General features: G+C 40.5%; 2 protein-coding genes and 1 long non-coding RNA gene across 7 annotated transcripts; 2 read left to right on the forward strand and 1 right to left on the reverse strand.

Annotated features, from left to right (window-relative positions):
- The first annotated feature begins 13,879 nt into the window (after window positions 1-13,879).
- On the forward strand, window positions 13,880-29,158 carry fxr1 (FMR1 autosomal homolog 1). 5 transcript variants are annotated; one of them, XM_047586525.1, is made up of 18 exons: window positions 13,880-13,975; window positions 16,333-16,385; window positions 16,482-16,575; window positions 16,666-16,737; window positions 17,932-18,080; window positions 18,247-18,340; window positions 18,972-19,088; window positions 19,621-19,791; window positions 21,352-21,430; window positions 21,540-21,649; window positions 21,771-21,866; window positions 23,660-23,888; window positions 24,952-25,045; window positions 25,257-25,369; window positions 25,451-25,660; window positions 25,879-25,956; window positions 27,091-27,176; window positions 27,269-29,158. In XM_047586525.1, exons 1-18 carry the CDS (start codon window positions 13,925-13,927, stop codon window positions 27,464-27,466), a joined length of 2,094 nt encoding a protein of 697 aa, XP_047442481.1. In that variant the 5' UTR covers window positions 13,880-13,924; the 3' UTR covers window positions 27,467-29,158. The 5 variants fall into 5 exon arrangements, with proteins under 5 accessions (XP_047442481.1, XP_047442482.1, XP_047442483.1 ...); XM_047586526.1 differs by having other exon boundaries at window positions 21,774-21,866; XM_047586527.1 differs by having other exon boundaries at window positions 21,780-21,866.
- dnajc19 (DnaJ (Hsp40) homolog, subfamily C, member 19) lies at window positions 28,887-32,249 on the reverse strand. Its single transcript, XM_047586530.1, has 6 exons — window positions 32,121-32,249; window positions 31,679-31,730; window positions 31,131-31,204; window positions 30,977-31,056; window positions 30,822-30,892; window positions 28,887-29,796 (listed from the first exon to the last, which is right to left on the reverse strand). The coding sequence occupies exons 1-6, from the start codon at window positions 32,121-32,123 to the stop codon at window positions 29,726-29,728; spliced, it is 351 nt and encodes a 116-aa protein (XP_047442486.1). The 5' UTR covers window positions 32,124-32,249; the 3' UTR covers window positions 28,887-29,725.
- Window positions 32,250-32,276: 27 nt separating this feature from the next.
- LOC125009035 lies at window positions 32,277-46,906 on the forward strand. Its single transcript, XR_007112935.1, has 4 exons — window positions 32,277-32,451; window positions 33,221-33,271; window positions 45,654-45,973; window positions 46,226-46,906. It is a non-coding gene; the product is annotated as an uncharacterized LOC125009035 (long non-coding RNA).
- Window positions 46,907-72,089: the final 25,183 nt, after the last annotated feature.

A 72,089-nucleotide genomic window follows, 5' to 3' on the forward strand; every position in this document is an offset into this window, starting at 1 on the left:
TTTTTTCTCTGATTGGTTTCTCCTTGTGTGTTCCTCCCTCATTAATGTCACCTGTGTCTCATTTACCCCTCAGCATTGTGTTTGTGTGTATATAGTCCTGTCTGTCTTTCCTCTTTGTCACCTGTAAAGTCGTCAGTTGAGTTACACCCACTGAGTTATGCCTGTTTTGACGTTACCTCTGAGTTCAGAGCTTCTGTTTCATTTTCTGTCGCTACCTGGCCGGCCTTAGGCAGATGGGTCCCTCCATATGAGCTGGATACTACTGGAAGTAGTAGAAGTTCTTCGTGTTAAAAGGGAGTTTTTACTTTGGGTTTCAGACCAGATTTGGTAAAGAATCTTGAGACAATTTGTATCGTCATTGACACTATAAAACTGAATTTAAATTTGCTTAAAGCTGCTGCTTTGTGTTTGCATTTGGGTCAACACATACAGTTGAGTTACCGCCTCTTTGATGATGCTGCAGCATAAACTGAACATCAGAAAAGCCGTGAAGCTCACATTTAGTGCAGGACTGTTATATTATAATGTACCGAATGAACTGGCAAGTGACTGAATAGATACAACTGTATGGGATTAACAATGTGGTAAAACATGAGGACATCAGAAAGACACGATGACAGATTGAAACGGCCTCAGAAAATCATTCTGGCTACGTTCTGATAGAGGATTGTGTGAATGAGTGTCTTGTAGTAACCGTGAAGTCTTTGTCAAGAAGTGTCCTATTCAGGGTTATCCTGTGTTCGTATCACTGTGCCAAGCATTAAACCAGAGACTAGTCTTTTCATGATATATTTTTAGATGACTGGATGATCCAAATGCGAAACAAAAGAGAGACTTACTAAGGCATGAATTTTAATAGCGTTGAAACATAATTCAGATTGTATTAGTATGTGGTCAAATATGTAAATAACTTTCAGATATTATATCATGACCTTCAGACTCTCACAATGATTGAACAACATACGTGATGTAAAGATGCCGAGCCTGAACTTAATTTACAGATCTATTTAAATCATGCAAACAACAACAGAAGACTAACAGAAGACTATTTGGGCAACATTTATTTTTAACAGCGAGTGAATACTGTAGTGTTTATACTCACCAGATCTTAATACGAATAAAAGCTGCATTCAGTCTTTTTCTTTTTTATGATGGTAGAATTTCACACTCACTTGCCAGTTTATTAGGTACAGTATTGAAAATGAATGCATATAAGAGTCTTGCACTAAATCTTCGCTTTGTGACTTTTACATCCTCCCGAGACCTGGCATCCTCGTATGGGGACATTATGTTTTTGGTTTGTGGCAGCTTATTTACTTCATTTAGACCTGTTTTCCTCATAAGGAGACACTTTAATCTGCCATGTGCTGGTAGCAAAGGGTCAATAAACATGTTTATTTATGCTTATTAACTTTTTAAGTTTGATATGACGTGCAAATTTAACAAATTCTGAAGTACTCGTTTGAGGACGTTGGGAATTTATCATTATCGTTTATGCTTGTTTGTTTTATACTTTTTAGGTCCTATTAGTCCCAAACACCTAAAGATCTTAATCTTATCTTAAAGAAATCAAGCTGCATTCCAAACAAATGCTAGGGTCTAGGATCTTTAGTTTATGCTGAAACTGTGAAAGAAAGGTGGTAATTCAACCGTATGATCACTTTGGAGGATATAGTTTGTGTTGCTGTTAAACTAGATTGAATTACTGCAATATAATTCTATGGTGCTACAAAATGAAAACACATTTGTTCACAACAGCTCTTTGAGTTATTTAAAACAAATGCTGAATACCACAACCTTCATGAAGATAAGATTTAATGCAGGGCTGTTACTGTCACTCATGTACCTAATGAACTGTGAATATATATGTTGTCCAACGCTTCAATCAAATATGGAAGTTGTTATTGAAAAATACATCACTTGAGAGAAATAGGCTCCCATGTCTTGTATTTCAACCCAGTGTTCGATTATCTTTATTTAAATTCTCTTTCCACATCATCTCCATATCTTGACTTCATCTTTTAAACCGCAAATTGAGGTTTTACATGAACAAACTACATTTTTCACTAATTCGCTCCAGATGTGCTGCGGCAAACCTTCCGTTTCCTGCTGCAGAGTGAAGCGAAGTGACCCGAAACATACACATCTACGTATTATATGAGCATTTACATACATTAGTCAGTCCTGAACAATGTGCGGCACGCCTCGAACACTGAAGTGTGTCAACACAATAACACGCCTTTGGGGTTTTTTCTTCAGCAATCACGCTCTCAACCATAGCATTTGTAAACTATAGCATATCATTTAGAAACATTAAATGGCGACATAACCACAAAAGCCCCCATAGTAATTTCAACTTCAGAAAACCTGTCAGGAACAGGAGGGCCCGTTTTGCAGAGGACAGAAATATTCTTTACTGTTTTGACATAATTGCCGCTCTGAGAGTGGGGAAAATGGGGAGAGAACCTCGTATATTAGAGTCTTTACGTCCCCCCCTCCCCTCCCCAGGGGCCGCTTTCCTCCCAGCGAGCAGTCATTAGAAAGCACGCAAGCAGCAGGGAGCCCCAAGACAAAATGCAAACAAGTCCGAGCATCCTTGTCCCGAGTTATTCCTCCCAGCCTGATGGCTTTTATTTATTTCCACTTCAGAAGAAGCATTTTTTCCCCCTGTGCCGTCTCTTTTCATGTAAAATGCGCAAAGCTTAAAACATTGTTCTAGCCGCGGCGGTTTTGACAGCTCTGTTGTCAGCAGGTGAACACGCTCTGTCTCTCCCAGCAGCCCAGGCCCAGTTTTTAATTTCACACAGTGTCGGGATGTCACCACGGAGTGTTCAATTCGGTTCCAATTTAGATTTTTTTATTTTTTATTTCCCCCCCCCACCTAATGAGCGAGTGTTTTTCTCCGCTCGCTTGTTATTGAACCGGAGCGTGAGGGAGGTAAAAAGGGGTGCTCGGGCTGGAGTGGGGCCGTGCAGCCGTCAGCCATCAGAACATCCTTCAGCTTGTGTCGCGTGAAAAGGGTGAATGTTGCGGAAGTGTTCAAGGCCAAAGTGAGAGACGAGAGGAATCCGTTGATTTGCTAATGGAGCAGAGGTGGCGGGGTGGGGTGGGGGGGACAACAGGGCCCGTCGAACAAAAGCACTCTTCTGCTCTGACCTCTTTTTATTTCCTCATTCCCTCCTTCTTTTCCCACCCCCTTCCCCCTTATTTTATCCATGCATACATAAATACGACAGATTTTTTTTTTTTTTTGTTGGTTACTTCCTCAGCTTCTCTGAAGATGCAGGGACAAGCACATTGTACACCCGGAGGAAATTTCCCTCCAACAACAAAAATTACAAAACGGGCGCCCATGTGTACAAATGGACGCTGGAACACACACGCACACACACATCCAGCAAACACATTAGCATAAAACACGCACACAGATAGACACAAACTTGCACAAAGCTCGCAAATTCCATTACACCACCCCCCCTTCAAAAAAGGATTTGGGTTAATTTAGTAAATACAGGGTCAGAGTTTGCCACAGGAGCTGAGAGGAGGCGAGGTGTGTCTGCTTCAAGTGTGTGTTTGCATACATGCATGTATGTGTGTGTGTGTGTGAGGAAGAAACGCTGACTGTGTGAAGCAGAGAGTCCTGGCAGCAGCAGCAGCAGCAGCAGCAGCAGCCGCCGTCTAAACCCAGCCACACTCTCCAGAGATAGCGCTCCTTTCTCATTTGCTCTGGCCCTATTTTAATAATAGCTGTGCATAAGTAATTTCTAAAAGGCCAGGCAGGCACATGGGCACGGGTGGTGGTGGCGGCGGCGGCGGCGGTGGTGGCGGCGTGTGGGTGGGTGGGGTTGGGGGGGGGGAAATTAAACTCATTTTATCTGTGAGCAGGTGGATTCCTATTTATCATTAACATGCATAGAATTTGCACAATGTTATTTCTTGCTGCTGCTACTGATGGCACGTCATCCAAATAATGTCAGAGGATGGTCCGCCTGATTTTTTTCTTTTTTTTTTCCTATCCTTTTTTTTTTTTTTTTTGCTTATGCCGGAGTGAAATTCATAGATAAAGGTACTACGTTTTTTTTTTTTTTTCTTGCAATTTTCTGCAAACGGAAACTAATTCTGGGAAGCTTCTTATTACGGTGCAGCCTCATTTGGTTTGCATTAAAAGAGGGGACAGGAGCGACATTAGGATTTCTGCCAGATTTCCAGGAGATGCTCCAGCATCCGTTCTTATATCATTAGTAACGCCCCCTCCCCTTCCCCCTCCCTCGCCTTCTCACACAAGCCCTTTTCCTCTTTTAACTGGCATTAAACAATCTCAACTCATTATTGGCCCAATAATAAAACTGGAATATATTTGACTTCCTGATTTAGATCCTATCAAAATATTGGAATGTAAATGTGTAATTCCGAACGCATGATATGGAGGTTTATAATTGGTGGATACTCCTCCCTGTGTTATTTTAGCATAATTCGGCCTTAGAATTATTTGTCTTTAATTTGAAATTAGGATTTTTTTGTTGTTGTTGTAGCACGTTAGAAGCTTTTTCTTGTTTGTCTAATGTAAACCTCAGTCATTAGTCTTAAAGCAGCATTTTTACGTCTATATAATGATTAGGGCTGCAAATGATGGTTGTTCCCATATCTCGTATACACCCTATTGATCATTTGTGTTTTTCAGATTAATTGATCTCTGCCGCAGTAATTACCCATAAAATACTTTTAAAACTTTCCCGGTTACATTCGTGTGATGGGAATCAATCCTCCAGACAGGATGTTAAGCCGCAGATCAAACCACACTTTCAGTGTGCCCCCCCCCCCCTCCTCTGCATCCATGTTGTTGTCGTGTAGTGGAACAACATCACACGCCACGCTCTTCCAGAGGGGGATCATGGGAGATGCGTCTGCGGGCGGGATTAGGCTCCCTGCGACCAGTCATTCACACCAGTGTTTACGGCGATGAGGAGCGAGATGATGATGTGTGTCCCTGTCTCCTTTTCTCTCCCCCTGACAAATAACAGCATGGCAGCTCATGGCAGCTCCTCGGCTCCTGACAGGCAGCCAAGCAGCCAAGCAGGCAGGCAGTCAGCCATTGTTTTGTAATGTGTTTCACTCTGCCAGCGCTGATCCTTGCTAAGGTACTTACCACGCCATTGTTGTCTAAGTATGCTATTTTCTGGCTGGGCACCTCCACTATAGAATAGGGTGCCTTTACCCCCCCACACACACCCTCGTCTTTCTTTCTTTCTTTTTTTTTTTTTTTTCAAAAGAGAGGTTTGTTACAGTCACCGTCATACTAATCCCGGTGTGTGATATGTATATGTGTCAACACAGAGAAAGAGAGAGGGGAGCCTTAACCCGAGAGAGAGACGGTTTGAATGGCAGAGAGGGAGATAGACGGACAAGTCCCATTCAGGCCTTACTGTCCTCCATGACACCAAATTACTGTTTATCAAAATAAGACGAGCAGTATAATAAGGATACTTTAGGGGTGTATCGTCTAATGCGTCTCGAATGCGAACAGGCCTTATGGTGTTTCCGCAGATACGTTCACCCGGCAGTCAGATTAACAGGTCAGGGGGGGGGGTTCTAGCTGCAGCATGGGGTTGATTGTTATTTTAGTTTTGAGGTGAAGAAAGGCTCTTTCTTGCAGTCTGCTGTGAAATGCATGTTTAAAGCCAGGCTTCCTTCCTAGTAAGTATGAACTTGGCTCAGCGTAGTTTAACCTGGATATGCATGCAACCAGCAGCTGCTCCATTTGAATTCACCTTATGGAGTAAAAAATGATTCAAAACCACAAAACTTTATTTCATGTTCGTCCAGGGAACACAGCGTTTCCCAGAGATATCAAAGAGTTTTGGGGGGAATGTGTATAAAATGAAGCAAACTCTAAACAACATGCTGATTCAACACCGAGTTGCAGTTCCGTATATCGATTCAGAATTAAATTATTGTCGGTAAACTTGCTAATATTCATCCAAAATCTGTTCCAAAGACCGCTCCGCAGTGCAAGGATGTAATAGTGCTACAGGAAGCACCAACCCCTGTTTCCTGCCGTCGAGTTTTTAGCTTAAACAAGGCCATAAAAATGAATATAGACAATAATGTGTGCAATTTAAGTACTATTTATAAAATGGAAACTCGTAAAACCCGAATTCCTAGAGACAAAACCGTGGAGAGCACAGACTGCAGCATTTCTCTCCGTCGTGTGACAAATCGCTGCACAATCTCCGTTTTAATTAATCGACACTCCGAGACCTTTTATTTTCCCATTTCTGGTTAAGTGTGCACATTTCACTCAGGCTCTCTGATGGCGGAACAGAAAATCTGCGGGAGCATTAATAAGCCTAATATAGAAACATATTTGAACCCTGGTCCTCGGCTAAGTAGATTATAAACATTTATTATTGCATGTTATCATAATATCCTGCGCAGCATATTGCAAAAACTTCTGTGGGCCAGTTTTTTTTTTTTTTTTTTCTCTCCTCCCGGTGCAGTGGAAGATCATAGTTAATTCAGCAGCGTTATGGTAATGTAGAGGTCCCTATCGGTGCCGGCATCACACATACTAACAAGCTTAGGATAAGCCCAGACTGGAATGGTATGAGGTTTGAATTTCTGGAACCAGCGCGGTCTCTGCAGCCAAATCGCACTTCAGCAGAAACCAGTGGGGTGATTCCTCTGCTTAAAAAATTAGTGCTAGTGCATATATTTTTTTTGCAAGGAAAGGAGGTTTGATACCTTTTCTCGCGGAGGGGGGAAAAAAATGCACTGTATGTAAAAAATACAAATATTTTAAGGATGGCAAAAATCGTCTTGAGAGGGCTAATCAGCTGGCAACTCTGAAAAGCCTGTAAGGTGCATTAAGAGATTTATACAGAGCGCAGGGGTAAAGCCTCGCAACATTGTTGACTCATTTAAAGATGCCAACATCTCAACTTTGTGCACTGTTAACAAATGTGCACGTGTTAAGTTGGTGTACTCTGCACTTCTCCTGTCTCTGTAAATCGCAGTGTATCTGCCATAAGCATGTTAGGCCCCGGGGCTCATCAGCACCATGTGATCCCGGGGTAGAGCTGCCACTATGAGACAACATGCTAAATCCTGTTTGTGAGACTCGGCTGCTCTCGGCTCTCGCACTAATCTAACCACACACAACCTGCAGCGGCGGCGGCGCGGGAGAGGAGCGCGCGTCGATCCGAGCAGAGGAGCGGAGAAGGGGTTCAGTGGGGTGGGTGGGTGTTCAGTGGGTGGTGGTGGGGTTACTTTTCCTATCAGTTTGAGATACCGGGGTCGTTTGCACGTTGAAAGCTGTGAGGGAAGTTTGAGTTAGCGTCGACTCAGGTGTGAGGTGTTTCCTTTTTCTTTGGAAATGCACAGAGTAAACACGTGAAAGATGATTAACGTCCGTGAAGCTGAACGTAAACGTTGCGTTCGAGGACAGCTAGACCATTATCAGTTCCTGTAACTCGAATAATCCAGGTGTCCAGTATCTGCACCTGCCAGATCCCTTCAATACCCCCTTTAATTTTACTAAAACCAACACAGAAGAGTCGCTCCACGGTGAGGAATTCGGCTCCATCCTGCAGCTTTAGCAACATGCATCAGAGAGCGTCCAAGCTGTATTGATTTATTACTGCATTTTAAACAGATATCGTCAAAAATCACAAAAATTAGTTTTTACGTTTTCTGTTACCTACAAAGTTTGCATTTGATTCAAGGCACCACACACGTCACTTGAAGCGGCATCTCATCACTAGCACAGAAACAAGAGACGCAAAACGAACATGAAGTTAATGCTGGTCTCCCTTTTCCGTCTCCTTCAGCGTTTCCAGCGTCTGTCTGTCTCTCGCCTCGCTGTCTCTCTGTCTGCCCGCCTGCCTGTCTTTCCCTCTAAATGATAATTCAGAACATCACAGATTTGGCACTTGTAGCAGGTCTCGCGGAAAAATTAATTAATGCAAACTCCAAGTGCTATCAAAATTATACATTTGGAGCGAGCGCAGATACAGAGAAAGAGGGAGAGATGTGAGGACGTTCTGGTCTCATTAAGAGAGCAGGCAGAGTGGAATTAGTCTGAATATAATGACAGGCCACACTATCTCATGTAAAAACAGCCCTGTTTTCCTCTCTCATTCATTGGCACTAGTAATTAGTTTTGGCCCTAAAACTGTCACCCTTTACTCTAGAAAAGGCAGATGTGATTTGAGGTGCAATTTAATCTTGCTTTAATGAAGAACTAATGGACGCATTGCAAATTACTCCCCCCACCCCCCCCACACACACACCCTCCAACCCCCTCTGTGTGATTGAACAGGGGCTTGGGAAAAAAAAAAAAAAATCTATTTCCTGCTTTTGAAAAGATCAAGAGTATCTTTGATAATGGTGAGAGCGTCACCGGCAGCTTCATTGCATCGAGCCAACAAGCTCTTTTAGCCGAATCACAATTCAGTGGAGAGGAGGCCACAATTAGTGACAAAGCAGAGGGAGCGCCGCGGGGCCCGGACAAGCAGAAAGCCTCTCGGTGCTCCAGGCTCCTTGTTAGGAACAGGCCCTGGAGGTGTCACACAGGAACAATGAGGCCTGATAAATTACCCCTCGAAAAAAAAAAAAAAAAGGAAAAAAGATGTACTACTAATTTTCAATTACGCCTATAATGCATTCCCGATTGGAGAGAGAAATTGGACATGTGTGGAAGGAGAACAAACAGTCATAGGCTCAATGCCTCCCCTCTATGTTTGCGACACTGGAGCTTTCTAAGGGCCCATGATATCCAGAGTGTATTAGCAATAAATTACATGGTGTTTAATATGGCAGCTCGCTGGTGATTTTGCCGCACAGAAAGAGAAACAGAGAGAGGAGGGAATGAATAACGGCGGCGCCAAATAATATCTCGTCATTACATTTGATTTTTGTCAAAGGATAATCACCAGCAAAAAAAAAAAAAAAAAAAAAAAGGAGGAGAAAATTGGATTTTTATCCAATTTAGTACAATTTCTAAAATGATGTTGTTGTTTGTAACGTTTGTGCAGGACTTTTTCAGAGAGAGAAGAGGAAGGGAGTTTGAAGTGTGGGAGAACTGCCTGTCTGCAGCTCTCTAAACCACTTAAAGGACACTGTGTTTCAAACTGGCATCGCTAACGGATGATGTTGTGGAGAATATATCACGGCCAAATAATAGTCCTTGAAATGGGTGAAAGGGGATGTGAGAACTGAGGAGGGTCAGACATGTGGAACATGTGTATCTGTCTTTTTGTGTGCTTGTGTGTGTGTGTGTGTGTGTGTGTGTGTGCATGTGTTTGACTGCAGCCAGAGCAAGGCAGAAAGCCTAATGGGAGTGGGCTTAACTCCTGCACACAGCCTCGCTACATATCTGATTACTGGGACCAGTAATTTTCTTTCCTTAAATAAGGAAGAAATTGGATAGGATGAATGAAATTTGGCTGTCATATTGCAATGATGGTGCAGCAGGGAGATTATGTGTTTCACATAATCGTTCATCATTTCCCAACCAGTGTTCGGGCTTAGCATAATGGAATTGGTAAACTGGTTTAAATCAGAACGTGAGGACCGACTATCAGGCAGACTGTGAGGTTTCTGTGGTAATGTCTTCAGACCAAGCAGAATATTTGTCGCCACACACACACACACACACACACACACTGAATTACACACTACAGGAGCACGCCGTGTTCATGTCCGCCCCATCACAGCGTCGGAACATGTTGAGAAGTACCTCAAAGCACGCTTAAAGACACGGCTTTTAACATTTTTTGCTGTGTAATAACTTCTCTTTCTGCATCGTTTATACACCTGTTTTTACTTCACACACACACACATATATATATTAACACAGTATACATTTTTAAATTCGAATATTATTCTTAAACACCTTAACCTGCGGCTCCTGTACATGAGACAAAACAAGAGTTAAATGTCATTATAATCTGTACGGTGCATATTAATTCTCCACTATGTGATAAAATATATAGTAGCCTTTATATTTTAACATATTACCGGTGCACTTGTTTGTTAATTCACATGTTTAACTACTTACATACCACTATAATATTTATTGAATATTATCTAAACAGGGTTAAAAATCATTTTAGAGGCATGAAGTTGAAGTTTCTTTAGTTTTGCGTTTTTGTTTTGCCGTTGTAGAATAAATCATTTCAATTTCTTTTCATCTATAACAAAGCAGAGTTTGTCTGATAAACTACACCATTGTCATCTCATTAAAATGCTTGTTCATTGTCGTGTAGGACTTGTTGAACTGTTAAACAACCCGCTACATAGTAGTCACTCACTACATTTCCACAAGTGTTAGTAATTTTACACATTTTCTCTGACAGTTAAAGAGAATGTAATCATTATAAGACAAATGTGTATTCAATTTGACCATGATCAAATACAAAAAAAAAAAAAAAACAGGTTTATTGTGTGTTTTTTGTGTATTTTAGTGGAAATAATCTTAAATTAATCTGGGAGGGATAAAAACTTTCCATTTGTTCTGGCTAAACTTTTCCGCTGCAGCTTTTTTTTTTCTTCTTCACAAACTTCTTTCCGATCAATTTATTTTAATGTCATGTTGTTTTTATGATCAAATCAAAGTGGAAGAGACTTTTTTCCAAATTGCTGGAGTTTCATCAAACACATCAAACACTGATCAACAACAGCTCCAACTATTTCTGTTAATAAACTGTTTAATAACAGTACATTGACTTCTTCATCCCACTCTGATGAGCCCTGTTGAATTAGACTTTAACATCCAGTTGTGTCGTATCTCTGTTGCAGTCTCATGGTGGTGCCAAATCAGAAGAAATACAGTTTGTGCCTGTACGTGAATAACAGGCCACAGGAGAGGAGCTGTTGGCCACTAGGTGTCACAGTGGCTGTTTCTAAAACATGAGCCAGTCTGTGTGTCACCACTGAACAGTGTGTATTTGTCCACCAAATCAAATCTCTTTCCTGTTTTAATTAGTTATACTAATTATATACAGTATAGGTTGCTCAGTGAATTCAGGGATAAACAGTGTTGTATTTAACAGCCATTTGCAGCCTGAACTGAATGTAAAGGCATTTTTTATGAGTTGTTTCTTTACCTTTTTACAGCTTTGACACAAACCTTCATTATTTCCTCTGCTCAGGATGATTAGAGGTCATTTAAAATGAGCCGATGATTGTAAATCTGATAATTTTTATATGTTTCATTATGAAAATAGAAGATTTTTCTGAGAATATTTCTTTTAAGTTCAGTACAAATATATTTAATTTGGAGTTGTATCTTAATAAACAATAGTTAGTATGGAAATAGTTCATTATATTGTATTAGTATATATAGTTATGTGTATAGTTGTCAGTCAGTTAGTCAGTCTTGTAATCTTTATCTCCAAGGGCGTAGTCTTTTTCCTAAACTGTTGATTTTGCATGTCAGTAACAAGCAGAGACACAAGGTTACCACAATTACACACACTGATCAGGCATAACATTATGACCATCTTGTGACAGTTCAGTGTTCTGCTGAGAAACTTTTGGACCTGGCATTCATTCATTCATTCATTCATTCTTTCATGTGATGTTACTTAGACGTATAGCACCCACCTAGACCAGACCAGACACCCCCCACCCCATAACAATGACAAAAAACTGATCAAGTATCTGTGAGAGGCACGTGGACCTGCCTGATCCAGTGACCTGTCCCCTCATCCCAGTGGACCCAAGGCCCCCACTAACAGACACCACAGGTGTCCATTCTCTGATAAGTTATAACTGTTTCTGAGGCACGAGGGAGGCCCACACAATATTAGGAAGGTAGTCATAATGTTATGCCTGATCGGTGTACATGAGACATCCTGTTCCCACTGCACAGTAGCTCCTGATGTCTCTCATTAAGACATGTTTGGTTAGTTGTGAAGAAGGTTTGTCTGTTTCTGGGAGTAAATATACGTCTTATACTTACATATATATACTTTTGTTTTTTAGGTGTATGTCTGGTCTCAGTTCTGCTATGAAAAGTCCGCGGGAAGAATAAACTCTCATCAGGACAGAAACGCTTCGCTTCAGGACAAATGTAATGACTTAGAGTGACCTTGAGGTGACTCGCACTTACAATGGCAATTCAAGGACTGAAATGGGATTCACTGGACCAAATCCACACCTGTAAAAAAAAAAAAAAAAAAAAAGAGGAAAGAGCTGAGCAACCAAAACTCTTCACAAAGATGAGGTGACGTCTCTGTCTCCTTTTTCCTACTTTAAGTTATCACCATTTTGAACCATATATCAAACTTAAGTGTGCTCCCATTGCTCATTATTCTGCTGTTTGTTACATGATATATGTGGTTGTGTTTCAATATATTTTTAAGATGTCCATTTGAACACTAGTCCACTCACATTTGTTTTCATCAGAATCCAAGCTAAAGATGATTTTAACCTTTTACTTCAGTTAAAGAATCAAACACAATATTTAATCTGATTTCAACTAGGGCAATGTTTTGAATCCTGATGTGGTTTTACTGACACACTAATATTCTAACATAACATTAATGCTGTAAGTTACTGAAGGGGACCGTTTAAAGCATTTATTCACTGTTAGTTCAGCCATAGCAGTTTATTATATTTTATATAAACATGATACTTTACAGGTCTGGAAAACAACAAGTTCATATACTCAGTTTGTAAATGTAGTGTACCTACATTTTATTTGTATTCCACTATTTTCCAGGGGGAATTATAGTTCTTCTAGACCAATATATTTGCAGGAAACTACTGTATCGGACAAAAGAAAAATTATAATTGGATTTTAACAGAGGCCATGTAGGTCAGTAAAATACAATAAATCTGTCTTAGTTACAGCCTTACATCTCTTCATCTCTCACTGAAGTTATTGCTCTGAGGAAAAATTTGGTCCATGTTGTGTGCAAGTTATCGAAAGCTAAAGCAAGTTTGGGAAATTAAGTGTTTATCTCCTGAAGTTACAGTCCGACCTGACCAGGGAAATGGAAATGAAAAAGTTTTGAAACTATGTAGGCGAGCCGCTGTTGATTAACTGCTGAAGCCTCTGATGGACTGGAATGTGCTGTATTTTTTGCACAGATAGTTTCCCTGCACCTCTTGCTCTGAGGATGATGTGATCAACATGTTCAGGAGAAATCATTATAGGAGGAAAAATTGCAAATGTGTAACTTCAAGCAGTAGCAAAAACAATAATATGCCTTTTCAAAGCTGCATGTATTTGTAACTTTACAGTGTTTTTGTCATGATTTCTTAGTTTTATCATTTCTTCTTTTAGTAATAATAGACTTTTTATCCTTTATTACTGTTAATTTTTTAGGTTTTACCTCCAGTGTTTCCTCCTGAGGGCCCTCTGCACTGGGAGGTGTGTCTGGTTTACCTGCAGGGACGTCTCTTGGAGATGCCTCCAGCCTGGAGTCTGCCCTGGTGTATCCGGATCAGGGTGGTGTCTGCAGTGGCCCTCCCTGTGGTCGCAGGCTGCGGTACCTTTCGTTGTGGTTTGCATAGGTGGCTTTTCCTCACCTGGATCCTCAGTGTCCTGCCATGCTACTGTACCTTATACCATGCTGTGCATGTGTGTCTATTTGTGGGGTTGGTTTTTATTACTTGTTGTAATGTTTTCTGTTTTTATTTTGTGCGAAACACTTTGCAATGCATTTTGTGTGAAAAGTTCTATATAAATAAAGTTTGATTTGATTTTGATAAAAATGTGTCAATAGATAGGTAATAAACAGCAGGAGGCTCATCTAAACTAATCACAATTAAACACATTTTAGCTGCTAAGTGATTTTGCTGATTTTTTGAGCAGTTTCACCCAAAAACAGTGAACAGAGCACACAACAGCCGCCTCCCTCCTCCTCCTGAGGCTTGAAGGAGCACCTGTCCTCCCAGCATCCTTTGCGTGTCCAATATGGAGGAACTGGCGGTGGAGGTCCGTGGCTCCAACGGGGCTTATTACAAGGTAAATACCGGCCTATCGATGCAGCATTTAACGTAATAGTTCGTTACGGAACACGGTGTGATAGCTGAAATCTAACGGAGCACGGCGACATGTTCCGATTTGATCCGAACCCATTAAAGTGTCTGTCATTAGCTAGTATTAGCCAGGATTAGCAGGAAAAGCTAGCATCGCTCGCAAGTCTTAAGCGACACTTTCACTAGTTGGTTAGCTTTATTTCTTTAAATCTAAAGCCCATGAATAACAGTCTTGCTTGCCATAATAATAACATACAATACATTACAGTTGTTATCAACTGAGCTCGAGTAGAGTTGTAGCTTCTCCGAGCTAAAAGTTAGCTAACTTGCTAGTTGCCTGAGTGTTGACGTCAAGGGATGAGGCTAAAGTAAATAAGCAAGTGACTCTAGTCGGTTTATTTGGGTATTTAAATTGTTTAGATGTCACGGGAGCTGTGGTAGATTAAAGCAGGGCTTGGTTACACTGTTTATCAAAGCGTGTGTGAGCTATAGAAGACAGAATGACTGCTTGTGACCGAGCCTTGTGTCTGCACAGACTCCACGAATCTATTATTTGATACTTCATCACGCCCAAGCTATTTTGTGCTTGTGTACGTGCGAGCCAGCTGTTCCTTGTCAATCCTGACCAGCTGGCGTGTGAGAAGAGGGTCACTGATACCACAGACTTAAATGCTATTTCTAGACCTGCTGCCCAAAGTATTTCTCCCATTCCCTTGCCTCCCAGTTTGTCTCCTCTCGTCCCTCCTTCCCCTACTTTTCCTTGTCTCGTCTCACCTTCACTCTTCATGTTTGTCTTGTTCTACTGCATTGTCACACTATTTACACTTCTTGATTTCACTTTCTAACTAACTTTACGTCGGATGGCTTTCTTAAAATGTATCGCAAGTGACCCTCACACAAGATGAACAAATAAAAGTGATTTGTGTTTATGACGAGACAAGTACATTTAATCTAATAGTGGTAAAATAGCATATATGTGACATTTTTGGCTTCTCAAATCTCTCAAGTTGCATGTTTTGTATGATCAAGTTAATTCAAGCCCAAATATATTCAGTTTGCTATTATATCTGACAGAGAATAGGAACAAGGGCTCACATTTCTGAAGCTGGAACCATAAATAGTTTGACATATTTGCTTGCAAAGCGACCAATAATTGAGGCTAAATTCTCTGCTTCTCATAATGTAACCTGGTGACAAGCTGGCAGAATTAGTTTGAAGACTAAACTCTTGACTGAGTACTTGACTGGTAATGTACATGAGGGTGTATGTGGTGTTATTGTGTTACAAATTCAGTTGGGCATCATTTTAAGATCAAGAAATGTTGCCATGCCTGACACTTTAGGCGCCCGGTAAGCAGCCGATGTTGGCAAATTTTAAACCAGTACAGGACAATGTGATGAAAACTATGAACTTTTTATCCATAAAGTAAAGGATTATCTTGTCTTTTAAATGTGTAAACATGACAAAAAGATGCCAAAAACAGCATTAAAAACACTATAACGACGCTGTAATTGAACAGAACTAGATTTTTTTAATCACTTAAAACTACATAAAACTAAAATAATAAATGGTAATTTCTAATATGGTACTTTGCAAAGTGCATTTAACTGAATAAAAATCTTTCAATTCCCTAACGCACCCATGGCAAATTAAACACATAGGTAAAACAAGTAAGCGTTGTCTTCATTGTCAAGTCTGTGTTTCATTGTTGAAAAGGTTTTATACTTTTACGCGTTTCTTCAGTTCAGTTCAGGTGGGCTAGAAAATGAGAGGCTTGTCCTGTCTTTTATGTATTTTTATGTATGTATGTCTTCTTTTAGCAAGATAATTTAGCCTGAATATTCAACAGGAAGGTACAAACTGTAAATAGTTTGTACCTCGAATGAGGCTCATTGACAGACAGTGTATTTATGCTTTAATGCCTCTTGATATTATTCTGTCGTCCACAAAAGTGAGAACTTTAGTAAAGCGAATGTTTTCATCTCTCTTCGTGTACATTTCTTTCCTTGCAAAACATTTGCAGACCTGATTACTTAAAAGTATTTTAATACACATCCTTGTTCACCTGCTGGATATCTTCTTCCCTGCATTTGCTTGCACATTCCTGCATATCTTGGCGTGGTTCTGCCAACGGTGGCTCACTGGAATGTGAAACCTTTGGCAGCCTTGTGCACCTTGTCACCCTTGTGAGCTCTTCTGTGTATTTATAAGATTGACAAAATGGAGAGCGACTGAGACTAAGAAACATATCCTCAGGTCTTCTAGACATTAGACGAATTCCACAAGCAACTGTTTAAGTATTTGCCACTTAATTTCTGTCCCCTGTCTCTGTCCATCCTTCAGGGCTTTGTCAAAGACATCCACGATGACTCTCTCACCATTGCCTTTGAGAACAAGTAAGTTTCTCTTTCTCTTGTGTCACAGCTGTTTTCGTACGACATAACAAGTTAGAAATTTTGAGGCAAATGAACACGAATATGTTATGTTTTTAGCTGGCAGCCAGAACGCCAGGTGCCCTTCAGTGACGTCAGGATGCCGCCACCCGCTGATGCCAAGAAGGAGATTGGAGAAGGCGAGGACGTGGAGGTGAGAAGATGGTCTCCAGTTTATCCTGATTTATTTACTTGTTGCCTTTTTACTCTGTGTCATTTTGCTTTTCGCTTTATCTCCTGGCAGATCTTGTCCAGAGCCAACGAACAGGAGCCGTGTGGTTGGTGGTTAGCTAAAGTCCGCATGATGAAGGGAGACGTGAGTCCTGCATGAAAATAAAATATTTATTATAATTTGTGAATTGTATAAAACTTTTTTTTTTTTTTTAATGCGAATCCAGTCTATAAAGATTGATGATTTCCTAAATCTTTACAAAGCCTTTTAACTCTAAATCAATAGCATGTAGGGCTGGGCGATATGGCCTAGTTATGAAATCTCACATTTGTTCTCACTGAAGTGGATTTACAAAAGGAACATTGATCAAATGCACCATCAAACTAATGGAGATGGTTTTCCTTGACAATAAGTCTGTTGTAGTGTAGTAAAACGGCACAGTTGTAAAGGCAGTTTTGTAAAAATGCTTGTGGCTCGTCTGCACATACCTGGGATCTAAAGTTCTCAGCATATGGATGATCCGTGGCTTTTCTACCATAAAAATATCATCGCGACTACAGTCGTAATAGTTTTCTAAAAGGCCCCTTTCAATGAATGAGGAATGAACTTATTTATTTTGAACATTTCAAACGTATATAAAAAGCTGTAACCATTTGTACATAAAAAAGAAAGCAAACATTATTATAAAAAAAATCATAAAACAAGAAAAAACAAAAACACATTTGTTTGAAAAAGGAGTAGGAAGAAGTTCTATGGAATACAATTCAAAAATGTTTCTGGTTACGATGGCCCACTGAGCCCACTATGAATTAAGGGAGGCAGTGATGGTGGAAGTTAAAAGAAACGTCTAAACCACAAATTAATAATAAACAAAAAAGAAAAATCAGAATTTTAATAAAATGCTAACAAGTTTAGTCTGTTGACACTTTGTACAAAAGGAATGATGCAAAATACACCCAGCTCAATGGTTCACATCTGTCCTTGTTTGATTGCACTGTCTTGTCATTTGAGGCAGTTACTGCAGAATGAGTCAACTAAACTTTACTGCTTTCAGTTTGTGGTTTTAGTTTTGGTTTGGAGCACACATCATCATCTTTTGATTTGTTATTGGAAATCCCCAAACAGAATAGTTTGTGTACCTGTGTAGTAACGTGACATTTGTCGTCTTCATAAGCTGCTATAAACCCAACTTGTTGTGAAGTGACAAACGTGAGCAGAACTAAAAAGGGATAAATAATACGTTTAGTCAGTTTAAATCAACAGTTTTATTTTTTTTATTGTATTGTTTTATTTTTTTCATGGTTTTATTGTATACACTCATTTTTATTCTATTTCCAGTTCTATGTGATCGAGTACGCGGCCTGTGATGCAACCTACAACGAGATCGTGACCTTTGAGCGTCTGCGTCCTGTCAACCCCAACAAGGCCATCACCAAGAACTCCTTCTACAAGTGCACTGTCCCTGTTCCTCAGGATCTACAAGAAGCGTATGTTCAACACATTTACAGTGACAGAATTAGAGGGGAATCCTGATCATTAATACCATATACAGTACTTTTTTGTTTTATTGTAGATTATTTCTTCAACCCCCAATCCCAGCTTTGTACCAGACGTTTTAGGATCGGGCAATAACGCCATTTTCTCATGTTACAGGTGCCAGAATGAGAATGCACATAAGGATTTCAAGAAAGCTGTGGGAGCTTGTCGCATCACATACTGCCCTGAGACCAGTCAGCTCCTGATTGTGGTAAGTGGCATCCTCTAATCCTGTGGTGATTTGTATATTTATAACTAGGGCTCCTAAATAAGTATGCAAAAGTGTGGAATTTAACTTAATACATTTCAAGGCGTAAAACTGTATCGAAAATGAAAACTAGTGTATGGAAAAATATTCATGTTTCCAAGACTGTTCAATTTTCTAAAACATAAATTTTTTTAAGGTGCCAGCACAGCTTAAATGTTTGAGTGAGAGCTCACAGTAGGCTGCATAGATGATTATAGATGGATGATTCATGTGCAACTAAAAAAAAAAAAAACGTGCACTGAATTTATCTGGGTTTGATCTTAACTTATTTTTACGAGTTACGTTACCTAGCTTTAATCTTCTGGTAATTATTTGATACACAACTATTTACTCAAATGCCATAATTTATTTCTTGGTGTAGTCTGGAAAACGTATGGAGTTTTGAAATTTCAAAAGTGTACGAACCCTGTTTAATGCTACTGTGTGTTACGATGCACCTTTGTCCAACACAGCCTGTTTGTGTAATGGATGACTCACCTGTTCCTTACCATGTAGGAGTCATCAAGAAAGGAGCAGCCCTGCATATTTACGTAATACTACCTGTGTGTGTCTGTGTCTGTGTGTGTGTGTTTAGTCGACCAATGAGGCGACAGTGAAGCGCGTGTCTTTGCTGAGCGACATGCACCTGCGCAGCATCCGAACCAAGCTGCTTCTAATGTCTCGCAACCAGGAGGCCACAAAACACCTGGAGGTCAGTTTGTAGTGAGAGAGGAACTTTGTTACAATGTTAAAATTAGAATATTTCAGTGTACCGATAATATTTTTTTTGTAATGAAAATTCAAGCAATACTAAATGCTATACTGTGTTGCATGTAATATTTTACTTTATTTTTAAACCTTTTGAGCAGTTTTTTAGATCTGATAATTTCATTTTAAACACTGGCTGAAATCAGATGTTTTCATTTTTAGAATTCTTGTATGTTTTGTGATTTCCGGTTTCTGGTGATTCTGGTGAAGCCTCCTCTTCTCCCAGATCACGTTTGCATTGTGCAACAATATAAAGCCCAAAAAACCCTGCCTCTGAGTTTCAAGATTTTCCTGAAAATTTTACAGAAATTACAATTGTAGTCAATTGAAAAGGGAACTTCAAAATCTCCTAATAAAAGTATTTTCAACTGTTTATCTATTTCTGCAAAGCTTCAGATGGAGCATAAAATGCAATTGTTCATTAATCAAGATGAAGAATGAACTTAATACCTGTGACTGTGTTGTTGTGTTTGTAGAACTCCAGGCAGCTGGTGTCGTCCTTCCAGGAGGAGTTCATGGTGAGGCCCGATCTGATGGGCCTGGCCATCGGCAGCCACGGCAGCAACATCCAGCAGGCGCGAAAGGTTCAGGGTGTCACCGCCATTGAGCTGGACGAGGAGACGGGCACCTTCAGGATTTATGGAGAGGTGGGGGGGGCGGGTGGGGCACTCAAGCAAAGACAAACATAAAACAGGGAACTGGGGCGTATGTAACCAAGATCAAAACAATAACAAATAGACGTGTCACATGCTAGTTATTATTTCCTTTTGTTTAGGTTAAACTGGCGACTTTCCTCATACTTGTCTTGCTGAAGATCTCACAAAGCCCCTTTCTGATATGAAATCCCCTAAATTCAATCCTTATAAACAAAACCATATATACTGTTATCAAAACAGTTGTCAATAAGAGCGACTTACAAAGCCTAAAATTTGATAATCACAATTTAAGGCCTTAAGAAGTTTTAAATACGAGCATAATTTGCATTGTAGGTCATTTTAGTACATTTAATCAAGTCTTAAATACTTGTATCCATTTATTACCCCCTCTGGCCTCAGCCTAGTATGTTTCTGTTCCTCATTAGTGGAGCCCACTCCAGGGATGTCCTGAGTTGATAGTTGACTGACAACAAATTTTGTTATTTTCAAGGACATTTTTCGTGCTTCCTGTAGGTCTTAAATTTAACCCATAATGGTCTTAAAAAGTCTTAAACTTCACTTGTTCAAACTTGCAGAAACAGTGTTACCTGGGGAGATGTTTGTTGTACTTTGATGGATTGATTTATGGAGTGCAGTATAATTTCTACAAGTAAAACCTGATAAATGTGTCTTTTCTTTCTAACTTCATTCATGCCAGCCATAGATGTTTTTAAAATAACAAACAAGAGTGTGGATGTGTTTGAACCTACTGAAACAAGGTAGCTCCTTCCTAGCCTCCCAGCTAATCGTAGCTTTCACTATCTTCATGTATGTGTTACATTTTTATCTTTACACATATCTAGGGATGGGTATCATTAAGGTTTTATCCGATAAACAATGTCAAACCATTGAAACAATTGAAAGCAATGCTGGTGCTTTAAGAATGGAAAACATACAAACTTTGTAAAAAAACAAACAAACAAAAAAAAACGTTCCATTTTATTTTTAATTTTGTGATGTGCAAGTTGAACAGAATGTTAATTTAAATAATATAAATACATTTAAGACTAAGAGATAAATTAACCAATACAAAATAAAATCACAACATACTGTCATAATTATCATAATAAAAACAGTGGCGTTGGGTCTCACAGGCTATTGAAGACGGTATATTTTTGTTATCTCCATTTCACAATATCTCCTTCAAGCACTTGCTGCAGGTTGTTACAGAGCCTGCCATTCATTGAGGTAAAGTACAGTCAAACTTTTGACCGTTCACTTCCATCCAAAACAAACTTCCATGAAAAACTGATGTGACGTCACAGTGAGCTAAGGGGGCGGTAATTAAAAATTCAGTGACACCAAAACGGAGCACTGAAATCTTTTTGTTCTGGTTACAGCCACATGTGTCAGCACCACAGAGTATCGGTACCCATCCCTACATAAACTTTGCCTTGTTGAGATTATCCTATTAATATTTAAGCTTATGCTCGATGCACTTGCTTACTATGAGTTACTCATGTATTATAGCTGAATGTGTGGTAGAGAAACTGACTCTGTGTTTCACCTCAGACAGCGGAGGCCGTGAGGAAGGCCAGGAGCTACTTGGAGTTCCTGGAAGATTCTGTTCAGGTGCCACGTAACCTCGTTGGTAGGTAGACACAAACGTTTTCTCCCATCGGTACCATACATCATGGCTATTAGGTGCTATTCACTCTTGAGTTTCTGAGTTGAACTGACCCCTTTCTCTGCGTCTCCAGGCAAAGTGATCGGTAAGAACGGTAAGGTCATCCAGGAGATTGTGGACAAGTCTGGTGTGGTGAGGGTCAGGATAGAAGGGGACAATGACACCAAGCAGCCCAGACAAGAAGTAAGTGTTTACTGCTAGTGCTCATCTGTAACTCTATGCAGATGAAGAAGTAGCATCGCCCACTTGCTCCTTCAGGTTAGACAGTCTCATACTAACATGTGTGTTGTGTTTTTGTGTTTTGTTGACACAGGGAATGGTCCCATTCACCTTTGTCGGTACTAAGGAGAGTATTGGCAATGTCCAGGTCTTGTTGGAGTACCACATCTCTTACCTCAATGTACGGCCATCTCTGTGTATATATTTAATTGTGAAAACTGGGATTGTTTTCCTGGCGCATGTTTGTTTGTAGCGTTTGCTAATTCTTTGCTTTGACTCGAAGCCGTAGCGTCAGTTTACAGCCGTCTCTGTTCTTTTAATCAGCCTCTGCATACGCGAGGCCTAACTGAGATTATCTGGCTAACAGCATGCAAACAGTGCAGCATAAGCATTTCTGAGGCGATGAGTTTATGCCGAGCAGAGTGCTAGAGTGATGAGGGAGTGTGTAAAACCAATCAGGAGTTAAATGTAATTTAAGATGAGTAGTAAACACAGCAGGAAACATGATATATTCAGCGGAGGCAGAAACATTGGCTTTTATTCAGAACTGACCAGCGTGACTATACTTTACCACTGCAGCCTTCTGATTGGTCTGCTGACCACCTACCAAAATGCTCCTACTCTTAGTCAATTCCTGACTTCTTATGTTACAGTTGCTAGGTTAGACAAACGGCAGCAATGTAGGAGTTTACTCCCTCCAACAGAAAAACATTGAAAATGTTTAGTAACAGAGTCTAGAGCAGTGGTTCCCAACCGTTTCCAGCTCGGGACTCACTTTTAAGTCTCAAAAATGTTTGCAGCCCACCTCTGACCGCATAAATATGGAGCCCATATGATGCGTTCTCAGAGCACCTTTTCTTTTTTATTGAAGATTGAACGTAAAGGAATTGAACTGAATACTGTTCAATCATTCAAGGAACTGTCCGTCAGCACCACACAGATATCAGAAGTGATCAGCAAGGGGCTGTTTGTAACAGGCGAATTAACAAATGATTCATAAATAATAATTATAAATCCTTCAACAATGGAGAAATACATTCTCATATATAAACATTTGACATCCACTATCAGATCCAAACAAAATATCAGAAGAAGCCCATTAAATCGGTAGACTTACAAATAAACACAAACCTGATATAAAGATGATGTAAGTTCTGCTCAAGTCAGGTAGGCAGATCAAACTTCAATTTAAGCAAAAGCAATAATATCAAAGAAACAAAATTAAAAACATTGCACTCTCACTTATAGCGTTTTCCTTTTAAAATATCACATCATGGTGTTGGTGTTTGACATAAAATGTATATCAAATGAAATAATTTGGCGTCTCACTTGCAATACCTTCGCGGCCCACCAGGGGGCTGCGGCCTAGACCACTTATCTAGAGGTAACACAGAGGCGAGATGGCTAACATTAACAACCATGAGCAGTTTTCTGTTTTTATGTCTTATTTCATCTACTTCAAATCACACTTACATAAGTTTTTTATAATTTTTTTTCATAAGTTCCATTTTTCGATGGGAAGGGGCCCTCACGTTCTCACATTATTATTGTCTGGAGCAGACCAGTCAGAAGGCCAACTAAGAGTAACTTGTTAATGTCATGTCAAGTTTCCCAAATCCTTATGAAAACCCACTAACCTTCATAGATATCCCTGTGCTGCTGTATATGTATGTGTGTCTGTATGTGCTGTTTGCATGTCACGAACCACACTGGTGCTTTCGTGTGTGTGTTTGTTGTGCACTGTGTGTGTGTGTGTGTAGGACATGGCGGAGCTTCTCTCGGAGGGCCAGCAGCTAAATGAAGAGCTGAGGCAGATTGTGGATTATTCACAGGGAAGCAGCCTAGCGAGGTTGAGAGTAAACAGCTCAAGGCGTGATACATGTGATGTAGATGTGTGTATGATGATCACGCCCATCATCTCGTTCATTTTTTCTCCAGTTTTCACTGTTTCCTTTGTTTCCTCTGCGCCCGTAGGAGGTTGAGCAGCTTCGTCTCGAGCGGATGCAGATTGATGAACAGTTGCGCCAGATCACCCAGGGCCACCGACCAGCTGACAGGGAGAGAGGAGAGAGGGGGGAAAGAGGAGGTGGAGGAGGAGGATATAATGCAGACAATGGCGCGAATGCCTCCTCTTTACATGGCAGTCGCTCCTACAACGGCCGGGGCCGTGGACGCAGAGGCCACAGCTACAGCACTGGATATGGTAGGAGCCTTTAAGACACGGATAAATGAATTAGTGGTGAAACACCTTCAAGACAAGACAACAAGTCTTTGTTTCAGCTTTGTTTTTAGGTTATACGATGAGCTGGATGACAGAATCTTCATAGACAATCTGATAAATGTTATTTGTTGCCAGGTACTAGCCAGGTAACTAACGCTGTCAACTAGTTAGTACATCTTGAATTGTTTAGCTATTTTCTTTTTGTCATACTTTCTAATTCCAGTCATCTTTCAGGCCTGACTGTGCTCTCAGAGTTGGAGCTTCTGTCATGTTTCTAGATCTCCCCCACGCCTTTTTACTGTGTGGTCTCACGACAACATGAGACGTGAATTGAAAAAAATCAATCAGTGCGTTTACGTGCACAGTTTAATGGAGCTACGCTTGAAATTCAACTTTCTGAATGCAGACATTGTCCCAGTTCACATACAACGGAGAAAATAACCTCCTCCACACTATGCGGCAATATTCCGGTTGACCTATTACGTCATATAATAAACAACTGGAGTCGTTCATTTCAAATAACAACAAGATGGATAATAGTACTTTTTTTTATCTCGTACATAATGTGCGCGCTACTTGGTGCAGATAAGATATGTGCTATCCTTTAGGTGGTTCTTCTACCGGCTCTGTTTACCTTCTTCTTCTTCTGCGACTGACTTTCTTGGATGTTTTTGTTCCGGGGTCGTAGGACAGCACACGCGTTGTCTAGGTTAAGTCTGATTAAGGCGTATACATGCTGTAGAAAAACGATTTCCATTGCATTATCTGTGTGTCTTAGTCTGAATAAGAGAACTCAGACTTTAGTTGTGTTTACATGCACTTCAGTTGTCCAGTTAAAGTTGGATTAAGGCGTTTTTTTTTTTTTTCACATGCATGTAAACGTACTGACTTTTTTTCCAGTCCTCTCAGCCACAGTGATGTTTGCATCAGAATTTGCCACTGTGCAAGGAAATCAGTGCATTCAGTAAAATGCACCAGACAAATATAAGACACCGATTCTCGTTGTTGTCTCTCTCTTACCATTTGTGTGTCTGCTTGAATTCAGGCACCAACTCGGAGCAGTCCAACGCCTCTGAGACCGATTCAGAGCGCAGGGATGAGCTCAGTGACTGGTCCCTGGCTGGAGAGGACCAGGACAGGTGAGCTTCATACTATATTATTGATTGAGGATCCCCATTAGCTGGTACCATAGTTACCAGCTAATCTTCCTGGGATCCAAGGAAAAACACAGTACAAGTATAAAACAGTCAGTCACATCATTTATGATGTTATAAATGTTAAACAGTCTTTGTATAAGTCAGTGCCACCTCTTTCATGTGATCTATTCCATGTTCTCTAATGGACACACAGAGAGAGGGAGAGAGGTCCACGTCCACAGAGAGACGGACGCAGGAGGCCAGGACCCGGCAGAGGCCGAGGAGGAAGGGGAAGAGGAGGAAGAGGAGGATACAGCAACAGTTATGGTGCGTTTTACTGCGAAATGACGTATGTAGAGGACACAGCTGAAATGTGTGTCTAAGCATTAACTTGTCTCTGTGCTGCAGCGGGGCCTCGGGAACACGAGGACAGCTATGGCTACGGGGCCTTGGAGACGAACACAGAGACGGACCAGACAGCCGACACCGATGCTAGCGAGTCCAACCTGTTGGCGAACCGCCGCCGGAGGTCCCGGCGACGCAGAACAGATGAGGACGCCACTCTGATGGACGGCATGAGCGAGTCTGACAACGCCTCGGTCAGCGAAAACGGAATCGGTATGAGAGTCTCATAATTTGGCAAGAATATTTTACAAGACGACTTCATTCACACACACACACACACACACAAACACACTGGGTTATTAGACTAGTTCTGTGCAGCAGCCTATTGTTCCCCTTCTTTAAAGTAGAAGGAGTCGGTTTAGTTCAGTTCTCTGGTTTAAAGTAGTTCCTAAGACCCAACCGCTGTCTTTGTGACCACCTAACACCCCTAGATGACCCCGAAGCTAAACCTCAGCGTCGTAACCGTAGCCGCCGTCGCCGCATCCGCCTGCCCGAGGAGAGGCAGCCAGGTAACCGCGGCAACTGCCAGTGTGCCCCCCCACCCCCCCACGCCCCCACCCAGCTCCCCTCATCCCCACCAGGCATTCCTCTTAACGGCTTAGCTTAAAATCTGTGCACCTGGCCTCGTGTTTGTTTGTGTGCCATCAACAACTTACTAAACAAAAACTCCCAGACTTACTGTGCTACCCGGTGACTGAATGTTCGCTTGCCTTTATTGAACGCGGTAGAGGCGTCTTAATAGCAGGCCACATACGATCTGCGCAGTAGTATGTCTGCATCTGGTTTGCTGTGTTATTTCAAGCAGTGTATTTCCTTAATACTAACTCGTCCACATCTCAGTGTTGCGTTGCCAGGTTGTCACTTACAGCAGTTGCGCTGTATCGTAACAAACCTGACTGTAATGCAGCTTCTTTTTAATGTTGTCGAATTTGTGGAAGGCTCCTCCTCTGATGATGTGGTTTTTTTTATATCTGTCTGAAAAGTGATTAACATGACGGACTTTTGTTGTTGGTGGTCGTGTAAACAGGTTTGAAACACGGTTTGAAGTGTGAAAATATTGCTTCTGTTCTACTAATCGGCAGGAAATGAAGCCGGGTCAATATATAATTGTGGGTTTATCATAGTTGGTCACATTTTGGCTGTTTTCAGGCCCAAAACCAACATGGTCGCCTACAACCAATCACCACGTGGCATTTTAAGGGAAAGATTCTTCTAGATATTATATGTACAACTGATTAAACTGATAAATTCACACTTGACTCACACACTACTTTATATTAAATAACTAAGAAAGAGGAGGAAGAACAGACCTCGGTAATGGGGAACTTAGCTGAAAGTCTAACACAGATGCAATTTGTTATTTTCCTTATAGTGGCAAAAAAGAAATATCTGTGATGATTATCTCAACTTAACAAAAAGAGCACAATCGAAACTAATTAGAATTATTAAGTGATATCTAGTCATTTTTTATTGATAAGTGATTGTTTACATAACATTTTTTTATTTTTTTTATTTTAATAAAAATGTATGATACTGTTATGTCCCATGGACTTCAGAAGTCCCCCAATTATATATTGACCCAGCTGGGGAAGTTTGTCAGATTTGCTCAACTTTCATCTATTAATTTCTACTTATGTGTTCAGTGACTGTGGCCGACTACATATCCAGGGCTGAGTCTCAGAGCAGACAGATGACCACCGCCAAGGAGACCAAGAAAAACAACGAAGTGGTCAGTAAATGTCATGTTTACATAGTTTTTTCAACATCTGTGTGTGTTTTTACTGCTCACTCGACGATCTTGCTTCTCACCTCTCTGTTCAGGGTGAGGTGGACGTCATCGCTGAGGACAGCAGCCCGCCGTCAGCCCCGGCCGCCACCAATGGTTCCAGCAACGGCGCTGCCAGCGGTGAGGACAACAACGCCACGAGATCTCCCAGGTCTTCCACCGAGAGGCCCACCACCAAAGTCTCCTACAAGGGGGACTCTAGCCCGCAACCTGTCGTCAATGGACTCTCCTAGTCCGAGCTGAGCGAAGGAAATTGGTTTCAAGTATTTGAGCGTCTTTGGCTGCTTTCGATTAATTATTAATAATCTCTGGAGCAGCCTTCAAAAATGAATCTTAACATCTAAATAAGACAAGCACTGTTTTTTTTTCTTTTTCTCTTTACTTCACAAATATTTGAAACCTGTTCCACTGTGCAAGTTTTCTGACCCTTAACCTCCCCTTTACATATGTTCTGTCCAACTATTCATTTTACAACATTTCTTTTCGCAATAGTTCTTCCTGTATGCCAAAGATAGTCAAACACACACAGACTTACAGACTTTTCAGTCCGCTCTTCATTGAAAGCTCAGGGAGAGGTTGGACTGACTATAAAAATGCAGACAGGGATTCCACTCAAACCCATACTGTGGTATGAACGCAGCAGTTACTATTATTATAATTATTATTATTTTCTTTTAATTCATGACAGGGTATGGCACTGAAAAACGTCTGCCCTTTACCAGGTCGACTCAGAAAAGATGCTTCCAGGGTTTTACGCATCTAGTAGGTTGTAAATTAATTGTTCTGCATGAGAAGTACCACAGTTCAGATTTGATTTGTTGGAAACCCAAGTATGTTTTACATACACAGTACATGTGATCAGCTGTTGTGCCTTGAGAGTAGATTCAACATGTTGTTGCCTGGCTCTGCACACCATCTGCAGTCCTGCTTTCTGCGTTTCCTATTTGCCGTCGCCTCACACGGTTAAGCCAGGTATCGTGTCTCCGTGTCCTAAAAAGTTCTCCTATGTTGACTGTGGGTGGGCGAAGGCAAAATAAGGAAACGCTAACAGGATTTCAGAGGCATCTTTTTAAAAATCAGGTGTGTCTGTTCTTAATGTTGTGCAGGGGAAAATGAATCCAGTTATCCTTTATATATATATATCTACATATATATATATATATATATATCTGTTGAGGAGTTAGCTGCTTCCTGTTTTTTCAATATGCAACCACTTCGGTCATAGAAGAAATGTCTGGAAAAGAAACAATAGAGGAGTTGTTTTCTTTGCACTGAAACGTAACCTTTTTTGTCTAAAAGCTGATTGTAGTTGAGTCTGGAAACTGGCCTACTGCTGTTTAGTGCTGGACAGAGATGTAGCCATCAGAGCTGGGTTTCCGGCAAACATCTCAAAGCATCAGGCAGCTTCATCAAGTTTAGCAAGAGGCGCATCCCGAGTGCTGTTTTTCACAGAAGCCGTATTAATTTAAGTTTAATCCGCTTTTATTTTGCCGAACCGTTGGAACCGAACTCCTCTGATGCTGAGATGTTTCTGCAAACCCAGGCTCAGGTGACACTGATGTCATTTTCATGGTTCTTCCACACTGGCTGGCTGGAAACTGGTCACGACTGTTCCACTAAGGAAGGAGATTTATTTGGTTTATTTATTTTTAAAAAAAAATGTACAGTATTTAAAAAAACAAACAAAAACAAAACAAGCTCTTCTTCTTTTTTTTCTTGACACTAAAACACTCGATACCCGGAAGACAATTTGGACTACTGAGAGTTGCGACATCCCAAGTGTTTTCGTTGGGTCAACTACAGTATAATGTTTTTTTTTTTTTTTTTTTTTTTAAAAGGATCGTCTGGTTGGTTGATGTGCAATATGTTTTGTATGCAGGTAGTTCTTAAATAAACTCGATCTTCCATGTAGATCTAAAACACAACTATGTTTGACTCACTTACAACAGTAACCTCACGTCAGTTGTACAAACGCTGCAAAGACATGATGCTGGTTGCAGAATGTTTTTATTTTTAATCCAAGAGTGAATGTTCTTCAACCCTAATTTGTACAATGGATATAATGACATTACAGTCCCTAATTATCTTCAGGTCCAGAGTCAAATTGCTTATTTATACATAAAGGATTCACAGGAAAACATTCCAGCACAATTTCATCTCAGTGATATCAGACTTCTTATGCATTAATCATGACACTAACAGTCGACTGTTGCATCAAGGCCACTATTAATAAAGGACAGATTCACCTTTTATGGGTCTTAATCCGTACAACAAAAGCTCACATGAAGCATCCACAGTTCGAGTATAAAAGGTGGATAGAAACGTTAGCCGTACATGTGAAAACACGTTCGGAGACGGGCTTGACAAAATGTTTTTCCTCAGTTAATCCAAATATGGGGAGGGGGAGAATTTGGTACTCGTTCAAGTCAGTCAGTCAGTGCAACAACATGAGTAAGAGCAGTGTGAAATTACTCGTTTCAGCATCTTCACTTCTATTTCTTGACCTGGCCATCCATCAGATCCTTTGCTTCATTTATTTTTGCTGCTAGGTAGGGGGATCCACCTGTGAGATATCACACACACACACACACACACACAGGGTCCATGGTTAAGGTTACGACATTTTAATCAAGGATGTTTTTAATTTTTCATCAGCTGAAAGATAGTAGATGGATGTACGTATGTTCACTAAAAGTAATGGAGGTCATCTTCAGCCAGCAAATAAACACTAAACAAGGCAGATGAATGCACTTAAGATACTCTCATCAGAGAACACTGATTACTTTAGTCAGAAACAGTGAATAATATCTTGACCTTCTCTAAATTATTGCTTTATATTTCTTATTTATCATAGAAAACTGAACATCTTTGGTTTTAAGACCTTTAGTTTTTAACGCACTGAATCTTAAGGAATAAAAAGCTAATAAGCAAACAAGCAAATTAGCAAAATATCTTTATCAATTTGACAACACGGGTGATGCAAATACACACAGTACAACTGAACAACAGCAAATATTTTTCCAGAGGACCTCAAAAATGCACAAAAATGTCAGGGACGTGCTTGTTGTTCAAAGCTTTAGGATTATGGGTATATTGCTACTCTCAGTGTGAATTGATGTTATTTTTTGCTCGTAAACTGACGAAACATACTTGCAGACTTATGACATTAATAATACTGAAACATTGATATCATCCCATTTCATGTCTTTGGATTAGTCAAAGCTTTATCTACTTGCATTGTGTTTCCATATTTGCAGTGCATGTGTGTGTAGATCTGTCCAGAATCCTCCAAAATGGAGAAGACATTGAAGGAATTTCACAAGTGTTTTTTTCCCCTCAAATAATCACAACGACGTACTGAGGTTGATCTTTTGGGCATAAAATGTCACTTATGATTAGCATATGTTATGGTTAAAAACATGTATTGTGACGCTCACCAAATTCTTATCGGTTCATCCTCGAGTTAAAATATACAAATACAAAGAAATTCCTTCAATGCGTTCCTGAATGTGGCGGACCGACGACCTGATATTGTAACGCACACAACTGACAATGTATCAACAAGCAACTTCTAAAGCTTCCACTGACCTCTGTCTGGATGGTTCAAGATCATGAGTTTTCTATGGGCTTCTCTGATCTTATTTCTGTTGGCTGTGGGACTGAAAGACAGAACAGCGGAACAAGGATGTGACAAGACGTTCGACCTTGCACAGCGACACAATCGGTAAAGAGCATCCACATACCTGACACCTAAAACAAGAGCAGCTTCCCTCTTCGTCATCTTCGGTTCAAACCCGCCCCTATAGTACCCGCCTCCAAAAGCCTGGGACAACAAGAATGGATTATGAAAGAGAAAATGCTGATTTGAATGTGTCGGCCATCATGATTTCTTCTTACCGACACGGGGAAGCTCTGAAGAGCCTGTTTCACCTGAGGCTCCATCTGCTTCATGGCCTGCATGGCATAGCGACCTGGTTAATGAAAAGGAGAAGGGAAGGATCTTGAAACAGTTGGTTTGGGACAGTAAGGGATGAAATCAGTTTTTTTACAATATCAATGTTAATATTTTACAAACATGTGTAAAATAATATTCAATGGATAAAACCACTTTCAGTGAAGAGTAGATTATTTTCCCCTTTAGTCGTTTAATTTATAAAAAGAAAAATAGACACCACAAAGTTACCACAAAGATGGTCTCCTCAGAAGTCTGATTCATAATATGACTCTATGTATAACATTTGCATAATAACATGGAAGACATGGCATGAAACGATACCACTATCATTATGCAAAATCCAAACAACAGATGAGTTAGTGGTATTTTTATACAGTCAATACCTTCCTCCGTGCATTTCACTCCATGTCTGTACCACTTGCTCTAGCTAGTTTATACTACTGTATATTTGCATGGACCAATTGCCGTATGTTGTACTGGAGTTACTGACCTGCAAATCCAGCTGCTGCCAGAGCCAGACCCGCCGCCACCATGGAGCTGGCCTGCAGAAGACACGGAAAGGCGGAAATCAGGTTAAAAAAAAAAAAAAAAAAAAAAGTCAGTCACCTGTCCCGCAGTGCCATGTAAACAAATAAAAACGCGAGCTGAGCTGTAGCATGTTACCAAGCTAAATCGGCGTATCTGTGTTTATTTCAAACCGAGACGGGTGACCTATTTACCGTCCTCACAGTAGTGAGAACGGGTTGATTAGACAAGTGAATAAACCGTCAGCTAAGTTATGTCTTTACTGCTGCCACGATCGGTCACATGCTAACGTTAGCTTAGCCGATTAAAATGCACAGTTTTGAACTTTAAAGCTATAAAGCAAACTCTCGTGCATGCAACCGCTGCTCGATTGTTGTAACGTCTAATAAATAACGTGTCAGACCTACCATGACTCTGTGTTATGTATTGTTTCTGCTGAAGATCAGTACCATAACTTTTGACCTCTTATGTTTTCCTTGCTCGGTCGTCCATGTGTTTATGCCGGAAATGGAGAAGTGTCGTAAAGCTCCTCATCCGTCAAAGACACTCCCAGGTAAATAAAATCTCTGCGTTAAAGGGAGGACTCAAACGCCCATCCGTCCTTCCCCGCCTTCCTTCAGGACTATATAAGTCCCCTCACCTCGTCCCAATAGTTTGGGTCTTTACTAATATACTGAGTGTTTAATCTGGTCCTCCAGTGATGCTAGAGACGGTTGTAAAGTTGATAAGAAGTTGATTGTAAGTTAATTTTTAGCATTTTATAACGAGTTTAAAGACATTTTTTAAATTATGAATAAATAAATAATAAGATAACAATTTCTGACATCAAACAGCCTAACCAAGCTACCACTGGGTTTCAAGCTAAATGTGAACGAGCTGCTAGCTTGTCTTGAAACGCATTTTTATTATTTTAACCTCAGCTCTTGTTTGGTGCTTTTAGTGTTTGTTTGTTTGTTTGTTTGCGTGTTTGTTATTAATTGTTTCATCTCTTACGTTCTCATTCAGTACAGCACTTTTGTTTCTTGACTTTTTTAAGTGCTTTATAAATAAAGTTGAGTACCTTAAATGCTAACTTAAACTTGCTATGCTAGTCCTAATGTTTTTGTTTCATTTAATAAACTTAATACGCTTCAGTCTGGGAGTCAGTAGAATAATATATGAGGAATTTTGCTAAGTTATGTTTTTGAGATTTAAATTTTCCTCCGTCCAGACAGCGAGAAGAGCGATTAATCAAAATAACTACACAAGTTAGCAAGTTAGCTGTGTGCAAGTTAGCAAACAGTGGTCGCAAGCTACAGGATATATCCACGCTATTATGTTTAACAGTGTCACAAATAGAGAGGTTATTAAGTCACTGAAATTACTTATACAGGTTAGCCACACACCAGGATGTCAAAGCCAACATTAGCCATGTTAGATTACTTCTTTCTAATATATAACCTTAACATTTAAACCAAAGTCAAATAATATGTTAATTCAACATTTTTTTTTTTTTTTTGGCCCACAGTAAGAGAGAAGCTGCAGGAAACCGATCAACTTGAAAGGGCTGTTTGAAAGGGTGAGTAGCACACGCTTTATTTTTCTCCCAATAAAACTGTTTAGTTTTTAAAGTTCTTTAGGTTGACTGAGAATATTGCACTTTGTGAATGACTTGCACTCTGTGCAGATTGCAAGTCATTCAGGTCATGGTATTTAAAACCAAACTGAAGCAAAGGCAGCTGGACTCGTTTGACTTTGACTAAGTGGCATCTTTTGTCCTACAATGTCTAAGGAAGAAGAAGATATTGAGTTTTTTTACTTCAGACCTATTTAGAAGGTACAGTACTTTTCGATAGTTTGGCGACACCTTCTCATTTAATGTTTCTTCTTTGTATTTATTATTTTCTCAATTGTAGATTAGTATTGAAGACACTTAAACTGAAGGAACACATAGATTTATGCGTTAAACAAACTAGAATATGTTATTCTCATGTTAGGTGAAAGACCCTCTTTTTCCTTTGATTACAACTTTGCACATTTTTCTTATTCTCTCAGTCAGCTTCATGAGTGAAATGCTTTTCTGGGTGTGTTGAGTTCCTTTCGGCTGCTTTGCCATCATGCTTTTTGCATCCTTTGAGGCTACATTCAAAGTTATTGAAATTTTCCAGTTTGACTTACTTTCATGTATTTAAGTAAAGACTCTTGTTTCTGTTGGAGTGGTTCTTGCCGTAGTGCAGATTAGAACAGCATTCATACAGGGCTGTTCACTCGAGAGAACTATGTCTATGTTCAACACAGCGCAAGAAATTTCACAAATGTTTGGGGCTCTAGTAGAACAAAATCATTTGAAATTATTTCAGAGTTTTAGTTTGACACACACTGAATGTAAGTGGCCACATTAGTTGTTCAGGTTGAAACTGGTGTGTAAGTTTGAAGAGCTACCGGGTTTTTGAATTATTTTATCAGACAAATAAGATGGAGGTTGATATCCTGGTGCTGCTAGACTCAATTCCTATTAGAATATCAACAATAACAATCCATTGGGATTTCATTGGTTGAGTTTCATCCAATACAGAGAAATAAATACCTCTGCACACTATTTGACAAAGAACCTTAGCATTTCAGATAGGTTAACACATTTATTTTTAGTTGGATACGTGTGTGATACAAAAGATATTTAATATTAAGACAACAATATTTAAAACAACAGAAATGTTTAAGTCAGCACAGCCGTATTTTAAAGTTGAACCAGACGGCAACCTGGTCTGACAAATGAAGCAGAAGTGCAAAAAGCTGCAGTTCATGAAGTGGCCACTTGGGGCTGACTCCAAAAGGGAGCAAATCCCCTTAGACCCCCATGTTAAAAAGCCAAATTTTACAGCAATATTAAACACGTTCATAGCCTGGTACAAAAAAAAAAGATTTTGTCTCAATAATTTACTTCACTATTCATGACAATTGTACGGGGGAATTTTTTTTTCTAACTCATTTGAGTTAGAACACGACCAACCCCAACACGACCCCCAATGTCCATACGTGGAGTATCCCAGTGTGAGCAGAGTAAAGCTCATCCAACTTGGTGATCGCGGACTCCGCCCCCTTCGGGCTTCATTTTCCAGGTTCAGAATCCAATGGGTGACGTCACGATGGGATTGTCCATAATATATATATAGTCACCGATGACTAAATTGTCACTCTCCTTGCCATGTTGCAGCTGTTGTCTCAGGACATAGTTCACCTTTAAAATCACTACACTGAGCACCATGACCTCATGTGCCAGCCCTGCTCGCTTTTCTAAGTATAATGTGCAGCTCAAATTGTTTTGCAGCTCTTTAACGTTGAGAGTTTTAAACTATTGTTTTGACAGCATGCACAGCCATATTCATTAAACAATGTTTATGTCAAGCCAATGTCTTCAATTTAAACACAATGAGTTTTAAGTTAATAAATTCAGCGGTAGAGGATGGCTCTCACTTAGACAGCAGCTATAAAGGTCCTGGCTCACATTAGTAGACATGACACACAGGTAGCATTCACATGTAAAACAGTGTTTAGGATACAATTGACTGCATCATATACGAGCAGGCCTTCGTGTTTTAGCTCTCCCACGGATAAACCAGAGGTCTGCCGCTACATTGTCTCACATGGAGGCTCGCCGGCTCAAGGTGATGGTTAGTAACGGGCCCTAAGATGCTGTGAACATCTGCAGACTGTCTGTGAGGAGCAATTTAAAACCCGAACGTGCCCTGCTGCGTTTCTCCTTCCATTGGACTGAAACACGACGGCAGCTAACACAATGGGACAGTGAAGGGCCTAATTATTGCCCCTATCATTTGCATAATTACAATGTTTTTCTGAAGCACGGGCAGTATAGAAATTGTAAATTGTAGTGGACTCGCTGTCGTTCCTTAGTGGAAGTCACATTTAAATGGAGAGAGCCGGTTCTGCTAGCCAGGCAGCCAAGCTCAGGCAAGAGGTCCCAATCAGCCAGCCTCACAGACTGCTCATTCAATAGGATTTAAAAAGCCAACTGTGTGGAGAAATGAGAGTTTTTGCCCCCCAAATCATATGGAATTACAGTGCTGGTTGCATATGGGGGGAGCCAGTGGCAGGCACAAAAGCCCACAGGAAGCAGCTATTTCTGTGTGTTTTATTAACCCAACCAAGCAATTTAATTCTTTTGTTCGGGGGAGTTCTACTTCATTGATTAACAAAAGCGGGGATATAATTTTTTCAGCCCCTTTTGAAAAGCCTGAAATGTCAAGCCTTTTAAAGGAGATTATTCTGCCTGTGTGCGATGAATAGAGCCCAGAGTAACCTTTTGTCTACAATTAAATATTCCAGCATAAATATAAAAGAAAATCAGAGATGGGGAAGATTGAGTCAGGAGAGATTGGAGAGGTAGATCCTCTGCCCGATAGTGGCAACAGCCTGGCTCTAATTAGATATGCCAGGCGGGCTGTGAGCAGTCACTCTCCACAGCACGCCGAGAGAGGAGGCAGCCTGAGAGAGGAGGACAGAGGAAACCTATCTGCTCATCTGTCTGTCCGGTGCCTTCCTCTGGGCATCCGCAAGGTATTTCAGGAGACTTTGTTTTGTTTTGTTTTCCGCCGCTATTTGTTTTCACCGGCATCTTTGCCGCCGGAGAAGAAGAGTCTAAAAGGCAATGCCTTCTGGGAACTGCATAAGTAGATAGGGCTGAATAAAAAAAAAAGAAAAAGAAAGAAAAAAGAGAGAGGCAGAAAAGTTGTGAGGTTGTTGATGATTGTGGTGATTGATTAGAAATGACAATAAGATACTTTAGGGACAGAGAGGGCTTTTCTTTCCTCACTGAGGAGGTAGACTGTGAGGCTGCCTGGAGGAGATGGAGATGAAGAGGGATGATACTAAGTTTTCATCCTTGCAGTGCTGCATTTGATTGTGTTTTGTGAGTTGCAGCTGGACTTGGCATTTGAATTGTGCACTTAAGTGGCTGAATGATATGTGTGTGTGGACTGCAGTGGCAGGAAAGGGAGGTGTGCATAGTTTGAATTCCTCGTGGAAACATTCATCTGATGATAAAAGTTTCGCCGGCAGTTTCATTCGAAGTTTTTGAAGGTTGTCGGCTCGTATTTTGCTAAGTCGCCCTCTTAAATTGTCATTCTTTAATTTAAAGGAAAACGAGTAATAACAAACGTATCGAATGCTGTTTTCTGACGGTACAGTTTTGTGCTCGGTCAGTTTAAGTCGGATTAAGTTTTTTTTTTTTTTTTTTTATATATAACCTTGTGTCAGTGGATTATTTTCCCGACCAATCATTTTTGACTTGAGAATGACTCATTTCTGCCACTAGGCGTGGTACGGCTTTCGACTTTTAAGCATCATACTTTCCTGCACTGTTAAGTGCATTTGCCACCTTTGACATCTTTATCTTAAAATTGCTTTAAGTTTGTGTCTGTTTATGCAGTTTTTTTCTCTTAATATTTTGATTCAGTTGAGTTCATCAGTTTATTCGGATGCTTGAAGTGGCTACTTAAGTTTAGCTGTTTGGTTATTACACGGTGTCTTAATTCATCAAAGAAAACGTGTAATCAAGTGCTATTTTAATCTGTGATCCACTTGTCTGCGTTATCTAAAAAAAACAAAAACAAAATACGAATGCATTGACCTGAATTGCTGAGTGAAATTCAGATTTTTCAAACAAGAGACTGAAGGTGAAAGAGCTGCACTTTGATGGTTTGTTGTTGCAGAGAAAAAAGCTGAGGTTTGTTTGGTCTTTTCCTACTCTGCAATTTACAGGTAATGAAAAGGCAAGCCGTTTATTTTTTCCTTCCAGTCACTCCAGTTACCTTTAGTCAAAGCCATTTCCACCATAAATTATGTTCCAACTCATCTAAAAGTCTAATATGTCTGACACTGTAGGCACCAAACAAAATATCAACATTGGAGAGATTCCCCACATAAAACAAGAGGTTTGTATTTGGCTTTGCTTTGATCATGTCACGTCTAGTCCTGTGATGTCTTTTTGGTATATGTGGGTATGGGAGGGGGGTCTGTGTGACGTACAACATCAACAGGTTGTCAGTCAACTTCAATGGAAAAAAAAAAAAAAAAAAGGGGAGGGATGGTGACTTTAAATTGACAGTGGATACATTTTAATTACACTCAGAGGAACTCTCACCAACTTCTGTATTAATCTTGGATCCACTGAAGGAAATAAAAAGAATTTTAATATAAGTAAAGCAAAGACAGTCCTTGTAAATAACACACAATTTAAAGCAACATTTTAAAACATGTTTAACGTGACAGCTGGGCTGTTTGACTGTGCTGTGTATATATAAGTCAGAAATTCATATTTCAAGAGACTGAAGGAGAAAAATAAAGAGCTGTACTTTGATGTGTTGTTGAGAAACAAGTTGTGGTTGTTTTGTGCTTTTCTACCTTTTTGTAACCCTAATCTTTGAATGACATTGGAGAACTCAGAATATTTAGAATAATAAAATATATATTTTCTTCCTGATGCCTCAACCACAGTAGTCAAAATCGTTTTGTCAAAATCCATACGGTACAATGACGTAAGCACGGGGATGTGTGTGTATGTTTTCAGCCAACCTGAATTAAACAGCGATAATATAAGAGGGGGGGGTGACTTTGTGTTGGCAATGAATGCAACAGGCTCTCGGCACAAGTACTTGAGTGCACTTGTTTATTTCAAGAATGTACTCAAATATATAGGTAAACATACATGTTAACTGCTTTGGTTTAATTACAGCACGTTTGTCAGCCAAAGACGTGGCTGCTTTCAATCTGCTGATTTTTCTCTTCAGTTTTCCCAGTCAGGATCTTCAAAATGTCATTTTGACTTTTGCCTTGAGATTGCATTCATTCAGATATAGATGTGGAAGAACCTATGGACACTCATGTTTTTTTTAATTTTTTTTTTTAATTTTGATAGATGTCACATCAACCCCTCACCAAATATATGTTATATAAGTTTAATGACTTTTTACATTTTAAGAAAAAGAGTAAATTGACCTCGATTGAATTGTTCCGCAGTTTATAAATTAGGATTAGGATTATTTTTTATTTTAAACTAATGATGAAAGAAGAATTTTCCAGTTCAAATATAACTTGGTAACTCAGGAGATGATAACCTCAGGAGATGATAACCTCTGTCCATGTCTGGCCTAAACTGAAATTTATCATGTGTTAGATATTTTATGTTGTACCTGGGTATACACTAAATAAATACACTGTAAAATGGTGTTTTTGCTTTTGTAAAAATAGAAAACACAACATGTTCCAGTCTTGTAAACTGATTTCATGTATTTTTGTGGGTAAATGTTTTTGATCTGCATCAGATCCCAGTTTGAACGGACACTTTCTCGTAAAGAAATGTAGTATCAAATACACTTCCAACGTGCCAAAACATTAGGTACACTAGGACCTAATATAAAACAGTCCTACGTTAAGTCCTCCATCATGACTTGTCTGATGCTCAGTTTATGTCGTCAAAAAGAATTGGATTGAAATAAACACTAAAGTGTTGCTGTTATTTAGCCCAACCCACTGACTAAAATGTCAAAATATTAGAAACGTGTCGGTATGATACTAATTATTGGTATGACAAACCACTGAGGCAATTAACAGCTTTAAACAAATGCTGAACAACACGCTTTGGAGTAAGATGATGAGATGTACCTTTATTGATCCCCCATGACACCACATGCAGTCTGTACAACAAATATGGACCTTTAGTGCAGGACCATTGAAGTGGTGAAGTGAGTGGTCTTAGGGATCTACATGTAAAAAAATGAGTCATGACTGTTAAATAACGGTGTTAATAATTTCCTTCCAAAATCCACCATTGATTAAAATTGAGAAATTTGAGAAAATCCTTGTGACATTTAGAGTCTGTTCGAGCACAAAAGAGAATAAGTCGTCACTTGACGTTTGATCCCTTGGAATATGTTGCACAGCAATGATGTGTGAACCCAAACTCGCCTCCATTTACCTAAAGCCGTGCTCTAACCTCAGGCTACCCCACCTTAAAACCCATTACTAACCTCGGCCTTAATCAAAATTTTTATCTTCAACAAAAGTGCTAATCCTAAACTAAGCTCTACGAGAGGCGAATAACATTAAAAAAAAAAAACTCCTCCCTTTAACAAATCTTTATCTATCACCGTGAGAATGTCCTGGTCCTCATAAGTAATGAAACATGACAACATACACAGAGGGAGGCGTGCATGTACTCCGGCTCTACTAACACACATGCATAAATCTAATGTCACCTCTATTCCAGCAGCCCTGTTTCGTCCTAGAGGGCTTTATCACAGCTTCGGAGGGCTGATTGGAGGAGACGGCAGTAATGACTGCAGGTCATTAGGTCACAACCCTGTTATGATAACTAAACTCTGAGGTCAAGCGCCTCGGCGGCGGTCTGCGCTGACTGCTGATGATGCCTGATAACTGCAGACGAGTGTTATTTTAACAGTTTAAATCAAAATTCATCCGGAGGAGGTGTTTGCTTTTTGAACACGGCCAACGCCAGATCCTGTGTGACCCAGAAAGTATTTTCAGGGTTTTCTTTTAATCGTGCATTTAAACTTGACAATGTTTAGCTTTGGTTGTAGTGGAAGAAGCTTTGACTGCTGATTTATATGTTGAAAATGAGTATTTATGAGCGCTGAGTTATGCCAGAAAAACTTCAGAGCAATAGAAAATTGTCTGGCTGGTGAAATTAATTTCACCGCACATGTACAATAAGATGAAAATACCAAGTTTGTTACATGTTTAACTCGTTGAACTTAAGTTCAATGTCACATTTCATTTTATAAGTGAATTTTCATCTCGGTGAAATCACAATGAAGCGATGTCTGTTGTGGGAAGTGGATCTCGGTTAATTAGCAAATAGAGACACTGGTTAACATCAAGTTATCTGCACTCAAAATTAGTTTACAGGTTTTTCCTACGCTGTCAGATTGACTGTAGAGTGACACGTAGGGCACATTAATCTCTACTGTAGTACACAATCCTATTTAGGTTTCAGTTTATTGCAAGTTCCTGGTCCATACACAGTTGGAGCACAAAGAGACTTTTGAGCTATGGTTAACTTGTAAAAAAAATTGAATGGTGTGTTTTCCATAAAAGCAAAAGTCTTATTTGAACATTGTGAAAGGAAAGCAGAAATACAGTCAGTCTCTTTTTACATGCACACATGCAGGCAGGTAGTCAGACGTACAGTATAGACAGACCGCAGACAGTCACATGTATAAATCTGGCATAATGCTGAATTTTAGTTTTCCCAAAGAGGACTGCTGGCCTGGCAGAAAGGAAACAAGAATTATTCAATCAAACAGCTCTCCTTCCATATCCAGATTTGACTCCAGCCACATAAAGCTGGCCACATAATCCTTTTATCAAACCCTGCGATGGAATACTCTTACTGGAAATGCCCAGAGAGAGAAATAATATTAAGGTCATTTTTATATCTCTCTATAAGTTTATTTTCTCCTTTAAGAAAAAAAAAATCACTACTGCTTTCTGTATTTATTTTTTTTTCTGACGATAATTACTCCAGGTTTTTTGGTGGACGGACACCCAGCTCCTGATTATGAATGTTTTCTTCCCACCTAGAGGAATCTCGGTCCTCATCAGTAATGACGAAATCAAATCATCCTCATTAAATAAATAAATAAATAATAAAAACCTGAGGGAAAACTGTGTTCGTAGTCCATGTGATGAGCGTTGGTCAGGCAGGTTGGAGGGAAAATGTAAAGTGGGTCGACCGGGTGACGTCGGCTGGTTGGGCTAATATCTCTGAATTGGTAGATGGGGAAGCTGTGAGAGCTGCTGTTCTGTCCTGTCAGCGTTTCACAGCTTTATATCGCCGCTCCCCAAAGCTCTATATGTGTAACTGCATGTAAATTCAGGTCGGTGTGTGTGGAGCTCAGGGTTTTCCTGAAACAATATTCTCGCCACTGGAAGGAAATTATCTCCTTTTTCCACAAGCTGTTTTCCCTCCAGTGGAGCTCAGGTATTTTTTCCTTTTAACCCTGGTGTCTGTTTCAATAATAACTTAAGCCATTATGACTAACATATCTGTTAGGTGTAGTCAAGCATTTGTATGTTGACCATGTTTAAAAGGATTAAAAGCGAACATTAAAAAAATCCTTTTTCCTTTTGTAGAGAAACTCATTCACCTTCCTCGACATTCAAGTCAAGTTTAAAAGGTCTTAGCAGCACCACTGCAAGAGAACTAACAGAGAATAAAATATGCTACTGAACTATTTAACTGTAGTTCTTGTATAAAATTTAAGTCCTGTGGTGCGTAAATGTGCAGTAAGCTATGAGGCTTTGGCTCCACTTATTTGGGTCTTCTCTGCAGGCTTTTTGGTGCATGTACGTCACAGGTTAGTCATTAAAACTACTCCCGCTGAAGGCCACTTCAAGAGCATGTAGGCAATGTCCTACACTCATGTGCCTCAGACTGGTAAAATGGACCAGTGGGAAACTGAACGTTGCCTGAAATATCTCTACAACCAGTGTATAGGTTGCCATGATAATTGTACACAAGTGTGTTTTGCAGTCTATAATGCTGTAACTCAGGTCTATTGTGGTCTTTACATAAGTGCAAAGGTAATGACAACTAAAGACACAGTGTTTGCAAGCTGCAGGACTTATGATGGTGATATGATACCTGCTTATTCCATGATTGTCAGTGTGAAGCTGTGCTTCATGCTGATGTTGGAGTAAATAACAAGACTGTTACACACCAAGCTGACTGTTGTCCATTTGCTGGTTTCAGGCTGTTGAACATCTGTGGTTGTAGTTTTATGGTGTGTCCTGCGTAGTTAGCACTGAGATTAAATCACTCAAACTTTTTGATTGGCTGCTCAGCTTAATGAAATGGAACTGAAATGGAAAAATAAACAACTTGACAAAAGAAATGACAAATACAAAGCTTTTGTTTTACGTCTTCGTTTCTTACTCTCCCTCCCGTCCGTGCTGCTGGGAGTACAACAGTTTTTTATGCAGACTTATTTTGTTTGTTTTGAATGTGGCAGGTGGCCGTTGGCTGTAGTCCCTGCTGCGTATTCAAGTGCAACCTTTTTGGTCCAGATACAGATGTTTTGAAGTGACTTCACGGTCTGTGTTTGTTGCCAGTAGTTCTTTGATGGTGGATTTGAGTGTGCATACCTTTAAGAGACGTCATTTGACAGCTGAGGATGTCCTGATCAAAATATAAAATGTAGTTCCCTGGAGATTCATGCATGAATGCCGATCTCCTACTTTCACCTCGCCACAACAATATTACGTAATTTACAAATTGCTAGCCAACTGACTTTATTTTCAATTTTCAATTCAGTTTTATTTATATAGCGCCAATAACAATACGAATCGTCTCAAGATGCTTCACAAAAACCAGCCTGCAACCTCCAGAGCAGCCTGAGGGCGACGGTGGCAAGGAAAAACTCCCTTTTAACAGGAAGAAACCTTGAGCAGAACTCAGCACATATGGAGGGACCCATCTGCTGAAGGCCAGCTGGGTAGAAATAGAAAAGATAGAGAGAAAAGAAGAGCAGGAGAAACAAGATGAACAAACTTCTGTCATAGATACAAACATCAAGCTCAAGGAAACGTGTAGGGTCTAGTAATATAACACATAGCTGATGATCTGTGACAGTTTGTGAGTATAAGCTCTTAAATTTTCCAGACTAAAGTACTTCCACACAGCAAATGTGTTCAGTCACGTGATTTTGGTTCCCTTTCTTTGACTTTTGTCAGCTTTGGTACTAGCCAACTACCATTAAAACAGAAGATTGGATGTATTTTGCTGTTCGGTTCTGTAGTTTTGGTTTATGAATCCTGGGTCGGCCCAGATACTGATCTCCTGATACTGATTGGGACAAGGGTCATGTTAAGACATTTTTTCACATTACAAGCATTACAACAAGTCACCAAGCTATAAAATTTGTCAAGTGTGGTCACCTATGTTGCTTAAGCTTTGCCGTCAACTGTACATACCTGGTTGTCCCACAGTGTCTCCCACCTTCTACCAGGCTGTATCCGCTTTGTTAATGGTGTAAAAAATTAGTTATGTTTCACTTTATTCAGAAAGACAGGAACAAGAAGTAGGAAGTCTTAGGAAGAAGAAAGGAGGTTGAATTGGTGAGTGGTTGATCACATGTGTTTATCACGATCACAGCACCTTTGAAGCTCTTAAAACATAGAGTCCAGCCCAACTTTGATTTGACGGGACAATTACGGGTCAAGCGTTGGTTTGTAGCTTCATATCTGTTGTTTCCGTTGAAAATGACTTCTAGCCAGTTTTTTTTTTTTTGTTTTGTTTTTTCCAGCTGTCTGAACTACTAGTCCCGTTTGTTAGCTCCTGAGTGATTGAATGATCCAGTAACTGTTCAGTATGTGTAGGCGATCTGACATCAGAAAGAAAATAAATAAATAAAAAGCTGCAGTTACAATATACCGGTAAGTGTCGATGACCGAAAATCGTACCTTTGAAAGATGCTGAACTCGGCGGCGGCTGACGTTTTATCACACTGATGGAATGACACTTCCTACGACCTCCTCTATGATATCGTGTTCAGTGGCTCCAGGAGTTAACTGACTCCTTTCCATTAGACTCTCTGACCAGAGTGGCCATGTCTGTTCCCCCGATCATCTCTTCATCTGGCTGGACTGTAAGTGTGTGTGTGTGATGATCAGGTAATGGGATAACAAGTCGCAGTTCACTCCTCACTGGCTGCTCTGCTGCTTTCATGCATGTATGTGTGTTTGTTAGAAAGAAAACCAAGAGCTACAGAGCTGTGTGTCTGGAGACCTATAATTATCCTCCTGAGGAAAACAAGTGCAGAGTGAGTGGTCCATTGTGGAAACAGGATTATAGCCTGTGAGAGAACAGAACGCTGTGCGCTTTGTGTTGGATAATGTTTTCAAGTTCAATACCGAGTTGTTTGATTTCAGCTGGATGTGTATTTCTGTGTGTGTGTGTGTGTGTGTGTGTGTGTATGTGTGTATTATTCAGTCTAATGGCGAGTGCGTCTCATTTTCTGCTCTGCTCAATATGCAAACTTGTTGTCTTGGAATGTGGCCCATTGTCCGCAGAGGGCAAGTTGTTATTAATATGACAACAGCAGCACATGATCGAGGTGTAAGGTGCAGCCAACAAGAGGAGCAGAAGAAAGGAAGAGACAGAGAAGGCAGACTTTTCTGTCTCAGAGTTCCTCGTGTCAGTCGCGTAAGAAAGCCGCCAAAGCAATAATTTTGTCAAGTTCTTTTTTTAGCGGAGCGGCTGAAGCGTCTTTGGATTGCCACATGTATAAAGGCAGCCCATATAAAGCCATTCACAGCACTGAATGAACACGCCATCTGTGGGGCTTTCTTATTTCCTCTTCTCTTTTCTTCCCCTCCTTTTTCAAGCCTTGTAATCAAATTTGAGCAAAATCAAATGGCGGGAGGATAGAGGGAGAGCAGTGGGGGGGTGGAGGGTTCAATGAAAGTACCTTTTGTTGGTCTGAAACGAGCAAGTAATTTACAAAATGCCCTCCCTTTGTGCAGGGGGCTAAGGGAAGAAAGAAATCAGTAGCTTTTAGAAGCTAGGCCTTGCGCTGCGACGGGCAAGATAATGAAAGCCGTCTTGTGTTTGTGGGCTAGAGAGCATCTCAAAGGCAGACCGGGCCCCGGCTCAGGGTTAGCTCGACTGCTGGAAAAAAAAAAAAAAAAAAAGAGAGAGAGAAAAAAAAAGAAAAGCCCACAACACTCTCTTCTGTGCATGTGTGTGTGTATTTGTGTGTTGGGCAAAGAGCGGCAAAACAGGACTGCTTTGCCCGGCTACTCTTGGCAGAGACACTCCGAGGATCAGACAGAGTTGTCGATGCTGAGGAGAGAAGAGGAATGAAAGAATGGTTTTCAGTCGCGCCGAGCGCTTGCTGATCCTCTTACCTGTTGTCCTGTTGCAGGTGCATCTGGCCTGGCCCTGAATTCAGAGGTGGCAACACCTCCGCAGAGGAGTCTGGAGCAGAGATGAAGATGAAGATGAGAAGGAGGAGGAGGAGGAAGAAAAAAAAAAAAAAAAAACATGCTGCAGGGATCATTGTGCTGAAGGATTACGAGGGGCAGGAAGAGGATTTCAGCTGACTGTTTTCATTTTTCTGCTCCTCCGCTTCCACGTCTCGGAGTTGAGCACCTGACTGACGGACACCCAGCCTTTACCTGAATGGATCTGATACATTATTACCTGGTTGACACCTGAGAGGATTGCTTTCATGGATTATTGCAGGTCAGTCCAATTACAATAACGGCGTTCATTCAAACTGATGTTAATCTAATGTTAGTCTAACTTTCAGTATCGGTAGAAATATTTATAACAATTTATAACAATTTCCCAGATTTAGTCGTATGTCTAACAACGTAATCCTGCAGAACGCAGACATGTTTGGTCTAGTTGTGATTTGTGTAAGTCATGACATAAATTATTCCTGACGAGACGTCACGAGACTTTATTTAAATGTCAGCTGTCTCTGGCCTACAGACCAGCTCCTGGTTTACAGTGAATGGACTGACGTCTCCTCCTGCAGCACAGACACCGGTGAGTTGTGGCGATGTGCATCACAGACTATAAGTTTTGTTTCCTCCTGCTTCCTGCACACACTCTCTCAACCTACTCCCCTTTATCTATGTCACTGTGTACAACTCAGTCTCAGCTCTACTCCTTATGTATTTGTAACTTATATTGCTTAAAGTGTCGGACATGCCTTAAACCTAAAAGCATCAATGAAATTCATACAATCCATTTTAAGGTTCTGGGGGCTGTGTTTAACTTTATGTATTTTGCTGGTTGTTTGGCTTAAGTCAGTGTTTGTGCAACAGGAGAGTTGGTTACAGCTGGAGGTGGGATTTTTGTTTCCTACAGTTAAACAACTATATGCACGGGATCGGATTTGTTTCGAACTTGGTAAATGGTGCTTCTTTTTTCACATCGTCTGTAAAATACTTGGATAACGGCGTTCAGTCAGTCCTTAGTCTCAGCATCCAGCACATTGAGCATCTGGTTGAAATGTTTACTGAGTTCTTTTGCTTTCAAGTGTGGCTCAACATCATAAAACAGTGTCTCGTGAATTGTTGTTCCATACGTGAACAGATGTAAAAGAACAATAAAAAATAATCTGAAAACTACTTGAAAAGTTGTCAGGTGCGGCTTGCACACAGCGAACTGTGAGGCAACATCACTGGAATAATCAAGATAAACTTAAATTTGATAAAACTTGAGGGAAAATTTCATTTGACCTTCTTCTTACTCAAGTTCACTCTGCTTTAACACATGTTAAGTTAAACTACAGAGGATATGGATGGCCAGTTTTAATGGCAGTGAGCTAAATTCAGAGAGCTAGGATGAGGGAGGCATGTTGTGTTTGAGTTTTGTTAAAAATATTCTGGGACTGTTTTCTACCCCAGGATCAAGGTATAAAGACTCGGGTCATGACTTCATGAGTAGACGATTGATTGATTTGGGGACGTGTGTCCATGTCTCTGTTACTTCCCTGATTTTACTACACTTTAAATACATTTTTAAAGACAGTTCAGAGGCAAATATTGTACTTTTTTTCATTTACTCCACCTCATTCAATAAATAACTGGTTACTTTTGAGGATTGAGGCTAATAAAACTAAATCTAAACAACAAATAATACATTCTGTTATCTACACTGTGAGGCGGCCATTTTCAGAAGTCAGCCGAATGCTTCATCCTCTACGGCTTGTTTGTCTTGTAGATTATTTTGACAGGTTTAGATCAAGTCACGGATGTAGTTGTTGTCCAGCTACTAGTTGGTTCGACCTCTCAAATCAAAACTTATGTGTACAAAGTAAATACATGTCCTCATCATCTGATCCCACAGTGGAGACGTTTGTTTCTTTTCCCTTAATTTGCCCATTAGGACACACAAGGAGTCGCATTTGGCCCCAAGTTCAATTCTCTAACCACTAGTCCACAACCTTAAAGGAAGCCCTCAATAAAATAATGACCAGGAGCCACTAAAGTGAATCATTACACTGTCTTGTGCCATTGTTATCACTTATGTCATAACTTTATTTCAATGATCAATTTATGAATGTGACATCTATGCTCTAGAATATATGAAATATTTTATTCCACTGATGAGTGAAATACATATAGAAAAATGGCGATGACACTAAATAAAACTGAATACCAAAACCCAACACGAACCAGTACACAGCTCTTTAACTCTTGACGTAAGGGCTACGCAGGTAGTGCACGCTGCACCGAACTGTGGGTAACCATGGCAACAGTTCTTCTCCTCGATGCCTCTGCGTGCACGATTAACTTTTAACAGTTCAAATTATCTTTAAAGATGCTGCTCAATGAAAAAGCTGCTTTACCTCCAACGCTATAGTTTTTTATATCCAGTCAGTAAATTGTGATTTCATTGGCATGTTTTTAGTGATTTTAACCAACTACTGTCATAGTTAACTGGTCACTGGATGATCTCTGAAGTTACCTCAGTATACATTAATGTGATCAAGTGGTCAAAATTTTAGAGCTGCAAACTTCAGTATCATTCTCCACAGTTCCCTAAAAGGCATTAGACTATTATAGTACCTTTAAATTTCACTTGCAAAGTGCAAAGGTCTTGTATATATTTTAACTTTCTTTATACTCTAAGCTGAGCCAAAAATATTTTTTTTTCAGTCGGTGCCGTTTGAAACCCTCTCATTACTGCTAGCTGCAACTTATCAGCTCATAATAGACTAGAATCAATTTAGGCAAAAACTTGAATTAACATAAGTTAATAATTGTTTAATGACTAATCATTCAGCGATTTTCTGCATCTTAGCTGTACACTCACATCTATTAATGATACTCTTCTATAGCTTCTGTATAACTGTTTATTTTTTTTTATTGCAAATTATTGGTTGCAATTAAAAATGTCAAAATGTAAAGTGACATCTTGACAGCAAAATCTAAAGACATTTGTAAATGTTCAAGAGGCTGAAAACTGCATTTTTATTTATTTTTTTACTGCATAAAAAATTATTCCTGGCTGTAGTGACCCTGCAAAATTGATCCTGCTTGCCCTGTGACAGATCTCATCCTCCTCCTAGTTTTAAAAAAAATAAATACATTTTTATTCACGCAACAATAAACAACCGAGCCGTATTCAAATGAGCTGATTCCTCTGTTGGCATATTGAAATGTCAGAATTTGCACTGGAACAAATACGCTGGTTAAATTCAATTGGAGCAGAATGGCTAATGAGCTATCTTGGTGTTTCCACATGCTAACGGGCACAGTCTGGGCCTGCCTGGAGGGTTACAGTCACTTAGTCACATGGCACGCATCGCCGCTTTGATTGTTGCCAACGCGCCGCCGAACCTCTCGCTCCCATAGCCCAGGTTTGTTTGTGTGGGAGGAAGAGTGGGAGAAGATGGGAACAAGCCTTCTTGTTTGTTTAAATTACAGTCATCTGCCAGTAACTTTTTTCCCATCTAGTAGATTTCACCCAATATTTTGTGTCTTTAGATCAGACCTAAAAAAATTTTTTTATATATATATTTTGTCACCTGTCCCAAATCCCTACAATCATTAAAGTAAACTTTAAACTTTTCATAATTTAATATAACTTGCTCCTGACTTGTGGATACTTTCACCTCATGTTTTTCGGTTTCTTGCCAATCTTTCTTAAAATAAGTTGTCTTGCATGCAACAGCTGAAGTTTGATAATACGTAACACACCTGCATAAAAAAGAGTGAATGTGATGTAGTGACAGCTAAGAAACGCACCTCCACCCCCCAAATCTGTCCTTCCCACGAGGCCAACTCTCACAAGATACGAAATACAGCATCACTTTTGCATAGCATATATCATAAAAGAAATCACAATAAGAGTCAGAGGACTTTAACGTCAAGGTAAATTCATACTAAACAATAATAATAAATTTGCCCTGACGGTTTATTCCATCCAGTGTTACGAAGAGTAGGTGGCAGGTGGCTTCCCATAACTCAATGTAAGTATCTTGGTTACCCTTGACTTAGTCGCAAGAAATGAATGAGAGTAGCATATAAAAATATACAAAATGATGAAGCACAATAGCCCTTTATCACAGAGTTAAAACAAATGTAGGTGGAACACAGCCATCACTGATACACCTGGTGAAATGTCTGGTATGGAAAAAAAAAAAACTGTGTGATTGATGATTACATCCTAACAACAAGAGAGAGGAAGTTATATGCAGCACAAGAAGAATAATTTATAAACCAGAACCAGTCATAAAACCTAAATACATAACTACACGTATATAACGTCTGTAAACATGACCAATTTCTTGAGATATCAGAACGACTACTTCATCTTTGATTCCAGCTGCTCCGGTGTTTGACCGCGGCACCGTTGACCATATTAAATCTCATGGGTTATTAATCTCGGTTAGGTTAGCAGCGTGACGTGACCCGTTACAGCTCCCTGAGGACTCTCTAATAACGGCTAATGGGCCGTTAAAGCAGTGGGTGGGGCCTGCGCTGCTCGGGACTGGATGGTCGTGTCTCACCACCAATTAGGCTATTGGCAGGTTGAGGGCTGATTCATCTATATTGGGAGTCTGGAATTATGCATCTGCAGTGTGAGAGGTGGGGTGGTGTTGTATATTGGTGTGCTGTACTGTCAGTCAGGCTCCTCTTCCACCCAGCTAGCTGTGCATAGACGGTCATTAGCAGCAGCAGCTAATCATTAAGCCAGTCATTTCCTCTGTCTGGCAGCTGACCTACTGATTTGGACAGCTACTATACTTAACCTCTGAACCTCCTCGCTTGCTCCTCATGAGCAGGGTGTGTTTGTGGAAGCGACGGAGGGCTCTGTGCAGAGGTTTCTTTTAACAGTCCGAAAATTGAGGCTGTTTCAAAGCCGATTTATGTGTCATTTTTTTGAGTTAAAGATGGGGCCGGGTATCGCTGAGATGGATTTCTTGCCTCGGTTTGATTCAGATTAAGAAAAACAAATTTTTTCTTGGGTTTTGGAGGTTTGCGGTTTGCTTTAGGTTAAAACATCTTGCATATGGCTTTGCTTTTTGTCAAGTTTTTAAATCCAAAACGTTGCCGTAAAACCTGACGTTCTGGTCACAGTTGTGGCTTCTGTCATGTTTTGGTCTCCATCACATCTGAACCCGTTTCTAACAACAAGAACCTGCAGGAAGTGACATGTATTTAAAGGATATTATAAACTGATAGAAGATGTTTGAATCTGGATTAATTTAAGGAAAATTATATGCTTATTATTATTATTTATTTCAAGCCAAGTCCCAGTGAAAGAAATGTTAAAACACGAGCACAGTAGAATGATATCTTCAGATTGTTTTCTTATGTTCTTTAGTGTCTTTAGTTCTGTAGTCAGATCTGAAAACACATTTAGTTTCTAGAACTAAATTGTGGAGAGAACATTCCCTCCTGTTTCTGTTGTGCTTCAGAAAAAATAACATGAAATCATCTCTTTCGAGTCGTGTAGCATTAACAAAAAGTAACACAATGATAATACCTCCATATAGTTATACACAAATTTCAAGAGGTTTTTTTTTTGAAGAATACATTAAACTGATGTACGGATTTTATAAGATACTGACGTCACCTCGCCACAGCGTAACAGCACCATTCTCTGGTGTCCTGCAAGTTAAACTGTGTTATGATGTTTATATTCATGTAGTATTTACTGGATCATGGCTGTAATACAGAAAAGAGAATATCTCACATAGTTTGTTGAGTTTGTTGGAGATTTGAACTGATAACATTGTAGACACATAAGTACATATTTTAACTGATAATATGCTGTGGTGGATAATAATTAAATACTTGGAAACTTTTTTTTTTAAATGACATATCGAGAAAGTCACTGGTTATGTTAGACATTTGGTGAAATAACCTTGTAGTCATTCCTTAACATGATCTGGGAACCTGCGTTAGAGTGATTTTTCTTTTAATATTTCTGCGAGTTGTTCTGAGTGTTGTCCTTTAGGTGTCATAGTGCACAGAGCTGCATGATAGAAATCCAGTTTAAAGGGTAAATATGTCTGGTAGCGGCAGGTTTTCTTTCTTTCTTTTCTCCAAAAGCTGCATATATTCACCGTTGCATTCCTCCAGATATCCGAATTTAATTCAAACATACACTGCAAACTCACTGTGGCGCTCAGTTGTCTGTGTTTGCATATTAGCCCTTTGAAAACCTGCTCCCTGCTCAAGTTTTAAAACAGGTGTGTACTGGTCCCTTCATTTAAATATCCCCTAATACTTCCTGACTCCTCCACTGCCGGGATTAACCCCGCGCGCTACTTTGTCTTAGCTGCGGCTCGGTGAGGCTCTCAAGAAGCCTCCTGAAGCCCTGCCAGCGGCGATGGAAGCCGAAATTAGGCAGCTTTCTGCCCCAAAGCTGCTGCATTAAGACAGCCCTCACCTTGGCCTGCGGGGAGCCACGTTAGTCGTGTGGCTAATCCAAAAGTTAGCAGAGTCAATCAGCCAGACCTTGAGCCAACTAAAGCTACCTCTGCTTCCCTTTTGTCTTCTCGAGATAAGGTAATAGGGATCCGGAGGGGTTAAGGGGAAGTGTGGCGGTCGTGTATTTGAGTCTCAGGTGCCATGTGTAATGGATGACCAGCGAATATCTCGGTAAATACAGGCTGTGTGGTGGAAGAGCAGGAATCACAGGGGTATTGTCTTAAGAGGATAAAGCGGTGAGAGGCTTACAGAGTTGTATCAGCGGACGAGGATGTGGGGGACTCGTATAGTAATACCTGCTATCTAGATGTGACACCTCAGTTTGGCCCTTGAGCACAGTCGGCAGTGTTAATATTCCCTTTTGTCTTGTCCCGATAAGCTAATGAGAGTTATAGCGAAGGGTGAGGCGGTGTTAAAACCTGCATTAGTGGACGGAGAGGAACAAGGGACAGTCGAGCCGTTTAAACCTCCTGGTTGGGGACTGCAGGGCAGCTTTCAGCTCCACGTGTTGGCTTGAAATGTTTGAAGTTGTCTAGAGCTGATAAGGAGGACGGGTGACAAGAGGACGGGGTTAAAATTAAAAGCTCCTAAGTGGAAATATTTATGCCCACAGGGCTTTGTAATAGCTGCCATTCAAATCCTCCAGGTCAAACTTGAGTTGTGACATTTTGTTCTTTTTAGATATTTTAAAGGAACTTAACATTATGATAAAAATATATTAACAGTGTTGCATGTATAAGTGTATAACACAAGACTCACTGAAATATCAGGGCTGTAAATGGGATTTGTTTTAAAGTATTTTATTGGTACTCATTTGAATTTCTAGTGCAATTATTTGCATTGTACAATATCACATCCTTGCTATGTGAAAACACAGTTTGTGCGTCTTTATTTGTGTACAACGAGGACGATGACTGTATTTGGGAAGGTATTTATTTGGAAAACTCAGTGCAGTCAGAAACGGCCGAGTGCAGGTGTCAGTTTAGCCGTTCGTCTGGCAGCCTTGGTGTCTCAAAGGATCTTATTAGTATTTTTATGCAGCAATACATCTCCAACAACCCGCAGAAAAGTAAACGCTCACCTTAAAAACAGCAGCAGATGGACACAGGTCGAACCTAATGGAAAATATGGCTTGAAATTTCTCTCAGGAGTTGGTAGTGACCAAAGTCGGAGCTAAATATGTTAAATATTACGCTGTTTTTACAAACAAACACGGCTCCTACTGAAGGATAGTACTCCATAAACACTGTTTTTGCTAAATTAGGTGATATGTCTGCTATGTTTAAACCTTTTTCCGCTGCCTCCAAGTGGTCAAAAATAAAACTAGTTACCAAAATATTTAAAACACAAAGTAATACTTATTACGCTTGGATCCTGTCCAGATCCAGTTTCCTTCTTACCCCCTTAGTTTTGATGTAAAACAATAAAAAATAAAATAAAAATAATTGAATTATTTCCTCGAACCCTTTAGATATTACATGGAAAGTGATGTATGATATGAAACTATACATTCTTCAGTCATTTTTGTGTTACATTTACACATTTGCTCTTTTTCTGCTACAGTCCCTTTTACATTTTTATACTTTATACACAACCTCCTTTTTACTATACTATCAATATATTCCTAATAAATATAAAGCAACTGCATTAACTGATTTGGAAAGAAAAGTAACCGATCAAAAGAGCTAAAGAAAGCGGATGAGTGGTTTAAAACGTGTCTTTGTGCTGCCTTAAAGATGCCGGATGGATAAACAGCAGCAGAAGTCAGGAGTGTGTGTGTGTGTGTGTGTGTGTGTGTGTGCATGTGTGATTCGGTGTGTGGATCTATAGCTAATGGTGCAGATGATGAGCCAGAGGATGAGGATGTGTGTAATCGCTCTGCCATTCATCAAGCAGTGAGCTGACAGCGTCACAATACAAAGCCCGGGGAGAGGAAGGGCGAATGGCTGGAGGTGAACATGCATGCAACACACATTGGTAGAAAACCCTCGCGCATGTGTGCATGAAGTGATGCAAACGCAGTTAAAATTATAGAAAAACCCATTATTTCTGATTTAAGTTCTTACTTTTAACTCATGTGCCCGTGTGCAACAGTCCTCTGCTGACCAAAGGCTGCTTCTGCTTTTCAGCTCTGGTTCTTCATCTGAGTGCAATTACAGTGATACTTCAGTAAAACATGTTGATAGTGCAGCAAGTAGTTTTTTTTCTTCTTCCTCCTTTTATATTAGAGTGCGTTTTTCATCATTTCTGCTAAGAAAAGGTACTGACAATGACATGCCAGCTGTGAGGTTGAATAGACCTATACCTACTATTGATTTGAAAGTGTATGTGTGAGCGCGCAGGTGTCTGCATGCTGCTGTTGATCGCAGCATGCACAAGCCTCTTGAGGCCTCAAGGCTACCTTATACACACACACACACACACACACACACACACACACACACACACACACACACACACACACACACACACAAGGACGCACAAAGCCGCGCACACATCGACTGGCACCCCGCTCTGCTTTTAGAGCCATTACTGTCAAACAGCTGTTAGCACGTCAAGAGAAGTGGTGTTGATGGGATAGAGCGAAGGAGGGAGCGAGGCTGAGGGATAAATGGTCAGGGCCAATAGATAGATAGATGGATGGATGGATAATTGGGTGTAGAGGAGAGAGGGAGGGGTGCGAAGGATGAAGTGGTGGAGGGGTGGGAGTGAAGGGCTGGGCTAGGCCTTCTCTAAGTGAAGACAGATTGATGTGGGTGTCAGAGAGGACTCCAGAGAGGAACAGCCCTTTATTTGACAGTCAATTATCAGATAGACCCAGTGGCCTTGCAGTCCAACAGCCGTCACCCTCGTACAGTACGCGAGTGGGTTTCAAACACTGGCTCGGCGTCTAGAGGTGGACAACTGGAAAATTAAATGAAGCTCTGAGAGGAAAATGGTGGTTTCGGTTGCGGAGTCTTTGCCTCTGGGATCTGATTCATAACTGCAGCGCGTTGTCTAAAGCCAGACAGAGCGGGTTGTCTAAAAATGTTCCACTAAGTGGGCTCTGACACAGGAATTAGCTTGAATAGTAGAAGCTGAGTAAACTTTATTGCCGCAACAAGGAGGAGTTTGACTTGTTGAACTCGTGGTTCGTTCAGGATACCGATAGTCATGTGAACAAAAGCATGTTAGCAGAACACAGATGATGAGTTTGATGCTTCATCTTTGTGAATTGTGACGTTACGTGGGACTAAAAATAAAAACGAGCGTGTTGAGCTAGAACTGTTGAACAACAGCATTTCAACACATGTGAAACTACAGCAAAAGAGACGATATTATGGTAGTTATATTAGTGGTTAATAGAGTTTTCTGTGGTGAACTTTTTCTTGTTTGTTGTCTTTTATATTCCTGTAAAATTCTCCTGTTTAGCACGTTGGCTGCGAGTGATTAGAGAATACACTTTCTTCTTGAGGTGACTATTAACAACTCTAAGGAGAAGAAAAGTCTTTTTGTTTCACATGTCCTACTTTTTGATACTTTAAGGTGACTCTTACTTTTACCTATAGCCTCACTTTGTGAATCTTCTGCCACAGCTCTGTTTTTGTACCTCAATCTTCCAAGATGGTGGTGGTTGTGTCTCTGGTGGTAGAGCAGGTACAATCTTCAGCTCCTTCTTTCCACATGTTGATGTTGATGTTGATGCTTGGGCATGACATCGAACCTCTGAATTGGTCAGACCAGTACCTGACATTTTACTGCAGTCAGTGCGTGTGAATGGAATATGACTGAGATAACATGTGCAGTGCACATGAATAAAAAGTGCAATTGAAATTAATTTTATAGTCTTATATAAATGAACGATTAATAACTTTTGTATATCTCTTCAGAAAAAAAAGTGAAAATTATTGCAGAAAAATGAAACTAATTTCCTTCAACATAAATACTGAGTTGTCAGCTGATATATTTTGCACATATTTATGACGTAAATCTGCATGTGATGACTTTTACTGCTCATTTTAAATACCACTATTCTAGCTGCAGGAGCCGTTAAACGTCTACATCCAGCATGTTTGGAAGTCATTCCAGCGCGGCCGCTCTGTGAACATCTGTCACAACTGCGACTCATTTGATGAATCCAGCGCAATATAGAAATGGAAAAATAATGTTGCCCATATAGCAGGTCCTTCAAACGAACACGCGGCGCGCTGAATGAGGATGGGGAAGTTTTTGAAGGGGCCTCGGAGAGCGAAGCGGCCTTGCGGACAAGGTCGTTGGAGGTGTGTTTCTATTGGCTGGCTGCAGCGCTAGGCGTCGAAGCCTCATGTGTCCCATTCAGCGTTTAGCCTTGAGCTGCAATGCCACACACAAATGCTGCGGAGAAGGAAAAAAAAAAAAACAACAACCCGCAACACATCTACACATACACACACACACAAATCGACGTGATTGCCGCCCATGGGAACAGATACGTGAATAGATGTGCTGTGCAACCCTTTAATTTCTCCATCAGCGACAGGGGTGGTTGTGTCCAATTTAAGGCGAATAGGACCGACTGGAAATTTCGAAGCACTGTTAGCCTGTAGTGGATTACAACAATTCAGGTTTAAACCACAGGATGGCATTTAGGACGAGGACACACGGATGAAGAAATATCTCAACATCTCTACAAAGACACCATGTGCGTGAAGCTGTGTGACAGTAACATTTGAGGCAGCACAACGTTTTTGTGGATGGTGACGGACATTTAACGCTTCAAACCGAAATCTCACATATGTGTTTAGTTATTCCTAACTTACAGAAACGCACTTACTGGCCACTTCATTAGGTATACTAGTGAAAATTAATCTATTCTAATATAACGCCCCAGCTTCATGAAGGTTATGGCTTTCAGCATTTGTTTAAAATAACTGTGTTATCATTTTGGAGGCTGTGGTTTAGTTCTAATGAACTGTACCAACACATGTTCCTATTATTTTAGCAATCCTGTTTTATTGAGAGGATAAATAATGGAGTTAAACTGAGACCTTTCTTACACAGATTGAACATAAACTTAACATTATAGTCATGAAGCAAAGATTTAGTGCTGGACACCTAATGTACCTAATGAAGCGGCCTCCGAGTGTATATGATATTTCAATACTGGGTATTAAAATGCATTCCAGTCACAGATCACTTCAGTCATACTGCAGTAAAAAATAGACCTAATCTTCCGGTCTGTGTGTTGCAAAAGATACTGTGGGTGGGTTTCCAAAAAGAGAAATTGACAGACTCTGTCCGTGGTGCTGAAAACCAGGCGGTTGCATCCAGGCGAACGAGCGACACGGTAACCTCAACACGCGTCCAAAGGAATTAATGAATTAACAGCCAACAGCAGGAATTTTGCCGTCACTTAGAGACACTTTAGAGAGAGAGTGTTTAACTCATGATGGTGGAAGCAGAGCGGCATTTTTTCTTTCTTTTATGGGGACAAAGTTGTCAGTGTCAATGTCGCAGCCTTGTTGCTGCGGCAGCAAATCCGATGAAATGTCGTCTTTGTATCTCAAAAGTTGCTTTTATCAGTAATAGAGAGGCTGAATTTGCCAACTTGATATGATTTGTTTGGTGTTTGAGAGCGTGACTGGACAGATTTCATCCTCAGATGTGCTGCAGCTGCTCTGGATTGGATGGAAAATACATTTTCCCACAGATTTGCTATATTTTTTCAATGTTTCGATGATCCAAAGACATTTTTAACCACACTAGACAATAAAGACACAGATATTTCATAGTCAATTTGAAATCAAAGGAATATTTTGAATAATATGATGTTTAAATTGTTCTGAACTTCAAAATTCTCCCCCGTAGAGTAAAAACCCAGAAAAAAACCCAGATGTCTGAAATGACGATCATGGAAGGTGAAGCTCGCGTAGCGTTGCAGATCAAACAAACAGCATTTGAAAAAAAAAAAAAAAAAAAACAGAATGAGATCAGGAAGCTTTGTGCAGCTTTGTTTTCTCATTTTATGTGAAGACAAATCGGACGCTTCCGTGCATCAAACCTCCCTCTCGGTTCATCTTCTCTTTATCCCTTCTCGTCGTCTTTCTTCTTCTGGATGGGGATTTTTTTTTCTGCTCTCGGTTCGATACCTTAAGCAGCCATTATCCTGGGTGTTGACTGCGCTTGCTCTTCAGGACTCGTAAACGATGAAACATTTGTCGTATTTGGACGCATTTTGCGTCAGATAGTTCTGCAGCTTCTGAGGAATTGTGTACGTCTACGTCTTTTATGAACATTTTAGTTGGTACAAATCTACATTATAGTCTCTCTGATACATCTGTAGCTCGCTTCTGCGGGTCTGATTTTGTGTGAGTGCATTTGTTTTTGTTTGTGTGTGTGCGTGCCTGTGTGTGTGTGTGTGTATCAGTAGTGTGCTATCAGTGCCCCCTGCAGTAAAACCAAAGGGAATAAAGAGACGAGGGAGCCGGAGAGACACCGTAGAGGGAAGATATGTGGGGGGAAGAGAGAGCGAGGAAAAAAGAGGATCGTTTTCATTATCTCCAGCACACAGAGGAACTTAATCACACTCGTACAACGGAGAGGTCTTATAGCCAAAGAGCCGATCCGTCCTGTGCGCAGAGGTATATGTAATATACAAATTATGCTGCGCTCTCAGAAACCGGATGCGTTCTGAGGTTTTATTTTTGCACTCTTTGTGCAAACCAGTGTGATGCATTTTGTGGCGTGAATGTTTACACCTAAAATCAGACGAAGATTTGAGGTCGGTTCCAGTTCTGCAGCGTCACACCGGTTAGAGGGTAAAATCAAAAGAGGGTTAATATTCTTTAAAGACTGAACGCCTCACACCCATTTCTGGGAGATATTGTCCTTTTAATTTGTGCAGTCGGTCTCTCAGTCAGTGAGCGTTAGCTGATACGGAGGAAGAAGCGGCTTTTGTTTGATCCAGGCTTTGTTTTACTGCCGCTTTTACCTTTAAAGGCCGAGTGTTGTTCAGATTTTCTCCAATTATCGAGCTGCAGTGGGGTCACCCTGTGCATTTTTCGAGCTTCTTTCAATCTCACTTTTATATTTATAGCGAGTGTTTGTGTCTGAAGGTTGTCGTGCACAAAAGAATCAGATTTTGAGACGCTGAACGTCCTCATATTGGAACTGAATTCTTTCTTTTTTTTTTTTTTGTTTTTTTATGCAGGACATTGTACAGTGGCAGCCCGTGTAGTGTGTGTGTTTAATTGATACAGGTTTAGTAGGAAGAATCAAAAGTGTGTTGACACGTGTGCCTGCATTTAAAATAGGTGACACGGTTGAGGAGCACGTTTTGTCGTTTTTATAATTTCCTATCGTAGGTGGACCCGGATCGGGCAGAGATTCACGATCGGACAAACAAAACAACAGTTTGCCTTGGCTACCATTTGAATAATAAAGGTTCGTTTAATAATAAATTACATTTTTTCTTTTTTCTTTTTTTTTTAATTTTGTCTCCTCATTCATGTTTTTACTTCCATGATGGATATTTGTAAAACATTTTAGCCAGAAATCTCGCTCCATCATCTCTGCCTTTATAAAGTGTACTATTAATATTCATTCAACAAAAATACTCAGAGCACAGAATTACACAAGTTGTAATTATTCCCCCAGTTTCCACCGAGGCGGAGGATACTTCACATATTGTTAGTGTCCCTGTTCATTTAAAACATTTAAATACCATTAGTTTTAGATAATTACTCACCTTTTATTTGTTAGGCTAATTTTGTTACAGCACCCGCGATTCCGTGAATTATTTTATTTTATTTTTTTTTTACAGGAGCTCGATGCTTTGGAGCTTTTTCTGTGTCTGTAGCAGTGTGGTTTCTGCTTTAAAGAGGCTCTCCTCTCTGTCTAATCCTGTTATAGAGGCAGCCGGCGCTCCAATAGATGGCATCACAGCACTAGACTTGAGGCATTGCTCTGCTCTGCTCTGCTCTGCTCTGCTCTGCTCGGCAGGGCTTGTGCTGGGATGCTGCTCCTGAGCCATGAGCCCAGCTGGGACGTGGCGCACATTAGTAAAAATAATAAAAACAAAATGAGAAAAAGGAAGGGGGGAAAAAAAAGCATTCAAAGTAAAATTGCAAGAAATTTCCAGTGTAAAATTTGAGCCAAAGCTAAGCTTGACAAATTTGAATTACTAAATATATCTGCGTCGACTGTGATTTGGATCGGGTGTGTTATTTATAGGGGTAGACAACAGCGCTCTACTTCCTGACATCTGGTTTTATGGTGTAGTATCAGAAAATATTTGGAAATAAAAATATAATATTTCCAAATGCATGCAGTATAAATATTTCTTTCACAATTTTTCACACATAAAACTATTAAACTGTAAGTGAATTAAGTTGATATGACACAGAAATGTGACTATCATGTCTAATTTCCTTGCTAATTTGCCCTCTTGAAGCCAGTCAGTCCTGTAACTCAATGTGATCCACTTTACTGTTGACAGTTATGACTCAGGATTATAACCTGAGTGTGTGTGTGTGTGTGTGTGTGTGTGTCTGTGTGTGGCCGTGTCACCAAACCACATCTCTGTAATGTGATTAATCACACTCCATTATACCGCCCTCATTTGTCTGTTTTATAGGGAATTAACACAGGTTTTTATTGGCTCGTGCAATAAATCAACAGCAGCAGGTCGCTCGCGTGAAATAATATTATTTGGCCGGTGCGAGGAGTGGGGGGGGAAAAAAAAAAAGCATCGGTTTGGCATCGGAGCGGCCGTCCTCGAATCTGCCCGCTTTTAACTGAAGATATGTGCGTTTCAGGCGGCTGTAATGTGTTTGCGAATCCCCCGCTGCTCTGTTTCGCGCAGACACTTCAGACGGGAGAAAAGATAGTCGGCCCGGATAATGGAGCGTTTCTCTGCAGCGAATGTATAAAAAAAAAAAAAAAAAAAGAAGTAAAAAGGGAGCTCCTGAAATGACAAATGATTGTGGCCTAAAACACGCAAGAAACGGAGAGAGGGGGGGAAAAAAATGTATTCATTAGAAATTACATGTGGACGGCTGTGTTGTGAGTGTCGTGATGTGAATTTGTGTTCGGTGCATAACATACAGAAACAGACGCAGGCGTTCATTTCTCTCCACGGGCTGCCTTCTAGCTGACATTATTCTTGTGAGTACATATATAAATATATATATAAAATGTGTTTGTCTTATGTGGGAGAAAAAATACAACATATAATTTTTTTTTTGTCTATTAGAGCACCACTCCAATAATTCCTTAGAGAATCAGAAATTACAGAAATACTACTAAGATGTTTTTTTTTTCTTTCTTTCTCTCAATAATGACGTCTTTTGTGTGGCTGTAATTTGCCTCTGTGATGTTGGTATCACATAGCAGCACTGCGATATTTAAAAGGTGAAAGCTCCCTGCTGGATTTTTTTTTTTTTTTTTAACCCCCCCCCCCCTCGGATAGAGGTATCATATCAAAATGACAGCGGCTCCGTTTAATGTCCTTTAATGTCATTTAAATCTCTAACTGTTGTGTGCAGGCTGATAATCTTCCTCTTTGTGATCTGTGGACTAATGAGACCTCTCCTTCGCCTCTCCGCGCTGGAGCCTCCGTCCTAATTTCTTAATTCGGAAACACAAAGAATTGGCTGCAGCGTGGCCTCAGCGGAAATCCTCGCTGACCACGATTCGAGTAAAGGGAAAAAAACAGAGGGTGAGAAGGAGGAAGTTGAGGGAACAAAAAAAAAATCAAAAAAATCCAGGCAGAGCGAGAAATGACGGCGGTGCCGAGCATTTTTTGAGGCAGTGTTGATGAAAGGCTATCATTTTAGCCAATTAAAGAGATGTGGGGAAGGAGAGAGGCTTAATTCTACGCTAACGGGTCGCACCTTTGCACACGCGGAAAGGGGGGAGGAAAAGATAAATAAATAAATAAATGAATGCACCAATCTTCTCTTTGCTGCGCGCCTCCACAGCAGTGTCACATCTGTGATTAGCACCGAGAGGAGAATCGAATGAAATAATGTTGCAGCAGCAGACGAGAGGAGGGAGACCTTTAGAGGAGAGCGTGTGGACAACGGCGTCGTGTGCTATCCTGCTAACATCTCCGCTCATCCTAAAGGTTAAAGCGCGGCCTCGGCTGCTTGGCGTGAATACAGATATTAATATACATGTAGGAGCACTCTTGCTGTGCAGATAAAAAAAAATATATGGTTTCACTGAATTAATTCCTCCAGCCGCATTTAATGCCCCAAAAGGAAGGAGATGGTAAAAATCTAATATAACGCTGTGCACAAAATTAATCAATTTAATTTCACAAAAACAGAAATATGGAAGCTAATAGTGTTTGGGTGCAGTAAAATGCTCTTTAAACAACTGTAAATACTGAAACGGTTCCCTTTACAAAATAACATGCACTGCAGTAATGTTGTAATGTATCTATCCACACTCAACAATACTCAGATAATAACATCTCTCACTTAGTGTCTCTGCCGCCCCATCTTGTCTTATTCCAGCATTTCTCTAGTTTTTCTCCTCTTTTCGTCTATCCCTCCATCCTGATTTCCGACTCTTTTCCACGTTTCCGATCGTGTTGCCGAGACGCACGCGCCTTCAACGCTGACTTTTACATCACTGGTTATGTTCAAATACATCAGCTTTTACCTGTTTTTAAGTTATTTCTAAGGCTTAATTTAACACTGCTAGTGAGAAGAGATAAAGACTGGGTGACGTGTGCTACTGTAGTGAGGAGTATAGTTTCAGTTTTTTTAATCAAACTTTTTTCTATTTATATACACTTTTCTTACAAAAATTACAACCCAAACTGCTTCACACAAATAAAAACATAAAACATTACAACAAGAAACAAAATCAACACCCACCCACCAATCTGAAACACTATCAAAAACACAAAATGAGCCAAACTGTAACATTAGGAGATAAACGAACACAGTAAAAGGTCACTAGCTCACTATAAGTGGATTAATCCGCAGGAGAAAATAGTCCCCGTCACATTTAAGTGTTTAGTCCACTTTGTCATCACCTTCTGTCTTTTACTAGGTTTTATCTACAGTAAAAAACCAAAACAGTATAAACGCCGTCTTCATTCTTTACATCATCTAAAATTCCTTGTCCGCATACTCGGCCCGTGAAGCTGATTCTGATGTAAGAAGTGACACTGTTCGTTATTTGTGGTGGTTAACGCGAGAGTAATTTCATAATGATGTTATGTCAACGTTAAGTAATTTAGGATTAGCCTGAAGTACGTTTAGGTAAAGTGTATTAAATGATTTCGGATTTCCATCTGCTTGGTGATTTACTTATTAAAGAAAACATCTCGCGCTGCTTCGAACCCGACCCGACAACACACACACACACACGCAGACACACACACTCGCTGGCTACACGAGTGTGTGCTCATACACATTTAATGTATTACTCGCAGATCAAATACAGGCTTCCCACCTACTTCCCTCCCCAGAGAGAGCGAGTGTGTGTGTTATTAACCCCAGCACCGCTGCTGCTTGTCTGCCAGCATTAACCCCATTATCCTCTCCTCTTTTCTCCCCCCCCTCCCTTCTCTTCTCCTCTCCTCTCCTCTCTTCTCCTCCCTCTTTCCAGTCCAGCAGCTGCAATGAAATTCAATGGGCGCAGTTTTCCCTCTCTATCTGTCTCTCATGCGCTTATTCTTTCCTCGTTTACCCTCTCCCTCCATCTCTCCACCGTTGGCAGTGGCAGAGGTTAGACAAGCACTTTCCCTCCCTCCCCCCCTCCCCCCCTCCCTCCCTCCCTCCCTCCCCCTCGCCAGGTCCCAGAGGTGCTTTCTGCTTAACAAGGCTGGATATCTGTTTCCTAAAATCAATCGTCTGTCTTAAACGAACATCCCTGACCATCTGCTTCAGGGGCTTACGCACACACACACACACACACACACACACACACACACACTGATGTTTCACTGCCTTCACCTCGCAGTGGTTTTCGAATCCCAATATTTGTCGAGCATGTGTGATCCAGCAGGTTCCTTAAGGGCCCCTGAGAGCCAATGTCGGGGGTTCTCCGGAGGCCCCTCAAGCTGCCTGGCCCCGCTCCCTCCCTCCTTTCTTCTCCCCCTGTCCCTCTGTTGCTTTTCTGTTTGATTAATCTCTAAATCTGTGTGACACATGGACGAGGCTCTGGGACTCTGCCAGCGGAGAGAGAGAGTGTGTGTGTGTGTGTGTGTGTGTGTTGTGGAAAAAAGAAGGGAAATGCACGGCTAATCCCTTTAGCAAGCTGTTAGCTGTTGCATTGTGTCCGGGTGCGTAACAGTGGCACTAGAAGACTTGACAGTGATAATCTCGCGTCTCTATAAGACACTCTCACCCGTGTTGACCTCTTGACCTTCCAGCTCAGCGATGCCCACGTTTCACAGGAATCCTTCGGACCCACCCAAACTAGCTCCTTAACGTCTTTTAACAACTTATTTGGTGGACGTTTGATTCATGTTTGCATTGGTAGCTTTATTTTTTGGACTGACCGTCAAACACGGCCATATATGATGGTGTTAAACGTGATATTCAATAGACCAGGGGCGTCAAACTCATTTTAGTTCAGGGGGGCACATACAGCCCGATTTGACCTCAAGGGGGCCGGGCCTGTTACCCGACAGCTTATTAACTGGTAAATAACGACAACTCCAAATGTTTCCCTTTGCTTTGGTGCAAAAAAGTACAGCTACATGTAATGGGCAACTGTGAAATTTCTTATTTTGTCAAAAATTTTCAGCTAATTTCTTCAGTGTAATTTTGTGCAAATTCATCCCACAGGGCCAGATTGGACCCTCTGGCGGGCCAGTTTTGGCCCCCGGGCCTTATGTTTGACACCCCTGCAATAGACTATAGTGAGATCTTCATGTTTTTGTTTTACTTTGAAATCAGCAGTAGAACTTTAGAGGAAATAAGGAACTGTAAGACTTTTTTTTAAATAATCTTTGACCTTATACAAATGACTAGTTGTTCAAAGGTTCAAAGGTTTTTCAGTTGCTCTCGTGAACTCACGGACTATAGATGAAAAGAATCACCATGTACAGTATCGGAGCCTCTATATGATATATGTTAGTTGTCAAAGTAAATAAAATGTTATGATCACTATTTAAGTAATTATTTTTGTCTAGGAGGTCAATTTACCTGTTAACGATATTATATCTTGCATACACTTATCAGGCATAACATTATGAACACCTGCCTAGTGTTGCGTAGGTCAAGAGAATGGACATGGACCTTCTGAGGGTCTCCTGTGGTGTCTGGCAACAGGAAGTTGTCATTGGAGATCTTTGGGTCCTCTGTGGATCAGGCTTGTTCCAGTGCGTCCCACAGATACTTCATCAGTTTGGGATCGAGTGAATTTAGAGGCCAGGTCAACACCTTGTGCTGTTAGGGTTAGAGTTAGTGTTTTTGGTAGTTGTTCCTAAACAAGTTCCTGCTGGGGATGGTCTAAATGGGTGGTACACGTCTAAGTAACATCCACACTTATGCCAGGTCCAAACGTTTCCCAGCAGAACATTGAATTGTCTCAAAATAGTCAATGATGTTTACAGAGAGAAATAATTTTTTAATGGATAAAATTCTAGCAATAATTGTAATATTTGTAAACAGCGTTGTCATATTGAGGCATTTCGACAAAATGCAGCTTCGTTCATCTTTTCGAGCACTTGTGTGAACAGCTGGTTGTTTTGCCACCTCCGTGTTTCTGTCCCTTCTGGAAACTTGTCGTATCACCTGATGTTTACCCCACATCGGTGCAAACAAATATATTTTTCCGCAACCAGAGAGAAACAGTTGGATGAAGTGTTTACATGGTTATTAGAAATAATAGCTTCCCCATAAACAAAGCAACTGACTGCATTACCTGCCATTATAGGACTTTTCTTTTTATTCATCAGCGGGCCACAGAATAGTTTCACCTGTTGACAAAAAGGAAAGAAAATGTTTCTTATGAGACATCTGGGTTCACACAATAAACGGCTAAAAAAAAAAAAAAAAAAAGTCGAACTCCAGGAGAATTAAATTATCAGCATTTTCCATATTTATGACACAAAAGTGGTCAAATTCCAAGATACTAAACGTGGACTCTTGCCAGCTTCAGCCCAGTAGAGTTGGCATCATCCTTTAAAACCCCATATCTGTTCAACCCCAGATTCCTCCCCCTCTCCTCCCTGAAGTCTCTATTGTATTCCTGTATTCCCTCACCCCCCAACCCCCTCTTCAGTAATTACACCCAAAGTCAAAAGACGGTCCTGTCAATCAAACACTCAACTGTCACTTCCTCTGCTTTGTCTCTCACGTCTCTGTCTGTCTCCGCTGATTTCTGGCTGGGCTGTCAGAGCAGTGCTGTGGTTTTCTGCATGTATTCAATTATGTTTTGTGTTTGCGTGCATTTGTGTGTTTGTGCATGCTTAGTGGCAGTGTTGTGGTTTCAGGTTTTGCTGTAGTTTTGTGAGACTTTGAACACACCACAGTTTTTTTGGCAAATACCTGGAGTGATCCTTGAGGTGGTAAAATCTTCTACACTGACGATCTTCTGCCCTTGTGGTTTGCCATAGTCATGGCATTTAGAAAGAGATGTGCCATTAACGATTCACACCCTTATTACTGCACCAAACCGGACAAATACACCGTGTGTTTGACTGTCTCTTAAAAATCTACGTAATTTTCTAATTTACCTAGAAAACCTTCAAAAGGTGGCCTCGAAAAAAACTGTAGTTTTCTGCTCTATTCAGCTCGGATTCACATCAGTTACTGAACAGATTCATTGATTCATACAGAGAAAAACAGATGTGTGCTGCACTGTGAAATAGTTGCTAAGTTGCTAACATGCATGTGCTAAAGAGGTAGATAGTCTCTTGTTAGCTTCATACTGAAATGTGCAACTTGGACCTCATCTTTATCAGCCTTCAACCTCAGTACAACCAGCACCGGCATCAATATGTGCTCTTGTCTGGACTTTTATTCTTGTAGCCCAAGCACTTTTCCAATTCAAAGTACACAACTAACCAAGAACAGTACAAATGCCTGAATGTGTACTTGCTGCACTTGGTGTACTTGCTCTGCATTTGGAGGTAATTTGTGTGGGCTTGGTGCAGCCCTGGATCCCAGAATCCATTTCGAGGTCGTTTCCGCTACCGGTTCCACGTTGACCGTCCTGCGACCACCAGAGTCCGTATCTGAAGCATCTTTATATACAGTACATGATGTCTGTTAGCAGTGGGAAAAAATATCGATATGGCAATATATCGCGATACTTTTTCATCCGATACAGTATTGATTTTAAAAGACATTAAAAGAAAGTTACGTTTTGGGCCAATCATGAACGACTTCCGCACCTCCACCGTCACAAGCGCAATAAATTGGAAATAGATAATTTGGATAAATATTGTTTTTTGACTCAATTTGAATATTACAATATATTACAGTATCATAATATCTCAATAATGTGTCATATGGTGACTCAAGTATTTTGATATGTATCGTGAAGTTTTTGCCAATATAATATATGTGGTTCCAAACAATTGTTACATAGACTTTACATCTGCACAGCTTCAAAAATCCCTAGAAAGTGTTAATATTTAGTGATTTATTGGCAAAAAGAGAAATACTTTGAACATCCTGAACATCCACGAGTGTTTTTGTGGACGTTTTGTGACTCTGGTTTCATTGTGGCTGCTGCTCCATGCAGTGGTGTTTACAAGTCATACAAATTCATATTCAGAAATGTATTACACTAAAATCTTTTAGCAGCCATACATCATAATGTCTAGAAAGCTTTTTGTCCATTGTTTTGTCCATACAGTGTCCGTACTGACTAATGATACCGTCACCTTAGAGCGTTCCAGCCTCTACGTTCAGTAACGTGTCTCCAGACAACTTGAAGAGTAATTGATGTTATTTAATTGAATTGTCATTTAAAGATGAACAATTGTTGATGTCTTGAAGCTAAAGTTGGAAGCTGTGACATGTGGTGACGCTGTGTGAGGATGTTTCTCTAAATCTCACACACACACACACACACACACTTACAAAACGCACACTTCCAGTGAGTGTGCGCGGGGCTAATAGGGTTAATTGTCATGTAAAACCATCACTGCAGTCAACTTCACGGCCAATCACTCAAAATCTCTCCCTCTCCCTCTCTCTCTCACACACACACATATTTACACATGCTCCCGTGGGATCTTTCCTCGCCCAGATGGCTTTTTTCCCAGTGGCTGTGTTGCCGTGGGGTGTGTGTGTGTGTGTGTGTGTGTGTGTGTGTTTTTCAGTCAGAAGTGTGTCTGTGTGAGACTGTGGCAGGCCACAAGGGGCTTTTCGGTGAACACGGCGCATCTTCTCCGTCTAATTAATTTACTATTATATAGCACCTGTTTCAGGCTAGATAGAGCTGAGGGCAGACGCACACACACACACACACACACACACACACACACACACTGAACTGATGAAATGGAGAGGTGGTGGTGGTGGGGGAGGTAGGGCCGAGAGGCAGGGATGGACACAGTGGAGAAAATAAAAGCTCCAGAGATAGGACGGGGGGGAGAGAAAGGGGTGAGGAAAGGATGGTGGGAGGGAGACGGTAATAAATGGGTTTTGAACTGATTATATTAAGCCGATCCTTTGATCATGTTTAAGGCCTTAAAATGGAAATATGTTTTCTCTGATTGGGGGAGGATGGGAGCCAGCGTTAGAGGAGGGGGCAGCTCATTACATTTCAACACTAGAAATAAACACAAATTAAAGACGGTAATGTTCTCATGTATCATATTAATCTAAATATCACATCTAACTTATTACTTTATATTTATACATCTTTCTGTCTTCTCTCCCCGTTAACGTTACTGGAAAGCTACTGACACTCCGCTGACTACCATTAACACTTATTATTTATAATCAGTGGGATCAATTTCTCAACTTGGTTAAAGTGCAAAACTATTATATTGCGTTATGACCTTAATAAGGTTTGAAAATATCCATCAGATATCTTTGGTTTTACAATGTTTCTGTGTAGTTATACAGTTTAATGTTGTTGTATAGTTAGTTTTTAGTCCAGATTAATGGCAAAAATGCCTGGTTCTGTGCTCTAAACTTAAAAGAAATGTGTACACCACATTTTCAAGAAAGAGATCTGCCAGGTGTATTTTTGGAATAAAGACTGAGAAACTAATGGCTGGGACATCGAAGAGTCTCTGTGACCCTAGTTTGTCCTGCACATAGACTCTATAACGATGGACCGTGGAACAATAGTGAAGCCGAAGCAAGTAGAGCTCCCTCTAGTGACTGGCTGCAGTATAGGTCATAAGCGCTACCTTCCCCATGTTAGTTAATGGAATTTGAGCCGAACTAAAACACTAAAATACACGACCAGTCAAACGTTTGGACACACATTCTCATTCACTTCATTGAAAACAAATATTTTTTTTCGAAAGGATGGTATCTGTAATTTTAGGTAGTTAACATAATGTTTATGAATGTGTTTATGAAGTTTTGTTTTAGTTAGTTATTTGGTGATAGAAACATAATGACATGACGTAATGGTGACCACCATTATGTTGCCATGCCAACCGCTCCGTAAAGCGGTCCCATGGAACCGTGAGAGTTGTAAAAGCAATTCTGAAACATAAATACTGTGTATAATCTAACATTTCCTTGTAACTGGTGGAGGTAGAGCAGAAAGTACTGATCAGACTCTGGCTCCTAAGTGGTAAGATGGTATCCCTGGGAAAATAGTGCCAGTTTGACCAACGCAAGGAAGAGGGGCCACACCATCCATACTAAGGTAGTATTATACTAGTAAGTTCATCTTAACCAGCCAGCGCATGAGAAGAGAAACCAAAGTGACAAACAATCACTTGGATTTCACACATCTTCATCTCATCTGGATTCAAATCCGCAACACTTTTCTCAATGTGATCGTCTAGAAAGCATTAAGTGCAGAAGAACCGTTGATTCAGAGGAGGCCAATCCTTTTGAACGACTTCTTTTCACAGCTCAGAACAACTGTGTTTGGAACAAGGTTGTGTACACAAAACTTTCAAGATGAGTTGCATTATGTGAAGAAACATCCTGTCATTAAGCTCAAAATAATCCCTTGTGAGTTGCTAACAGCCGTTAGGAGACGAAGATCATGCTGCTGACAGATCTCAACAACCCAATGGTTCCACGTTTGATTATTACAGCCAGAACCACGGCCTCAGATCTAATTATTTGTGTACCAGAAACGTGTGCGCGCGCCGCATTTGTTTTGCGAGCTGTTGGTTTGTTTAACTTTGCGGCTACTTAAAGGGAAATTCAACAGAAGTATGTGCATACAGTATAATTTGTGCTTGCATGATATTATCCCCGTACCTGGTTCTGAACTGCCTCTCTCCTCAGGCATTATTTCTCACATCAAGCCCCCGCAATCTGTCAGTCAGTCAAGCGATCTTTGAGTAACACATCATCTCAGAGATGAATGCACTTTAATTAAGCACAGTGCGAGTTCTTTCCATCTGTGGGAAACTAGTAAAATAAAGCATCAATGATACGAGAACAACTCCGCTCCCAGTACCGCGATACGCCGCCACCTCATCTCTCTCCCTCTTTCTCTTTCTGAGTTCATTAGTTTCCAGACCGGTGCTCTTCCTGGATTACCATAACCTGTCAGCCGTGAAACACCACAAAACAATTTTCTGCTTGTAAAAAAAAAAAAAAAAAAAAGAGAGAGAGAAGAAGGAAAAAAAAAAAGCAGCCCACCTCGCTCTGCTGCCTCCCACAGCCACAGAGGAGAGAGGGCGGGGAGGTTACGCTACCTGTATGTTTTTCTAATGAACACCACACTGAACTAATAAAAACATGTCAGCGCGGCAGAGATGCTTGGAGTAAAGGGGTGGATGGAATACTTGAAAGTGGAATTAATGCGGACAAATACCTGTGTTTCAATCAAGTGATAGCTGGTTAAGCGTGAGTTACATGAGTTCCTGCTGCGAGCAACGGGCTGTTCAGATTTATGAATCCGTCGCCAGCTACTAAAGCCAAAAGTGATTGTACAGCTTTTATTTTGATCCCCTTCATTTGATGTTCGGTTAATGCCTCTGAGGTCGTGTTGTGACGCCGAGTTGTTTGTCCACTGACTCTTAAAACACATCAGTCATGTTCTGAATTTACTCTTTAACTGCCAGGTATTTAAGTATTGAAAAGGGTTATAGGTGTGTCAAATAACCTGGATTCAACTTTCAAACTAATGTGTTCTGGGTCAATTACACCAACAATTTCCGACAATTAGAGGTGGAATCCCATCTGATCCACCCTTAAACCTCCTGAACAGCTCTTAGACTCAATAGGACCTATTAAAATTGAATGTTTTTGATATCAAGGATTTAAAATCTGGATGATTATATCAGTACTTTGACAGTAACCAATGAGAGAAACTAGTCTACCAGGGCGTGGGGCAGCTGATAGTGTCCTTGAAAGTAACTTAAGTTGCTGGTCTGACCTCCAGCTCTTACTAGAGCATAGTTTTTGTTTTTTTTTAACAGAAATCCAATCTTTCACTTCGTTGTGAGATCACAAGAGGTGGTGCTTTTAGTGCTTCCTGATTTGACACCATAAGCCTAAACAATGTCCTGTAGTGTGTGTGTAAGTTTCTTTTTCTGAAGGAAAAAATATCTAAACAATATTTGAATCAAATCAAAATGACTTTATTTGCCATGCATATTGGTCGATACATACATTGGTTATCTGCCTTCAGCACATCTGAAGCTACGTGACTGAACGCTGGCGCTGAATTGCGGCATTAGACGTAAACTGCTTGTAATCATCCAGGCGTCCGTATTGTTAATGTTCGTCTGTCAGTGAAGAGTGAGTTTAGGAAGACAATTCCCACAATGTAATGAGTTTTAGCCGTGCAAATAATGAAAAAATCAAACGCAT

The sequence above is a fragment of the Mugil cephalus genome, chromosome 6 (assembly GCF_022458985.1).
Source record: "Mugil cephalus isolate CIBA_MC_2020 chromosome 6, CIBA_Mcephalus_1.1, whole genome shotgun sequence".
Classification (NCBI taxonomy): domain Eukaryota; kingdom Metazoa; phylum Chordata; class Actinopteri; order Mugiliformes; family Mugilidae; genus Mugil; species Mugil cephalus.

Excerpts from the sequence above, each read along its gene's own strand:
- dnajc19 (XM_047586530.1), bottom strand. Across the intron at positions 31,057-31,130 it reads TTCAGAGCTTCCCCGTGTCG|GCTTTTGGAGGCGGGTACTA; the intron begins GTAAGAAGAAAT and ends TTGTTGTCCCAG. Across the intron at positions 30,893-30,976 it reads GCTCTTGTTTTAGGTGTCAG|TCCCACAGCCAACAGAAATA; the intron begins GTATGTGGATGC and ends TCTGTCTTTCAG.
- fxr1 (XM_047586525.1), top strand. The coding sequence starts at position 13,925 with ATGGAGGAACTGGCGGTGGAGGTCCGTGGCTCCAACGGGGCTTATTAC. Across the intron at positions 13,976-16,332 it reads CCAACGGGGCTTATTACAAG|GGCTTTGTCAAAGACATCCA; the intron begins GTAAATACCGGC and ends TCCATCCTTCAG. Across the intron at positions 23,889-24,951 it reads CAGCTACAGCACTGGATATG|GCACCAACTCGGAGCAGTCC; the intron begins GTAGGAGCCTTT and ends GCTTGAATTCAG.